Source organism: Bombina bombina, chromosome 7 (genome assembly GCF_027579735.1).
Source record: "Bombina bombina isolate aBomBom1 chromosome 7, aBomBom1.pri, whole genome shotgun sequence".
Taxonomy (NCBI): domain Eukaryota; kingdom Metazoa; phylum Chordata; class Amphibia; order Anura; family Bombinatoridae; genus Bombina; species Bombina bombina.
The window spans coordinates 570042093-570114181 of NC_069505.1; the positions used below are offsets into that span (position 1 = coordinate 570042093).

Sequence of the window (72089 nt, forward strand, 5' to 3'; positions counted from 1 at the left end):
TTATCTTGCATTTGTTGATTATGCAAATCTACTGTGTTGACTGGTCCTTTAAGCAATACTATCAATTGCCAGGTTGAGGACAACACAAGTATAAATACAGAAGTTATTTGACCAATAGATATCAACCCAAAATAGGGTCTTTTGATAATGGTCAAAATCTTTTTTTTTTTTTATATATATATATTTTTATTATTGCAGAGAGTTCAGGTTCACAACATATTAATAGTTACATGTACATAGTTCAATATTAAATATAGTGATACAAGGTAAGATGTCTTCACGGCAGGTATTAAGTTGCCCATCACTGAGATCTATGATAGTAATACATCAAAACTCTTCTTGCTTGATTAATACCCAAACTCTCTTATTTTAGCTTTTTCAAACTAAACAACAACAAAAGAAAAAAAAAAAGAAAAAAAAAATCAGCATATATGCTTCCAAGCAATGTATAAAATTACTGAGGCACACTTAATTATATCTTAACGATAACTGGGGTACTAGACCTAAAACAGATCTTTTAATTTTTTGAAACATTACTAACATCATTTCTCTGTCAAAATCCTATAAAAAAAAAAAAAAGGGGGAAACAAGGGAAAAAAAAGGAAATAAAGATGTCCCCTCTACTCCTCCATCTCCTCCCACTCCCTCCCCTTATCAATACCATGCTACTGGAAAAATGTCACGTAAGATTAGACCTTCGAAGTAAGTGGATTTATGGAATAATTTAGTAAGTATATATTGTGTGGGGAGAGGGTAATTTTTAGCCATTTGTTAAAGAAGCTTTGAATTTGTTTATCAGATGTACTGTATATATTGTATTGCTCAAACATTATTTGAGTTTTCACCGCGTTTAAGAATATACTGAAAAGAGGAGGTTTATTGTTTTTCCAGTTCTTCAAAATTAAGTTCCGAACTATAAGAATAACAGTGTTAACTAAATCATGGGATGCTACATCCGATACTAAAAACACTATGCTTCTTGGGTTGAGCACTAGATTCTCCTTTGTGTTTTTATTTAACCAATGATTTACCTTACACCATAATTGATTTATTTTCGGACAAAACCAAAAACAGTGGAGCAAGTCTGCTGCAGGAAAGTGACATTTATAACACTGTCCTTGCATTTCTAGGGACCAGCATATAAGCCTTTTGGGTGAAATATATGCATTATTAAGGAGTTTTAAATGAGATTCTTTCCAGGAGGAGGGAAGGAGAGCATTGTTCACCCACTTAATACTTCTGCTAATTGTTTCAACATCCAGCCCATCAAAATACTTGATCCAATATACTAGACATAGATCCAGAATTAACTGGCCCTGTTTTGCAAGCAAAATTTTATAAAGTAGTGAAATTGAATGATTCCCCTGACTGTATAGGTTAATATAATCGCCGAGTCTGTCATATTTCCCATGCCAAGGCCCCAGTTGTACTTTTTCCTGTATAAAATGCCGTATCTGAAGATAGGCATAAAAGGATTTGTTCGAAAGATTATACTGCATAGCTATACTCTCAAAGGTACGCACCCCAAGGCCATCATCTAGTAGCTGTGCTATCAGAGTTAGGCCCTTACTGGCCCACCCTCTAAATATTGCATTTTGGAGTCCAGGCTAGAACTCCGGGTTGCCTCTAATTGGGAGAAAAGAAGATAAATGAAAATTAATCTTAAATTGACAGCAGAATTGCTGCCATGCTTTAACAACATTATATATACTGGTCAATATTTACATTTTCTCAGGGAGTTGCGTGTGAGGGCAGTGTAGGGCCGCTATAATAGAGAAGGGCTTTATGAGATTTTCCTCTGATTTACTGTTTGTCAGATAATCGGAGGAAAGTAACCAATCTACTCCAAACCGTGCGAGAATAGCTATATTATATGACTTAATATCCGGTAGCGCTAGGCCTCCAAACTCCTTAGCTTGGCAAAGCTTTCTAATAGAGAGCATGTGTCTACCTTTATTCCAGATGAGATTCGCACAAGCTCGGTTAAATAGCTTAATATCCTTATCCGGAATAAATAACGGCAGATTATTCATAATATATAGTAATTGGGGAAAGAGTATAGATTTAATGAGCATAGTCTTAGCAGTTGCTGAGATTGGGAAAAGACTCCAACGATGAAATTTGGAGGTAATATTAGAGAAAAAAACAGTATAATTAAGTTTGTACCATAGCTTAGGGTCCTTGTGCAATTGTATCCCTAAATATCTAAAACTTTCTACTTCTCTGAAGTTATGCTGCGTAAAGCTCTCCTTGTGTTTGTGAATCCATAATATCTCTGATTTAAGAGCATTCACCTTGTAGCCGGAGATTAGACTGAACTGTTCTAAAATTTTAAGTGCTTTAGGTATACTTCTTTTAGTGTCTTTAAGATATAATAGCAGATCATCGGCATAAAGCGAAAGAACACAGGATTGCAATCCAAACTTTATTCCCGACAGTTCCTGTCTAAGATAAATTGCCAAGGGTTCTATGGAGATATTGAACAGGAGAGGGGAGAGAGGGCATCCCTGTCGTGTCCCTTTTTCTAATTTAAAGTACGGAGTTTGGCTACCATTGATCAGAATAGACGAAATAGGAAAATTATATATAGATTTGACAAAGTGTATTATATCCCAGAAAAGCCAAAGTTATACAAAGAATTATAAAGATGTTGCCATATAATAGAGTCAAAGGCCTTCTCAGCGTCAATCATCACCAAAGCAAAGTCCTGCTTGCAACTTTCTTTATCCCTGTGCAGTTTGTTCCAAAAGTATTCTAGAATCATGTATGTTCTACGAATATTTTTTGTAGGGGATCTACCTATCATAAAACCTGTTTGATCTGTATGGATAATTCCCTGTAGAACGTTTTGAAGTCTATTGGCAATGATATTAGTAAGTAATTTATAATCTACGTTTAATAGAGAAATTGGTCTATATGAGCCCGGGTCTGTTGGCTCTTTATTCTTTTTAAGTAACAGAGTGATGACTGACGCTGAGAAGAATCTAGACATAGGCTTTTTTTTAATGAAATACTCGTTATACAACGTGGTCAGGGTGGGAGCTATCTCGAGTTTGAGCAATCTGCAAAATTCGACAGGTAGCTGGTCTGGACCTGGAGCCTTACCAAGTTTGGATTCTTCTATAGCTTTAATGACTTCAGCTATTTTTATAGGGAGATTTAGTGTTTCAATCTCCTCAGAAGAGATTACTGGACATTTGATATTATTCCAGAACCTCGTGTTATCCTCTACATCTATGGTTTTCCCTGCATAAATCTTTTGATAGAAGTTAAAAAATACACTCTTGATATCTTCTGATATAGTATAGTTCTTATCTCCAAGTACAATCTGCTCAATCATATTGTTCTTTCTAACTTTGTCAAGTCTGGCAAGATATTTAGTGGATTTACCATAATGACCAGAAAAAATGGCATTCATTCGCATTTCTTCATTGGACAATTTAGATTTTAGAAAAAGATCCCTATCTTGTCTAGCTAAATTATATTTATCCCATAATTTTTTTTGCGGAGTATTTACATATTTTCTATATGTGTTCGTGACAGTGTTTGCTAGTTGCAATTCACATGCTTTGTACTTCTTTTTGGCTATAATCATATAGGCTTTAATCTGCCCTCTAAAAAAGGCCTTGGCGGCTTCCCAAAAAATTTCAGGTTTGTTTAAATAAAGACAGTTATCAGAACTATATTCTTGCCATTTATGTCGTAGCCAGTACTGGAATGGCATATTATTTATTAGTTGTTTCGGAAAGTAGAAATTATTTGTTACTCCTACCAAGGGGGGGCGAAATTCCATTTCCAGAGAAATTATAGCGTGGTCTGTGACCACAATCTCATTTATCTGAGCCTTAGTTCTAACTTTAAGAAGGTGACTAGAAATTAAACGGGAAAAGGATCTATGGGATTTAGACTCGCACGTATATGTTTTGGTATGTTGGATGCGCCAAATGTCATGAAGCTTAAGAATTTTACAGATCTGACGGAATATACGATTTTTTTTGGGCGAAGGAGTGGATTGTTTAGGTGAAAATCTATCCAGAGCAGACATAGCCGTTAAGTTAAAATCGCCTGCCACTATGATCTTCTGGTCTAGGTCCGAAGATAATTTAATAATAACTTTGTCCCAAAAAACCTGGTCTACATTATTGGGCCCATAAATATTAGCGAGCACAAGATGGCGGGTACAATTTTTGGGGTGTGGGAGGAAAGAGAGCTCTTTGGGAGGGATCAGGGGGTCTGATGTGTCAGGTGGGAAGCTGATCTCTACACTAAAGCTAAAATTAACCCTGCAAACTCCATACAAGCTACCTAATTAACCCCTTCATTGCTGGGCATAATTCACGTGTTGTGCGCAGTGGCATTTAGCGGCCTTCTAATTACCAAAAAGCAACACCAAATCCATATATGTCTGCTATTTTTGAACAAAGGAGACCCCAGAAAAGCATTTACAACCATTTGTGCCATAATTGCACAAAATGTTTGTAAATTATTTCAGTGAGAAATCTAAAATTTTGAAAAATTTAACGTTTTTCTTTATTTGATCGCATTTGGCGGTGAAATGGTGGCATGAAATATACCAAAATGGGCGTAGATCAATACTTTGGGTTGTCTACTACACTACACTAAAGCTAAAATTACCCCAAAAAGCTCCCTACATGCTCCCTTATTAACCCCTTCCCTGCTGTGCATAATACACGCATGGTGCGCAGTGGCATTTAGCGGCCTTCTAATTACCAAAAAGCAACGTCAAAGCCATATATGTCTGCTATTTCTGAACAAAGGGGATTCCAGAGAAAAATTTACAACCATTTATGCCATAATTGCACAAGTTGTTTGTAAATAATTTCAGTGAGAATCCTAAAGTTTGTGAAAAAATTTGTGAAAAAGTGAACAATTTTTTTTATTTGATCGCATTTGGTGGTGAAATGGTGGCATGAAATATACCAAAATGGGCCTAGATCAATACTTTGGGATGTGTTCTAAAAAAAAATATATACATGTCAAGGGATATTCAGGTATTCCTGACAGATATCAGGGTTCCAATGTAACTAGCGCTCATTTTGAAAAAAAGTGGTTTGGAAATAGCAAAGTGCTACTTATATTTATTGCCCTATAACTTGCAAAAAAAAAGCAAAGAACGTGTAAACATTGGGTATTTCTAAACTCTGGACAAAATTTAGAAATTATTTAGCATGGGTGTTTTTTGGTGGTTGTAGATGTGTAACAGATTTTGGGGGACAAAGTTAGAAAAAGTGTGTTTTTTTCCATTTTTTCCTCATATTTTATATTTTTTTTTTATAGTAAATGATAAGATATGATGAAAATAATGGTATCTTTAGAAAGTCCATTTAATGGCGAGAAAAACGGTATATAATATGTGTGGGTACAGTAAAAGAGTAAGAGGAAAATTACAGCTAAACACAAACACTGCAAAAATGTAAAAATAGCCTTGGTCCCAAATGGACAGAAAATGGAAAAGTGCTGTGGTCATTAAGGGGTTAATGAGGAAAGCAACCCCCTTCCTCCTCCTGTGGCAATCTGAGGCAATAACCTCTCCTATCCATTTACACCTGAATTTCTCCATCTCTACTTTCTTTAAGTGCGTCTCCTGCAACCAAACAACATCTGGTTTATATCTAGCGAGTTGCCTGATAATGGTCAAAATCTAAATCTGTGATTACAGCTAATTCAGCAAATATAGCGGTTACTCTGATTGTACACAATTAAAGTGTCCCCAACACATTATATATTACACAAGGCCGGATTGGATAAATAAGTGAGACACTTCACAAGAGTAGCACATTGTTTCTGACAGTTATTGTAATTATTTTTGTAATGTACCCATCTTTTTAATGTAATAACAAATAAAAGTTAAATTTGAAGTCAGTTTTCTTACCTCTACATAGTCTGGGCACAGAGTGCTGTTTAAGCATTTCTATTTGTGGAACACAGTTCCACATACTTTTTTGCAAGTCTCAGAGTCAGCTGTAACTTGTATGACACAAATGATGTCTTCAGAAGCAATACTCACCACCACCAGCTCCCTTTTTTAACTCTCACTAATTAAAAGGATTTAATTATTGGGCAGAAAAAAAAGATTAAACTGGACCCAGTTACAAGATATGGGGATAACCAGCTATATATGATTATCTTGCATTCATGGTAAGTTCAGCCATATAGGGGGCGATTTATCAAGCTGAGACGGACAGGGGCACCCCTGTTTGCCGCAGCTCGCCTCTGGTGGGCAGAATTCAGCATTGCACAGGAGCGCTATTTTGTGCTCGCGTGCAATCCTGCACGTGCACAGCCAATCACGCGTGGGCAGGAGCTGTCAATCTCCCCGGTCGGACTATGACGGGAATTTGAAATTCACCACTTTAGAGGTAGCGAAAGGTTAAGAAAGCAGCGGTCTGATGACCGCTGCTTGTTAAATACGGCGTGCAGGTTCTCTTGTGAGAACCTGCAGTCATATGGGGTTGAAAGGCTTGCGAAACCTTTGATAAATCGACCTATCAGTGCTAGGCTTTAAGACTATATTCAGCTCTTTATTACACAATAAGAATGTGCCACTTTGATGTGGGATAAATAAATAATAAAACACACTGTTATCTTACCCACACATAACCTTAAAAGCCTTGAAGCTAAACAGCAAGAAATCAGATGAGTCCTGGAATAACAGCGCTCAGAACTGTGGCTTGGCATTCATACAAAGGAGTGGCACCAGCATGTTTGTTGTTTAAAAAGATAGATAATCCCTTTATTACCCATTCCCCAGTATTGCATAACCAACACTGTTATATTAATATACTTTTTACCTCTGTGATTATCTTGTATCTAAGCCTCTGCAAACTGCCCCCTTATTTCAGTTCTTTTGACAGACTTGCATTATAGTCAATCAGTGCTTACTTCTAGGTAACTTCACGTGCATGAGCTTAATGTTATCTATAGTGGTGAAAAACTGTCAAAATGCATTAAGATTAGAGGTGGCCTTCAAGGTCTAAGAAATTAGCATATGAGCCTACCTAGGTTTAGCTTTCAGCTAAGAATACCAAGAGAACAAAGCAAAATTGATGATACAAGTAAATTGGAAAGTTGTTCAAAATAACATGCCCTATTTGATTCATGAAAGTTTATTTTGGACTTGACTGTCCCTTTAATTACATCAGTGCAGTGAAAACCTCAAATACATACTGCAAGGCACTATTTAAAGGGACGGTCTATGTGAACATTGTAATAGCATAAATACCTTGCAATTTTAATATATGTTTATATAATATAAATATATATGTTTCATTATATTTAGTAAAACAACTTTGCAATATATAATGATTATTTTGCCCCCTTATATATGATTTGTATTATTTAGCTCCCTAATCAACTTCAAGCTATTTTTCTCTCCACGTAGTGTGTATATATATATACATATATATATATATATATATATATATATAGTGACTCTTATGTTACGCTGCATATATTAAATGTATATTTATTTAAACACACACACATTATATAATAACTCCCAAAAAGTTGGATTTGTATTTCACAGCTACGAGGCATGAGTCCAGCCACACCAAGTTAAATTTTAGGTGCTATTGAGTGTCTTGGGGACTATAAACAAGGGTACCAAGGCCTAATTTTAATTTAGATAATAGATAGTTAGATAGATAGATAGATAGATAGATAGATACATAATAGATATATAGATAAATTATAGATAGATAGATAAATGATAAATAGAAGATAGTCAGGACTCAAAATGTCAAGTCTAAGCTACTAGCCAGGACAAAAATGTTACTTGCCATTGTGAATCATTTTGTAATATTGTGTTTATTTTATACCATAACAAATAAATAATGCTACATACAGTAATAACTTAACAAAATTAAGTTCATAGCAGTTATCAACATCAACAAGAGGTTCTGGGGAAGACAACAGCTGGATAGGAAAAGGCAGTTGTTGAACTGAGAGAACAGTCATGAAAGGTCATAGCAGACCTGGAGATTATTTATTAAATAATATAAAAATTGACACCCCCTGCTAGCGGCCGATTGGCCTCGAATGTGCAGGGGACAGTATTGCACAAGCATTTCACAAGAAATGCTGGTGCAATGATAAATCGCTGTCGGCATTTATCGATGTAGGGCGGACATGTTCCGCTACTGCGGATCATGTCCGCCCAAGCATGATAAATCGGCCCCTATGATTTTTCTACATGATATTAGACTTTACTAACAGAGAAAATATATTATAAAACCAACGTAGCATTGATACTAAACCACATATAAAATCACTTTTTGATTTGTGTTTCTGTTACCCTAAAGCACACTCTTTCACAAATGGTATTAATAACAATTTCCAACATCATTCAAAAAGTAAGAAAAGATGAGAGAAAGACGAGAGAAAAGTAAAAAAAAGAGACCCCCACCTACTCTCCCATCTAGAGGTATCAGAAAGTGAAACTCGGGTATTCTCCTTTGGCTACTGCAAGACTCAAAAAGTCAGAGCCAAAAAAGACGAATAAATTGAATCTGGATCTCATGGGAAAAAGACAAAATTAACTGACCCCACTTACGGAAAAATCACCTTAATGTCAAATTGTTCACTTATAAGTTAATTGTGTACCTTTCGCACAAAAGCTGACACGCTAGGGCCTCTTTTAGATTTTCAGGATCCTAAAATTAGATTTTGGCCAGCTGCAATACAGTGGTAGCTCCCTTTTTCACTACAGACATGGCTACACTGAGAATTTCAAAGTGCACCACAATGCACTGCAGGTCAGAACTAGGGGCCAGAATGCATTGCAAGTCAGAAAAAGGGAACAAAATGCATTGCAAGTCAGAACTAGGTAACAGAATGCATTGCAAGTCAGAACTAGGCACCACAATGCAGTGCAAGTCAGAAAAAAGGGATCAAAATGCATTGCAAGTCAGAACTAGGGAACAAAATGTTTTGCAAGTCAGAACCACAATGTATTGCAAGTCAGAAAAAAGGGAACAAAATGCATTGCAAGTCAGAACTAGGGAACAGAATGTTTTGCAAGTCAGAACTAGGCACCACAATGCATTGCAAGTCAGAAAAAAAGAAAACAAATGCATTGCTAGTCAGAACTAGGGGCCAGAATGCATTGCAAGTCAGAACAAGGGAACAGAATATTTTGCAAGTCAGAGTCAGAAAAAAAGAAAACAAAATGCATTGCATGTCAAAACTATTGGACAGAATGCATTGCAAGTCAGAACTAGGCACCACAATGCATTGCAAGTCAGAACTAGGGGCCAGAATGCATTGCAAGTCAGAACTAGGGGCCAGAATGCATTGCAAGTCAGAACTAGGGGCCAGAATGCATTGCAAGTCAGAACTAGGCACCACAATGCATTGCAAGTCAGAACTAGGCACCACAATGCATTGCTAGTCAGAACTAGGCACCACAATGCATTGCAAGTCAGAACTAGGCACCACAATGCATTGCAAGTCAGAACTAGGCACCACAATGCATTGCAAGTCAGAACTAGGGGCCAGAATGGTGCATTGCAAGTCAGAACTAGGCACCACAATGCATTGCAAGTCAGAACTAGGCACCACAATGCATTGCTAGTCAGAACTAGGCACCACAATGCATTGCAAGTCAGAACTAGGCACCACAATGCATTGCAAGTCAGAACTAGGGGCCAGAATGCATTGCAAGTCAGAACTAGGCACCACAATGCATTGCAAGTCAGAACTAGGCACCACAATGCATTGCTAGTCAGAACTAGGGGCCAGAATGCATTGCAAGTCAGAACTAGGGAACAGAATTAGGGACCAGAATGCATTGCCACCAAGAACGAGTCAGGACTATAAATCAGAATGCATTGCAAATTAGAAATAGTTTTGGTCTATGGAACATAATGTATTGCAAATCATAAGAGAATGGAATTTCAGAAAAGAATGCATTGTAATTATAAACAAGTTTGGTCTGTGGACCAGAAGGCAATGCAAGTCACAACAAGGCAGAACTATAGTCCAGGATGTGTTGCAAACCAAAACAAGTTAGACCAGAATGCATTGCAAACCGGAGCAGTCATGAGTTAGGGATCAGAATGCATTGCAGATAAAAAGCAATTAGGGTTATGAAACAGGAGGAGTTGCAAATCCAAAGAGAACAGAACGTTGGACTTTAATACATTGCAAATAAATTAGGACTATGGACCAGCATGTGTTACATGTTGAAGTTAGAATTATGCATCACAATGCACTACAGTGCCTAACTAGTAATTACTGGGGCCCAGGAAAAAGTGTGAGAAAGGGCCCGCAACTTAATATATATATATATATATATATATATATATATATATATATATATATATATATATATATATATATATATATATATATATATATATATATATATATATATATATATATATATATAGTTAGGGCTGTAATGGTGTCAGTGATTAAAGGGACACTAAAGTCAAAATTCAACTTTCATTAATCAGATAGAGTATTTAATTTTAAGAGACTTTCCAATTTACTTCTATTATCAAATTGTGCTCATTCTTTTTATATACACACTTTCTGAAGCACCAGCTCCTACTGAGCATGTGCAAAAGTTCATAGTGTATATTTATAGTAGTCTGTGATTGGCTGATGGCTCTCACATGATACATGGGCCGTCCAATGAGGGGGTGGTGGAATTGTCAGAAAAATATCTACTGGTTAGTTGAAATTCAGAGTGTTATTGCATTGTCATTTTATTATGCACTTGTTAATTGTGCAATTCTACTGTATTGAGTGGTCCTTTAAGTCAAAAGATGACAAAGCAGTTAATCAGAAAGGCTAAAGCTGATGCAGAAGAGAAAATAGCACAATCTGTAAAAAAACGGTGACAAAACCTTCTTTAGATATATCAGTGAAAAGAGAAAAACGAACGGAAGGATAGTAAGACTCAAGAATGAGGATAGAGTAGTGCAAGAAGATAAACAGATAGCAAACTGTTTAAAAGATTACTTTTGTTCAGTCTTTACAACAGATGGTAAAGATAGTGAGATTCTATCGAGGGATGTTACTGTAAATGATCATGTGAGTAGTACTTTTCTTTTTACAGAGGAAGAGGTTTCAATGTCTTTATTAAAAATAAAAGTTAATAAGTCTGTGGGTCCAGAAAATATTCATCCAAGGGTTCTAAGAGAGCTTCGATCCGTGATAGCTACTCCATTAGTGGATTAATTTAATCAGTCACTTCTAACAGGAGTTGTTCCAAAAGACTGTGAAATCGCCAATGTAGTCCCTCTTCATAAAAAAGGTAGTAGGTAAGTTTCTGCTAACTATAGGCCAGTTAGTTTGACCTCAATTGCAGGGAAATTAATGGAAACTCTTTTAAAGGAAATACTTGTGTCTTTCCTTCAGACAAACAACTTAGAAGACAAAGGACAGAATGGTTTCACTGTTGGAAGATCATGTCAGACTAATCTAATTTATTTCTGTGACCATGTAACTAAATTAATAGGCCAGGGAGGAGCCGTCAATGTTGCATATCTAGACTTTAGCAAAGCATTTGACACCGTCCCACACAACAAACTTATTCACAAAATGTATTGCCTTGGAATAGATGCTAAGATTGTTAAGTGGGTATAATGTTGGCATAAAGATAGACGACAGAGGGTTTCAATTAATGGAGTACATTCAAATGAGGCATCAGTTACTAGTGGTGTTCCCCAAGGGTCAGTTCTTGGGCCTGTTTTGCTTAACATGTTCATAAGTGATTTTGGAAGTGGGCTTAAGGGGAAGGTTTGCTTATTTGCTGATGATACAAAAATTTGTAACAGAGTTGATGTTCCAGGAGGGGTCAATCAAATGAACAGTGATATTAAAAAACAAGAGGACTGGTAAAATAAATGGAATCTTAAATTTAATATTAACAAGAGCAAAATTATGCATATAGGATCCAAAAACCCTAAGGCCAATTATAGTATCAATAGTACATTACTGACTGTAACTAAAGAAGAAAAGGACTTGGGAATTATTATTTCAGATGATTTAAAATTTGGAATACAATGCAGTAGTGCAGCCAGTAAGGCCAGTCAAATACTTGGTTGCATTGGGAGAGGTATTAGTAGCAGAAATAGCAATGTTCTTATGCCGCTTTACAGATCATTAGTTAGACCAAATCTGGAATACTGTGTACAGTTCTGGAGACTATATCTTCAGATATAAATAAATTAGAAGCTGTCTAAAAGAGGGCTACTAAAATGGTACATGGTCTAAAATATAAAACATACAAAGAAAGACTCTATGAACTAAATATGTATAGTTTAGAGGATAGAAAGGAAAGAGGTGACATGATAGAAACCTTAAAATATATGAAGGGGCTTAATAAAGTAGAAGCTGAAAGTATTTTCCACAAAAAATAAATGCCAAAACAAGGGGTCAGAATCTAAAGTTAGAGGGTAGCAGATTCAAAGGAAATGTAAGGAAGCATTTTTTTACAGAATGAGTGGTGGATTCATGGAATAAACTTCCACTTGAGGTGGTAAACACAAAGACTGTAAAGGAATTAAAAAATGCCTGGGACATGCATAAGGCTATCCTAAGGAAAAAGTAACATGTAATATGGGTAGACTTGATGGGCCTTTTTGGTTCTCATCTACCGTCAAATTCTCTGTTTCTATGTTTAAGAGTCTGGCAAGGACAAAACGCATCTGGATGTGTCCCTGCTGCCACTTGTATTTGTGATTTATGTTTTTGTACATTTGTGGTTAATGGACTTTAAGAAAGATGGCTTTTTTTAACCTCATCAATGTTTTAATCCTCTTGAGAGACTGCTGTATTTTTTCACCCTGCCCTTGTGACTATTATGCTTTATGGCACAGATAAGCAAACTTTTTCAATAATGCACCAGATATGACCTTGAGGCCCGGTAAATTTTACCTGGAAGTGTTTATGGCCCAGTAGTCATTGGGAGGGTGGTGAGTTGGTGCATATATATATATATATATATATATATATATATATATATATATATATATATATTCTTTAATTGGTGTAAGTGGGAGGTTGGTAGCACTAAAGGTACTTGCCTGCGGTGTCCAGGGTCGGTCTTCTCTGCTCCTTGTCCCACACTGTCCTCTCACAGCTGCTATATGCACATCTCGCACATGCGCTATAGGATGCTGAAAGGCCTGCCACGCCACACATATAAAATACCGGGTAGAGGTCAGTTCACAGTGTGTGTCAGTGTGTGGGGGGGCAGCAAAATTGTATGTCAGGTCTTGGCCCACTAACAGTAACCTGGACGTATATTGTAGTGTGCAGAGCGAAGTGAGCGCTGCATACGGTCTCTGTTGTAGAGCTAAAACAGCCATAGACAATGCATATAACAATGAGAGTAGCTGTGTAACAATTTATTTATGGACACTGAAATTTGAATTTCATATAATTTTCCAGTGTTACAAAATAAGTGCATCTGTGCCAGTGGATATTGTAGGAGGGTGTAAGGTAAGTAGCTGAGCCCTCAAAAGCTGGGGGATCCTCACTCTTACAACAGTTATGCACTGGAAATGAGAACAGTTCTGAATTACAGACTAGAATGAATTTTAAATCAAAATCATGCATCCAAACATTTGTGGCTAGGTATAAGGGACTCGGGAGGTTGAGGGTGGTGATTGTCGTTTTGTGGGTGGGGCCTTCTCAAGAGAGGCGGGGTTACTGGTGGACATGACATTTAATATTATTCTTTCGTGATTCAGATGGAGAACACAATTTTAAAAAAGTTTCCAATTTACTTCTATTACCAAATGTGCATTTTTTCATGTCATTTTTTGTTGAAGAGATATCTAGATAGGTAGTGTGCACAAGTTCTACATAACAGGAAATAGTGCTGCCTAATTATATTTGCTTAGTAACCATCATGCTGCTTTATTGTAGGTAATCGTAGCATAGATAAGCATTACTTGAAGTAAAGAACAGGTGGTGATGTGGAGAGTGTTTCCTCTACTGACGTCACTGCCAGAGGAGCTTCTAGTTAGTGTCTATAGGTGGTGCCTTATGGGAAATGTAGTCTGGAGCATAAGGATATGAGACTGCAACCCTGCTGCAGCCCATCAGGCTAATTAAAAATAAATACTGCGTGGCCCTGCAGCCCACCGGGAAATCTCCCGGTATCCCAGCGGGCCAATCCGGCACTAGGCAGCACCCACAATTTGAGGGAGGTGCATAAAATGTATTTAGTATTTAATGTCCTTTATAGTCAGCTCAAGAACAGAGCTAGCTTTACACGTGTTGAGATAATGTCAAGAGGCATATGAGCAGCCACCAATCAGTAGCTAACTCTCAGTAGAGTATTGCTGTTTCTTCAAAAAAGGATATAGTAGAAACAGTGTGAGATATATTAATCCTCAAACTCTCAAACAGAGCTACAACTAAAAAATACAGATCCTCCTATGGTCTGTAAATAAAATATTCAGTACAAAACAATATAGGAGAGAGAGCTCTAGAAATGGCTAAAACAAGGTAGATGAGATAGCAAGTGAGCAAAATATAAGTGATATAATAAATACCTTAATAATAGTATATATTACAATGGGAAGCTCAATAAATCATAAAAATACGAGAGGTATTAAATGTTGTGATAGAAGAATCATATAATACAAGGCAAGTGGATAATACATGTAAATAATTTTAGACCAATGGTTTGGGTGAAGCGCTGAATCTAATCTCCACTGCCTCACTGAAGGAACTATCCCCTTCCTGGATAGTAACAATTTAAATCAACCAAAGAATATTTAAGAAACAGTGGGCGCATAAAGCAGGAGATTATGTGGATATGTCTATTAGAAATATCTCTATTAAATATAGATAAGAAGATTAGAAATAACTATAAATGTACCGTTAATATATAATCATAAATGTTTATTAAAATTTTAGTGACCTAATATTTAACAGATAGAATAATAATAATCAGAAAAAATCTCCAAAGGGGTACTCAAAACAATAATAATAATAATAATAATAATGTTCAATCACTCTCAACTATAGTTGTTCATACAGTCATTCACACACTTCCTAAAACCATAAAATTCATCAATATAATTCAAAATAAATGTATGCAATCTAAAATACTGAGAAATCACACTAATATCAAGAAGTGTGATACACTTCCAATGATAACTAAAATAAAATATCTATCTCTTTAAAAATCGGAGGTATATGACAGGCCCGCTACAGCAGGGTTAAATGCAAAGTATATAGTCTCTTTCCATGAAATTGTCCCAAATGTGAACAGCCAACAGCCGTCGGTATTTATCACCGGCGCTGTGTCAAATTTGCCAAGAATGTTTATGTGGAAAACAGAGATAATTTGCCTTTATGGGTTTCTCCGTAATTAGTCTGTGAGACTTAAGGCTATCTGCCTTCTTACCGTAGTTCCAATCTGTGTATCAGTCACTCTGCTTAAACAAACAGCCGACCGCAGCTGGCGGTTTCTAAAATTTCTACGTCACCTGGTTACTGGAACCTCCAGGTAGTTCAGACTTGCGCAAGTCTACTGAGAGGTATTAGAAAACCTCCGATGCCGATTCCGTTACCGCTCTTCAGTACTCACACAGTACGCGGTATGGGATTCTCCTCCAGTCTCCGTCCGTTAAAGGGACTTAGTAGCAGAATAGCAGTTTTGTTGATATTTATTCAATAGCAGGGTGAATCTTCTACGCGTTTCAACCCGTATGGGTCTTTGTCAAGGTACTTTTCCCTGCACCTGTGCATTTTTAAATACCCCGCTGTAGCTCCTGATTTGTTGATTATCCATTTCCTTCCAGCATATGTTAAATGAGGGAAATGTTTACACGGACACATGCTTGTTAAGTTTCCCCTGTTCAATTCTACAGTCATTCTTCAAACCTTATCATATTTTATCTCAATAACCTCATAATAATACATAGAAACTAATACATATTAATTACAAATCCTAAATAAATATAATAAATAATATATAATAAATAATAATCATCTTACAGACACACTATAAAATCAATTTGTTATTTAAAATATAAAAAAGAAAACAAAACCGATTACAATATAAAATTTATATATGACATATGTAAAGGGAGATAATGTTATTAGGGATGTTCACAATTTAAGTTAAAGGTGGCCAATTTTAATTTAAATGAATGTGAGGGGGGAAGGTATTTAATCAGTTATAAAAATGTTTTATATAAAAAACATTAAAATTATCTTATAAAATTCTTATCTAAAAAATTCATATCTTTAAAAAAATTTATCTTAAATTAATGTAGTGGGGATAGATATTAGGGGGATATTGGGATATAAGTTAGAGGTAGCCAGTAGGAATTCGAATTCAGTAAGTGGGGGAAGTAAGGGTGGGTGAAATAGGTATTATATTAAAAAAGGGGATTACATTACATTAAAAAAGGTGCCAGTTCCAATTCAGAATTAAGACCATTGGGGTAAAGTGTATTACAATTATAAATTAACTCTGCTTCCCGTTTTAAAAGTTTATTCTCAAAATTTCCTCCCCTCCAATCTTTGCGTACCAGACATAGTCCCCAAAATTTAAGATCCTTAATGTTGTTCTTATGGACATCTCTAAAATGTTGGTATAGATGTGTATCCAACTTCCCCTTTTCAATATTCCATAAATGTTCCCTAACCCTGTCCCTCAACATCACTGGATCATTTTTTATTAGATGCCAATGCTTTCTTAATATTCTTCTCATCACACCATGATCATCACTGTATGTGGTGATGAATGGAACATCTATCATATCCTTCTTACCATTTTCCTTCCTTCTATATTCCAAAAGGGAGTTTCTTTCTGTATCCCTGGCTCTTGTGATAGCTGCTCTAATATTCTTCTCATTATAACCTCTATCTCTAAACCTATCTTCCAATATTCCCACTTGTTCATCAAAATCAATTATTCTAGAGCAATTTTTTCTGATCCTTAAACATTGGCCTACCGGAATGTTGTCTATCCATTTCTTAAAATGGCAACTGGTGGCATGAATGTAATTATTTGCGTCTGTGGGCTTAAAATGGGTTTTGGTTATACACTCTTGATTATCCACTATTAGATCTAAGTTCAGAAATGTTATTTTCTCCTTGCTGATATTATAAGTAAAAGTCAGGCCCCTATCATTACTATTCATAGTATTAAATAGATCTATGAGAGACTCTTCATCTCCACGCCAAATAATTAAAATGTCATCTATGTATCGTTTAAAAAGCACGAGATCCGCACCGAGCTCAGCAAACTGGAGAAATCTCTGCTCCCATTCTCCCATAAACAAATTTGCGTAGCTCGGTGCGAATCTCGTGCCCATAGCTGTTCCCTCTATTTGTTGAAAGTAACTTCCATCGAAGGAGAAGTAATTATGTTCTAATATAAAGCGAATGCTTTCTAATATGAAATCCTTCTGATCTTTAACTATATTCTCGTCTTTGGATAAAAAATATTCCACAGCTTCTAATCCTAAATTATGCTTGATATTTGTGTACAAAGATGACACATCACAGGTGGCCATCAAAAATCCTTCCTCCCATTTTATCTCTTTTAGTATTCTTAAGACACTAGTGGAATCTTTTAAATAAGAATCTAATCTTCCTACATACTTCTGTAAAAATTTGTCCACGTACTCAGAGAGGTTCGATGTAATGGAATCAATCCCTGAGACGATGGGCCTACCTGGGGGATTGACTAGACTTTTATGCACTTTAGGCAAAAAGTAGAATATGGGGATCCTGGGGTGCTGAGGTTTAATGTATAAATATTCATTTTCTGTTAGAATCCCTTTTTCTTTCCCTTTATCTAATATTCTTAGAAATTTAGTAACAAACTTATTAGTTGGATCCATATCTAACTTCCTATAAGTCTTCCTATCATTTAGGAGTCTTTCAGCCTCACCCTTATAGTTTTTACTGTCCATGATAACCAGACCCCCTCCTTTATCTGCCATTTTGAATGTAATATTGTTATTATTTTGGAGTTGTTCTAATAGCTCTTTATCCTTCTTATTTAAATTTCTTTTGAATTTACTCTCTGATTTCATTTTTCCTTAAGTCAGTCAAGACCATTTTTTCAAAAGTTTCTAAATTACTTCCTCTATCGTTTTTTGGATAAAAGTTTGACTTCCATTTTAACATTGTATGTTCAAACTTATCTGCATTAGTGGTTACTCGTTCATTATATACATATTTTTCAATGGGATTTTTTAAAAAGAAGCGTTTGAATAAATATCAATAAAACTGCTATTCTGCTACTAAGTCCCTTTAACGGACGGAGACTGGAGGAGAATCCCATACTGCGTACTGTGTGAGTACTGAAGAGCGGTAACGGAATCGGCATCAGAGGTTTTCTAATACCTCTCAGTAGACTTGCGCAAGTCTGAACTACCTGGAGGTTCCGGTAACCAGGTGACGTAGAAATTTTAGAAACCGCCAGCTGCGGTCGGCTGTTTGTTTAAGCAGAGTGACTGATACACAGATTGGAACTACGGTAAGAAGGCAGATAGCCTTAAGTCTCACAGACTAATTACGGAGAAACCCATAAAGGCAAATTATCTCTGTTTTCCACATAAACATTCTTGGCAAATTTGACACAGCGCCGGTGATAAATACCGACGGCTGTTGGCTGTTCACATTTGGGACAATTTCATGGAAAGAGACTTTGCATTTAACCCTGCTGTAGCGGGCCTGTCATATACCTCCGATTTTTAAAGAGATAGATATTTTATTTTAGTTATCATTGGAAGTGTATCACACTTCTTGATATTAGTGTGATTTCTCAGTATTTTAGATTGCATACATTTATTTTGAATTATATTGATGAATTTTATGGTTTTAGGAAGTGTGTGAATGACTGTATGAACAACTATAGTTGAGAGTGATTGAACATTATTATTATTATTATTGTTTTGAGTACCCCTTTGGAGATTTTTTCTGATTATTATTATTCTGTTAAATATTAGGTCACTAAAATTTTAATAAACATTTATGATTATATATTAACGGTACATTTATAGTTATTTCTAATCTTCTTATCTATATTTAATAGAGATATTTCTAATAGACATATCCATGTAAATAATTTTACCAAGGGACAATTGTATAGAAGCTCAAAATAAAATATTAAAATGGCTTTAGCAATACTGGTAAAAATGTCATAACATATCACACTACAGTGGATGAGTGAAAGGTACCTTAAAAACAAAACGGAAAATGTCCAGTAATAAAGCACATTTTTACCGATATCGCTAAAGCGATATTTTGAGCTTATTTTTTTATCTTGTATATTGTATACACTTGTCCCTTAGTAAAATTATTTACATTTATTATCCACTTGTCTTCAAAAAAGGAAAGAATGAAGCAAATTTGATAATAGAAGTAAATTGGAAAGTTATTTCAAATCACATTCTCTCCTCTCAATTCATTACATGAATGTCATGTTGGACCAATCCAAAGGTCTACCCTGGGAACTCAAAGATAGGAAGAATATTTACAGAACGGGAAGTCGAAACAGCCATAACTTTGACAAAAAAGACCTTACACTGTGTTACACTATTGGAAAACTATGTCAAGGTTCTCCTAAAATGGCATAGAACTCCAGCTAGGCTTGCTAAAATGTTCCCGACTGCTTTACCACACTGCTGGCGACTATGTGTGGAAATAGGATCAGACCTACATACATGGTGGGAATGCCCGAAGCTGACACCCCTATGGCAGGAGGTCACATCCTTACTGAACTCACTCAATATTACTCTGAACCTTACCCTGGCATATGCCTTACTCCATATCTTCGATGACACAATCCCTGATAAATCGGGGAGATTGATTATATACATTTTGGCAGCTACTAAACTCTTTATAGCTCGAGATTGGAAAAAGCCGGATCCCCCACATATATCTAACTACTTGGCAGAAATGGAGAAACACTTCTATAAATCCCAAGAAAGGTTGGAAACTTATTTGGATATCTGGGACACTTGGCTACACAGATAGACAATACAACCCTACAGCTATCAGATATAGTCCTGGAAAATATAACCTCCTTACTCCCTCCCCCTTTTTTTTTCTCTCTCCCTTCTCTTTCTACACCCCCCTCCCCCAAACCTAAACAAACTCAAGAAATCCATAAAGTCGCAATTAGATACAATTGCTCGGAATCATGTTTTTACATAATAGTACTCTTATGTTACATCAGTTATAGTTTCCTAACCAACTGAAAGCTATTACGTTTGAGATGAAATGACACCAAGATGTGTAACCTTCTTTTTGTTACTCCATAAGTATGCAATTGTCCTATATCTTGTAATGTTCTTGTTCAAATGTGTCATTTCTATAAAAAAACAATAAATATTTTTGAAAATAAAATAAATATATTAAAAAGTTGGAAAAATAAATAATGAATAAATTTAAAAAAATCACATACTCTGGGGCTGAATTATCAAGTTCCGAATGGAGCTTGATGCCCCTGTTTCCGCGTGAGCCTTCAGGCTCGCCGGAAACAGCAGTTATGAAGTTGTAGTCTAAAGACCACTGCTTCATAACTTGTCCGCCTGCTCTGAGGCTGCAGACATCAATCCGCCCAATCCTATACAATCGGGCTGATTGACACCCCCTGCTAGCAACCGATTGGCTGCGAATCTGCAGGGGGTGGCATTTGCTTGTGCAATGATAAATGCAGACAGCGTATGCTGTCGGCATTTATCGATGTGCGGCGGACATGATACACTACATCGTATCATGTCCACTCGCACTTTCATAAATCGGCCCCTCTATCTGAATCATGAAACAAAGAAAAAAAATGGGTTTCATGTCCCTTTAAAGGAACATTAAAAACTAAGAGCTAGATTACAAGTGGAGCGCTAAATATCACATGTTAAAGTGAATGTAAACTAATTAAATTAGTGCCTGGTTTTGAAAAATACTATTAAAAACAGGGGCACTTTCATTCATGAAAGTTTACATTGCAGCGTATTTTTACAAATACTTACCTTTCTCTTCAGCGTTGCAGGATCGGCGGTCCCTCGCCCGCAGCTCCTCTGTACTTACGTCACCAATGACGAAACTGGCTTCCTCCAATCATGGCTTCCCCCCAGAGCAGAGCGTCCCATCTGGTGAGGCCACGCCGTGATTGGAGGAAGCCGGTTTCGTCATTGCTGTGTAAGTACAGAGGAGCTGTATTTGTAAAAATATGCTGCAATGTAAACTTTCATGAATGAAAGTGCCCCTGTTTTTAATAGTATTTTTAAAAACAGGGCACTAATTCATGAAAGTTTACATTCACTTTAAGTGGAAAATAAATATATATTTACTAGAAACACACAGTTCCCATATACCGCAATGTAAATGCACTTTTCAGTGCCGTTTTTTTTTCTAACACCCCCCTCCCATCAACTTTAAACCCTAAAACTTTAAACCCTAAAACTGCCTAGTGCAGTTGTTTTTTATTTATTTAATAACCTAACCTAAGTTACAATTACACCTAACACTACAATTAAATTAATTACCTAAATTAAATACAATTAATTACAATTATTTTTTTTTTAATCTAAAGTACAAAAACAAACAAACACTAAATTACAGAAAATAATAAAGAAATTACAAGATTTATAAACTAATTACACCTAATCTAATCCCCCTAACAAAATAAATAAGCCCCCCCAAAATAAAAAAAGCCCTACCCTACACTAAATTACAAATAGCCCTTAAAAGGGCCTTTTGCGGGGCATTGCCCCAAAGTAATCAGCTCTCTTACCTGTAAAAAAAAAAAGTACAATCCCCCCCAACATTAAAACCTACCACCCACACAACCAACCCTACTCTAAAACCCACCGAATCCCCCTTAAAAAAACCCAACACTAACCCCCTGAAGATCATCCTACCGGGAGACGTCTTCACCCAACCGGGCAGAAGTGGACCTCCAGACGGGCAGAAGTCTTCATCCAGACGGCATCTTCTATCTTCATCCATCCAGCGCGGAGCGGGTCCATCTTCAAGACATCCGACACGGAGCATCCTCTTCTGGCGACGGCTGACGACTGAAGGTTCCTTTAAATGACATCATCCAAGATGGCGTCCCTTCAATTCCGATTGGCTGATAGAATTCTATCAGCCAATCAGAATTAAGGTAGAAAAAATTGAAGTTCAATCCTACTGGCTGATTGCATCAGCCAATAGGATTTTTTCTACCTTAATTCCGATTGGCTGATAGATCATTGGGTGTTTGGATCAGCAATTTCATTTTGATCTATCAAATAACTGAATGACACAGTAGTATTTCAGTAGTGAAATGAGGTTGATTGGATTAACAGAAAATGTGCAATATGCATCAAAACGAAATTAGACAGGTGCATACATTTGGGCACCCCAACAGAAATATTGCATCAATATTTAGAAGAGCCTCCTTTAGCAGAAATAACAGCCTCCGCTTCCTATAGCCTGTAATGAGTGCCTGGATTCTGGATGAAGGTATTTTGGACCATTCCTCCTTGCATAACATCTCCAGTTCAGTTAAGTTTGATGGTTGCAGAACATGGACATTCCGCTTCAAATCACCCCACAGATTTTTAATGATATTCAGGTCTGGGGACTGGGATGGACATTGCAGAACATTGTACTTATTCTTCTGCATAAATGCCAGAGTAGATTTTGAGCAGTGTTTTCGGTTGTTGTCTTGTTGAAATATCCAGCCCCGGAGTAACCCCAACTTTGTGACTGATTCCTCAACATTATTCTCAAGTATCTGCTGATATTGAGTGGAATCCATGCGACCCTCAACTTTAACAAGATTCTCAGTACCGGCACTGGCCACACAGCCCCACAGCATGATGGAACATCCACCAAATTTTACTGTGGCTAGCAAGTGTTTGTCTTGGAATGCTGTGTTCTTTTGCCGCCATGCATAACGCCCCTTGTTATGACTAAATAACTCTTTGTTTCATCAGTCCACAGCACCTTCTTCCAAAACGAAGCTGGCTTGTCCAAATGTGCATTTGCATACCTCAAGCGACTCTGTTTGTGGCGTGGCATCACTCTCCCATACAGCTTCTCCTTGTGCAAAGTGCACTGAATTGTTGAACGATGCACAGTGACACCATCTGCAGCAAGATGATGTTGTAAGTCTTTGGAGGTGGTCTGTGTGCTGTTTTTTACTGTTCTCACCATCTTTTGCCTTTGGCTCTCCAATATTTTACTTGTCCTGCCACTTTTGGCCTTAAAGGGACATGATACCCAAATGTTGAAACACTTGAAAGTGATGCAGCATAGCTGTAAAAAGCTGAATAGAAAATATCACCTGAACAGCTCTATGTAAAAAAGGAAGATATTTTACCTCAAAATGTCCTAAGTATTCAAACCCCATTGCAAAGACTTTAAGCAGCAAATCAGTATGTCTGTCCCGGGACAGGCAAGGGACTTAGCCTTGTGCACACTCCTGTAATTTCCCTATTCAGTTTAAGGATGTTTACTATGAAATCTCATGAGAGTTAAAGGGACAGTTTACTCAAAATGTTTCTCTCCTTTAATTTGTTCCCAATAATCCACTTTACCTGCTGAAGTGTATTAAATTGTTTACAAGTAGCTCCTTTACCCTTATATTGGCATTTGAAATAGTTGATTTAGCCTGTGGTATCCCCACCTATTCTGAAAGTTTGTTGCCGCAGCTCCAAGCTAAAGATAAGCAGAGATAAGGTAATAAAATGTTGATTTTCCATTGTTCTCTCCAAGTATTGGTGATTGGTTTACGGACAGATATAAGATAAAGAAGCATTCATATGTACACAATGTGATAAAGTAATGAGATCTGATTACACCTACATATATAAGATAAAGACACATGTATATGTACACAGTGTGATACTGTAATAAGATCTGATTATACCTACAGATATAAGATAAAGACACATGTATATGTACACAATGTGATACTGTAATAAGATCTGATTATACCTACAGAAATAAGATAGACACATGTATATGTACATAATGTGATAAAGTAATGATATCTGATTATACCTACATATATAAGATAGACACATGTATATGTACACAATGTGATAAAGTAATGAGATCTGATTATACCTACAGATATAAGATAAAGACACATGTATATATACACAATGTGATACAGTAATGAGATCTGATTATACCTACAGATATAAGATAAAGACACAAGTATATGTACACAGTGTGATACAGTAATGAGATCTGATTATACCTACAGATATAAAAGATATAGACACATGTATATGTACACAGTGTGATAAAGTAATGAGATCTCATTATACCTACAGATATAAGATAAAGACACATGTATATGTACACAATGTGATACAGTAATGAGATTTGATTATACCTACAGATATAAGATAAAGACACACGTATATATACACAATGTGATACAGTAATGAGATCTGATTATACCTACAGATATAAGATAAAGACACATGTATATGTACACAGTGTGATAAAGTAATGACATCTGATTATACCTACAGATATAAGATAAAGACACATGTATATGTACACAATGTGATAAAGTAATGAGATTTGATTATACCTATAGATATAAGATACAGACACATGTATATGTACACAATGTGATACAGTAATGAGATCTGATTATACCTACAGATATAAGATAAAGACACATGTATATGTACACAATGTGATAAAGTAATGAGATCTGATTATACCTACAGATATAAGATAGACACATGTATATGTACACACTGTGATACAGTAATGAGATCTGATTATACCTACATATATAAGATAAAGACACATGTATATGTACACAGTGTGATACAGTAATGAAATCTGATTATACCTACAGATATAAGATAAAGACACATGTATATGTACACAATGTAATAAAGTAATGAGATCTGATTATACCTACAGATATAAGATACAGACACATGTATATGTACACAATGTAATAAAGTAATGAGATCTGATTATACCTACAAGCTCAACCCATTTTATTAGGTTGTGGCTTCAAAACACAAAATCAGAGCTTTAATATACACAAATAAACCTTAAAAAGCTAATTTTCATACATTTTTTTACTCTGCAGTTGGTAAAAAAAATCAATTGTAAACACATTAAGGGAAAAACTATTTTACAGTATACTGTCCCTTTAAGCCAAATCTCATGAGATCACAGTAAGAGTTCATGACCTCAGCACTGCTGATACTGATTGGCTGCTGTTCATTTCTTCATTTTTTATTTTTTTTACCTGCAGCTGGGCAGCAGCTGAGTATAAGTTTTTACACAGCACTTACTCTGGTGAGCTGAGGAGATTGTGAGATAAAATATCTTCCTTTTTTACATAGAGATGCTCAGGTGATATTTTCCTGTCAGCTTTTTATAGTTATACTGCATCAGTTTCAAGTGGTTTAGCATATGAGTATTATGTCCCTTTAACAAGAACTGTGCCTGTGGTCTTCCATTTCCTCACAGTGGACACTGACAGCTTAAATCTCTGCAATAGCTTTCTGTAGCCTTCCCCTAAACCAGGGGTGTCCAAACTTTGCTCTCCAGAGGTTTTGGAACTACATTTCCGATGATGCTCAGCCAGCATTTTATCTAGATGAGCATCATGGGAAATGTAGTTCCAAAACCTCTGGAGAGCAAAGTTTGGACACCCCTGCCCTAAACCATAATGTTGAACAATCTTTGTTTTCAGGTCATTTGAGAGTTGTTTTGAGGCCACTCTACAGAGGAGAGTCAAAGAGAACAACAACTTGCAATTGGCCACCTTAACGACCAACGACGTACAGGGTACGTCCTACAAAAAACAATGACGTACCCTGTATGCCGTTGGTGTTTCCAAGCGGTGGAAGCGATCCTGATCGCTTCTAGACGCTTTCATGTTATTGCAGTGATGCCTCGATATTGAGGCATCCTGCAATAACATATTTTAGCCATCCGATGCAGAGAGAGGCCCTCTCTGCATCAGCCATTGATGGTCGTGATCGTTGGTGGGTGGGAGCCGAAGTGGGAGGCGGGTGGGCGCGAGCACGGGGCGGGTGGGAACCTTAGATAAGGTGGGAGAGAGGAGAGGGGAATTTTTAGCTAAGACATCTTGGAGGGATTTAAAAAAAATACCATATTTTATGGCAAACTGGGTACTGGCAGACAGCTGCCAGTACCCAAGATGACGCACAATAAAGTAGAGGGGGAGGGTTAGAGAGCTGTTTGGGGGGATTGGGGGAAGTTGGGGGCTAAGGGGGGATTCTACACAGCTGAATATGTTTTTTTTTTTTTTAAAAAACAAAAACAAAAAAACAAACAAACAAAAAAAAAACTTTTATTTTAGTACTGGCAGACTTTCTGCCAGTACTTAAGATGGCGGGGGCAATTGTGGGGTGGGGGAGGGAAGAGAGTTGTTTGGAAGGGATCAGGGGGTGTGATGTGTCAGGTGGGAGGCTGATCTCTACACTAAAGCTAAAATTAACCCTGCAAGGTCCCTACAAGCTCCCTAATTAACCCCTTCTCTTCTGGCCATAATACAAGTGTGGTGCGCAGCAGCATTTAGCGGCCTTCTGATTACCAAAAAGCAACGCCAAAGTCATATAAGTCTGCTATTTCTGAACAAAGGGGATCCCAGAGAAGCATTTACAACCATTTGTGCCATAATTGCGAAAAAGTTTGTGAAAACGTGAACACTTTTTTTTTATTTGATCGCATTTGGAGGTGAAATGGTGTCATGAAATATACCAAAATGGGCATAGATCAATACTAAAACAAAATATATACATGTCAAGGGTTATTCAGGGATTCCTGACAGATATCAGGGTTCCAATGTAACTAGCGCTAATTTTGAAAAAAAAAATGGTTTGGAAATAGCAAAGTGCTACTTGTATTTATTGCCCTATAACTTGCAAAAAAAGCAAAGAACTTGTAAACATTGGGTATTGCTAAACTCAGTACAACATTTAGAAACTATTTAGTATGGTTGTTTTTTGGTGGTTGTAGATGTGTAACAGATTTTGGGGGTCAAATTTAGAAAAAGTGTGTTTTTTTCCATTTTTTTCATCATATTATATATATTTTTTTAATAGTAAATTATATGATATGATGAAAATAATGGTATCTTTAGAAAGTCCATTTAATGGCGAGAAAAACGGTATATAATATGTGTGGGTACAGTCAATGAGTAAGAGGAAAATTACAGAAATGTAAAAATAGCCTTGATCCCAAACGGTCAGAAAATGGAAAAGTGCTGTGGTCCTTAAGGGGTTAAATACCTTTTCTCATGATTGGATGCACCTGTCTAGGAAGTTCTTAATGGGCTCACCAAACCAATTGTGTGTTCTAATTAATCAGCTAGGTAGTTATAGGTATTCAAATCAACAATATGACAAGGGTGCCCAAATTTATGCACCTGTCTAATTTCGTTTTGATGCATATTGCACATTTTCTGTTAATCCAATAAACCTCATTTCACTACTGAAATACTATTGTGTCCTTCAGTTATTTGATAGATCAAAATGAAATTGCTGATTCAAACACCCAATTATTTATAAATGAATATCATGGAAATTATCAGGGGTGCCTAAACTTTTGCATACAACTGTATATATATATATATATATATATATATATATATATATATATATATATATATATATATATATATATATTTGTAGCCAGGACATAACTATCAAGTGCTGTCTAAGCATGTCCTGATAATTGATTATTATTGATAACTATTGATTAAATAGGAACCCAGCACAGTCTAAACCTGTCCTGAAAATTTGCTGGCAGGACGTCACTATTGATTAGCTAGAAAGTCAACACAGTCTAAACCTGTCCTGATAATTTGCAGGCAGGACGTCACTAATGATTAAATAGAAACCCAGCAGTGTCTAAGCCTGTCCTGATCATTTTCAGACAGTTTGTCACTGTTGATTAGATAGAAACTCAGCACTGTCTAAACCTGTCCTGATAATCTGCAGCCAGGGTGCTACTAATAGAAACGCAGCACTGTCTGAGCCAGTCCTGATAATCAGTAATTATGTAGCCACATCTGATTAGATAGAAAACCTGCACTGTCTGAGCATATCCTGATAATCTACAGCCAGTATTTCACCTTCAATTATATACAAAATCCAGCAATGGCCAAGCCTGTCCTGATTATTTGCAATTAGAATGTATTTTTTTTTATTAATAGAAGCCTAGCAGTGCTGAGCCTGTCCTGATAATCTAAAGCCAGGACAGCACCTTTGAAAAGGAAGAACACCAGCACGGTCTGTGCCTGTTTTGATCATCTGTAGTCAGGTGATCATGTTACATAAAATATTAACTCTGCAATGCCTAAACCTGTCCTGACAATCTGTAGTCATGTGACCACTTTCTAAAATATATAAACCAAGCACTTCCTGTATCTGTCCTCATCATCTTCACAAATATGAGTTCACATTACATAATAAAGAAATGCTGTATTTTCTGTGTCTGTTTGGTAATCTGCTATCATTATAACAAATCTGTTTTGATAGACAACCAGCACTGTCTAAGCCTGTCTTGATAATCTGCAGCCAAACGTGACACTACATTAGTTATACACGCAGCACTGTATTAACCTGTTCTGATCATTTACAGGCAGCAAGGCACATTTCCTTAAAAAAAAAAAAAAAAAAAACAGCACTGTCTGAGCCTGTTCTGATAATCTGCAGCCAACATGTCAAATTACATTAGTTATAAAACCAGCAATGTCTGAACCTGGCCTGATAAACTGCAGCCAGGATATCACACTGCATTAGTTGTAAAACCAGCTCTCTCTAAACCTGTCCTGATAATCTGTATCTAGGGTATCACACTACATTAGTTATAAAACCAGCACTGTCTGAACCTGGCCTGATAAACTGCAGCCAGGATATCACACTGCATTAGTTGTAAAACCAGCTCTCTCTAAACCTGTCCTGATAATCTGTATCTAGGGTATCACACTACATTAGTTATAAAACCAGCACTGTCTGAACCTGGCCTGATAAACTGCAGCCAGGATATCACACTGCATACGTTATAAAACCAGCTCTCTCTGAACCTGTCCTGATAATCTGTATCTAGGGTATCACACTACGTTAGTTATAAAACCAGCACAGTCTGAACCTGGCCTGATAAACTGCAACCAGGATATCACACTGCATTAGTTATAAAACATGCACTGTCTGAACCTGTCCTGATAATTTTCAGTTAGAACTTCACACTACATTAGTTAGAAGGGAACACTGTTTAAACCTTTGGATAATCTGAAGCCAGGTCATCACACTGCATTAGTAATAACACGAGCACTGTCTGAACCTGTCCTGATAACCTGCGGCCAGGACTTTACACAAGTTATGCACACACTGCACTATCTGAACCTGTCCTGATAACCTGCAGCCAGGACATCACATTTTACCAGTTAGGCACACAGTACTGTCTGAACCTGTCCTGATAATGTGCAGACAGTACATGACACTGCATTGGTTATATAAAAAATCAGCACTGTCTGAGTCTGTCCTGATAATCTGCAGTCAGGACATCATAATGCATTACAAAAAATAAAATAATAATAATAATGTGCTGCCAAGTTGTTACACTTCACCATCTAGACACACAGCACTATCTAAACCTGTCCTGGTAACTTACATCCAGTACATCACACATTACCAGTTAGACTCACGGAATTGTTTAAACCTGTCCTGATAACCTGCACCCAGAACATCACACTTTGCTAGTTAGGCACACAGTACTGTCTGAACCTGTCCTGATAACACACAGACAGTACATGACACTGCATTGGTTATAAAAACAGCACTGTCTGAACCTGTCCTGATAACTTGCACCCAGAACATCACACTTTGCCAGTTAGGCACACAGAACTGTCTGAACCTGTCCTGATAACACGCAGACAGTACATTACACTGCATTAGTTATAAAAATCAGCACTGTCTGAGTCTCTCCTGATAATCTGCAGCCAGTACATCACACTTCACCAGTTAGACTCATGGCATTGTCTGAACCTGTCCTGGTAATTTACAGCCAGTACATCACACTTCACCAGTTAGACAAGCACCACTTTCTGAGCCTGTCCTGATAACTTACAGCCAAGAGATCACACTTCACCATTTAGACACAAGGCACTGTCTGAACCTGTCCTGATAACTTACAGCCAAGAGATCACACTTCACCATTTAGACACAAGGCACTTTCTGAGCCTGTCCTGATAACTTACAGCCAAGAGATCACACTTCACCATTTAGACACAAGGCACTGTCTGAACCTGTCCTGGTAACTTACAGCCAGTACATCACACTTCACCAGTTAGACAAGCACCACTTTCTGAGCCTGTCCTGATAACTTACAGCCAAGAGATCACACTTCACCATTTAGACACAAGGCACTGTCTGAACCTGTCCTGATAACCTGCACCCAGGATGCCACACTTCCTCAGGCTCCCAGCATTGCCTGTGCTTGCCAGATAATAGTCAGAAACCACTGCTTTATTGTGATAATCAACTGGTCACTGCAATTTGTAACTTCCTGTGTCATGAGTACAAAACCAGTATATCCAGAAAGGGTCAATAGATGGGCGGAGAGGGGAGAAACATGAGCCTTTGTCTAGAGGAGAGAGAGAGAGGGTTGTCCCATCTGGCTATCCGTAGCAGCTGCACCCTTTTGGAATTCCGGGTATGAGGCAGAAGGGATATCACAGAGGAGGAGAGAGGAGGAAGACAGGCCGCACCTTTAAACCCTTACTGTTTTTTGGGGGGTAAAAGGAAAAGAACATTGAAAAATCCAAGAAAGAGGAGAAAGGAGGGAAGATGAAAGAACAAAGAAGAAAAATAAAGGAATGAAAAAGAAGAAAAATAAAGGGAGAGAGAGAAGGAACAAAGAAGAGCAAAAGTAAAGTTTGTGAATTCAAAAAGTTTGCAGATATTTAAAACACAAAATGATTTGAACGTGGGATTGCGTCACCTTAAGCGAAGAAGAGCTGCACGGAGACGAGAAAAAGATCCATAAATAAACGTGTGATCGACACAGGAGACCGAGAAACTGAAAAAGAAAGTAAAAAAGTCTAAGTAAACAAAAAAAGGTAAAATTCAACGCGTTTCATTCATAAATATACTGCACGTGACAGTTGGTTACTAATTCTGTTAATTATACCCTTTAAAAATGCGATGTAATTATTGAAAGAGAGGATCTGTTGGGCTTAACAGCTGCATAACAAATTATAAAAGCCTCATAAATGAATACTATTATTTGTTACAACCCTGGTTGATGTCTTTATGATATTGTTATAGTTATTATTAGACATGTACCGATATGGAATTGGGCAGCACTTTACAAATAAATTTACTTAATTAATAAAAATTGTTCAGTGCTAAACAAACGTTTACAAAGAAATGGTAACTAGACCTGCACAATGTCATTATTTGCAATTTGTTGCTCAAACAAATCACGACTATAGCTGCGGTTTGCAGCATTCAGTTTGTTCCTGCACCAGATTTGTTAGGGAGTAAAAATGCAATATACAAATATCTGCCCAAACACAGAGATTTATGTTTTACACTTTTTATTCTAATATATTCAGTGCTGTAACAATGATTGCAGCTATATTTGTGATTCATTTGAGCAACAAATCCTGAATAACTAAATTTTGCACATCTAGTTATCATGTTTGGGTAAAATGTTGTTTAGCACTGAACAATTGGGAACATTTTTATTGTAAGAAATAATTAGTAAATTGGTGCTAAATTCTGTATTGCTAACTAGGCAGGTGCATTATTCGTTATTTGACAAACGAATGCCAAATATGGCAGCAGGTAGCAGCTTTCTGCTATTTTTGGCGCTGGATATATTAGTGTTAAACTGCAACACACAAATAAATGTGCAAATCCAGATAGTTGTGTGTTGCTCTTTAACCGTAATATATCCTGTGCCAAAAATAGCCAAATGTTGATACCCGCGGCCATATTCAGTATTTGTTTGTCAAATGAATATCCCAATATCGAATAATTCACCTGCCTACTGGGTACATGATGAATAGGGTTAAACAATAACATTGGTTCATGGCAATAAATAAATACAGATACATAACACAGCCCAAATAAAGACATGAATACAGACCAAGAGAGACCCTGTACCAAAGAGCTTACAATCTACAATATGAAGGGTGAGAAAAAAGGGGTGTGAGGCAGTTTGTCATGTGGATTGTATCTGCAGCACTGAGACAAGGTAGATTCAGGAGAAGTAAAGTCCAAATTAAACTTTCATGATTCTGATAGGATATGTCATTTTAAACAACTTTCTAATTTACTTTTATCATCAAATTTGCTTTGTTCTCTTGGTATTCTTAGTTGAAAGCTAAACCTAGGTAGGCTCATATGCTAATTTCTAAGCCCTTTAAGGCCACCTCTTATCTGAATGCATTTGACAGTTTTTCACAGCTAGAGGGTATTAGTTCATGTGTTTCATATAGATAACATTGTGCTCATGTACGTGAAGTTATTTACGAGTCAGCACTAATTGCCTGAAATGCAAATCTGTCAAAAGATCTGAGATAAGGAGGCAGTCAGCAGAAGCTTAGGTAATTATAGAGGTAAAAAGTATATTAAATTAAAGGGACACTGAACCCACATTTTTTCTTTTGTGATTCAGATAGAGCAGTGATTTTTAACCTTTTTTTTGCCGTGGCACACTTTTTTACATTAAAAAATCCTGTGGCACACCACCATCCACTGTTGTCAGTCTGCCGTGGCACACCTGAGGATCTCTCACGGCACACTAGTGTGCCACGGCACACTGGTTGAAAAACACTGAGATAGAGCATGCAATTTTAAGCAACTTTCTAATTTACTCCTATTAAGAAGGCATCTAAGCTTAGGAGCCAGCCAATTTTTTGTTCAGACCTCTGGACAGCACTTGTTTATTGGTGGGAGAATTTATCCACCAATCAGCAAGAACAACCCAGGTTGTTCACCAAAAATGGGCCGGCATCTAAACTTACATTCTTGCTTTTCAAATAAAAATACCAAGAGAATGAATACAATTTGATAATAGGAGTAAATTAGAGCAGGCAATTTTAAACAACTTTCTATCTGAATCATGAAAGAAAAAAATTGGGTTCAGTGTCCCTTTTAATATGACAGTCCTGGTTATGCAAAACCTAGGAATGATAAATAAAGGGATTGGTTTTTACTATCCCATTAAGATTTATTTTGTTGTTTAGGACAATACTACATGACATTTGAATATAACAATAAATGAATCCTCAATATTGTTAAAGAAGCAATAATACACAAGTCTTGTGTAGCAATACATTTACATAACAATATTATAATAGGTGAGGCTTGTATCTAAAGGGTCTTTCCGGTCAAAATTTAAATACACATAGATGAATTACATCTTTGGATAGAAATATATTTGCAGTATACATGTATTGGCCAAAATGCTTCTAGTAAAGTTATTGTTTTAGTGTTAATTCTGCACATGCATGTGAAGCATTGCTAGATATTCACTTGCATTTTATATACTGCAGCTGCTCAGAGTGCCAGTGGGGCTGGTATCATGTCAGCTATTAACAGATTGAGTCATTACCAGATGGTACAAACCCCTTAGACTCTCTCAGCAAGTGCTGTGTGTAAAATGCTGGTGCACGGTGCATACTTAAAGGGACAGTCAAGTTAAAAAAAAAAACTTTCATGATTCAGATAGGGCACGCAATTTTAAACAACTTTCCAATTTACTTTTATCATTAAATTTGCTTTGGTCCCTTGGAGGTATTTTTGAAAAGCTAAGCCTAGCTAGGCTCAAACTGATTTCTAAACCGTTGAAAACCGCCTCTTAGCTCAGAGCATTTTGAAAGTTTTTTACAGTTAGACAGTACTAGTTCATGTGTGTCATATAGAGAACATTGTGCTCACTCCCATGGAGATATTCAAGCGTCTGCACTGATTGACTAAACTGCATGTCTGTCAAAAGCACTGCATAAGGGGGCAGTCTGCAGATGCTTAGATACAAGGTAATCACAGATGTAAAAAGTATATTATTATAACTGTGTTGGTTATGCCAAACTGGGGAATGGGTAATAAAGGGAATATCTATCTTTTAAAACAATAACAATTCTATGGTAGACTGTCTCTTTAAATACACATTTGAAACAGCTATAGCCTTTATTAGAAGCATTTTTGCTAATATATGTATATTACAAAACGTTTCTATTCAAAACTGAAATACATCCATGTGGATTCCAATTTTGGCTGGAATGTCCTTCTGTGAATTAAATGAATTTCCTAAACGGCAAACAGAATTGGTATACCAGCAACAGGCAATCTATATAACCTTCAGTCTAAAGCTAAAATGTCTGCTTTAGACCACATACGTTTCACTACAAAAACAGGAGTTCATCTTTGGAAGGTCAGATTCCAGCAGTTTTTTTATTTTTAGAACAATAAGAAAAATACACTAAAATAGCAGGAAATTCTCAAGGACAAGATATTTGCAATACATTAGTTTAATCTTTTGAACATTTTTTGGACTTTTGCTATATCAATGGAAGCAAGATTAGGAAAAAAGCTGCCCTAATCTAGATTGTTCAGATATGTCACATATGATAAATGAAAGTTTATTTTCTACTTTGAAAGTGAAACAGCAGACTTTAAAGGGACAGTAAATTAAAAATTAAACTGTCATGATTCAGATAGCGCAGGCAATTTTAAACAACTTTCCAATTTGCTTTGTTCTCTTAGTATCTTTTATGGAAGAGTAAAACTGGGTATGCTCTTAAAGGAACACTATACCCCAAAAAATTATTTAATGATTAAGAGAGAATATAATAAACAACATTCCAATTTACTTCTATTATCTAATTTGCTTCAATCTTTAGATATCCTTTAATTAAGAAATAGCAATGCACATGGTGAGCCAATCACAGGAGGCATCTATGTGCAGCTACCAATCAGCAGCTACTAAGCATATCTTGATATTCTTTGCTGAAAAGCATATCTAGAGAATGAAGCAAATTAGATAATAGAAGTAAATTAGAAAGTTGTTTATAATTGTATGCTCTTTCTAAATCATGGAAGAAGAAAAAATGGGTTTCATGTCCCTTTAAGAGCTCAGGAGTGTGCACGTACGTGTCTTTAGTACTCTATGGCAGCAGTGTTTTGCAACATTATTTGTAGCTTTGTTATACAATGTTGCAAAACACTGCTGCCATAGAGTATTAAAGACATGTGCACACCCCTGAGCTCTTATAAACCTACCTAGTTTTACTCTTCAATAAAAGATACCAAGAAAACGAAGCAAATTTGAAAACAGAAGTACCGTAAATTGGAAAGTCGTTTAAAATTGCATGCTCTATCTGAATCATGACAGTTTAATGTTGACTTTACTGTCCCTTTAACAATTGGGCTGCCAATAAGAGCTAAAACAAATAGGTTAAATAATATTTTTGCAAGAAAACAAACCCTCTGCATCTAATATTCATTTTATTTCCTCACGTATACAATTGGGAATCCCAAAGAGGGGGGGAAGGCAAGAAGGGGCAAAACGCTTCCCCGCCCCACAGCTTTACATGTCTGCACACATTTTTTTGTTGGCATAAGAAGCAAAAAAAAAAGCACAGACCTTAGTTGCAACCTAGAGGGACATATGACCCCTTATTTAAAGGTAAAGAATTTGCTCTTTCGCATATGGGGAAATCTGACTCTCTCTCTATGGCAGTTGATATGGCAGTTTCTTAACCCTTAGACAACCAGTTTAGAATAAATACTCTGAACTTCCCAGCCAACATCATACACATATATATCTATATCTATATCTCCATGTGGCACCTCATTGTAAAGAAAAGAATCTCCCTTTTTAAAAGAGGCTTCCGCTAGAAAAAGGGATACGAAACCCAACATTTTTCTTTCATGATTCAGACTACACAATTTTAAACAATTTTCCAATGTTCTTATTTTAGCAAATTTACTATGTTCTCTCTGTATCCTTTGTTGAAGGAGCAACAAAGCACCACTGGGAGCTAGCTGAACACATCGAACGAACCAATGACAATAGGCATATATAAGTAGATGAAAACATGTTAAAGGATATTTATGCAATATTAATTTGTAATAAAGGTTTCAACTATGTATTTAGTGTAAATATTTTGCATGCCAATGTTCTGAACATAACAGAATATATTCTAGGTATTTATAAATAGATATTTATACAAATATCTGTATATATCTATAGAGATATAGATAGATATAGATATATTTTACCAAAATACCATCAGATATATGTAGAAATATTTATTTATGAATACATAGAACATATTCTGTTATTTGAAGAACGTTGGAATGTGAAATATTAATATTTTCATGTTGAGTTAGCACACATGAGAATATGCGCTTGTTTGTGCGAGAGTGTGGTGTTGTTCCCCCCCACCACACACACACACGCTTTTTTGCTCTATTGACTTCTATGGCGTAATACGCGTGATATTATAACTTCGGCTTTTTGCACTTGTTGGGTTAGCGTGAGACCGAAAACAGTATACTTCGAACTCTTAGTATGAGCACAAGTGCAAAAAGCTTACTTCTAGCGCAGTTAATGCTCGAGCAGAAGCGCTAATTTGCACTCCACTCGTAACCTGGTCCTTTATGGGGAATTTACATTTGAGTTCAGTGTTCCTTACAGAAGAGTCATGTGCTGATCTCGGGCATTTCTGCATTCACATACTTTCTCAAATTACATTTAAGTTAATCACTGTGTAATTATATCTTATAAGCTTCTTTAGAATACACTTCCCTAATGTGTCACTGTTTCAGTCATACCTTCCCTCCCGTTTCTCACCTACAAACTGTAGACTGTATACAAAGGAGTGTACATTACTTAATTGCTTAATACTTTATTTTGATGTCATAATTTACATAATTTAGAAGTTATTGTGGACTCAAACCACCAGCAATCCACTTCAAAGAGATCCCTGTTTGAGTTAAAGGGACACTGAACCCAAATTTTTTTATTTCGTGATTCAGATAGAGCATGCAATTTTAAGCAACTTTCTAATTTAGTTCTATTATCAATTATTATTCATTCTTTTGCTATCTTTATTTGAAAAAGAAGGCATCTAAGCTTTTTTTTTAATTTTTTTTTTATTCAGAACTCTGGACAGCACTTTTTTATTGGTGGATGAATTTATCCACCAATCAGCAAGGACAACCTAGGTTGTTCACCAAAAATGGGCCGGCATCTAAACTTACATTCTTGCATTTCAAATAAAGATACCAAGAGAATGAAGAACATTTGATAATAGGAGTAAATTAGAAAGTTGCTTAAAATGTCATGCTCTATCTGAATCACAAAAGAAAAAATTTGGGTTCAGTGTCCCTTTAAAAATGTGCAAAATTTGTTCAGACATGACAACATTAAACTCTCATGCTTTCAGAGAGAATATGAAATGTTACAGTAATTTCCAATTTACTTTTATTATCTAATTTGCTTAAAGGGACACTAAACCCAATTTTTTTTTCTTTAACAATTCAGATACAGCAGCAATTTTAAGCAACTTTCTAATTTACTCCTATTATCAATTTTTCTTCATTCTCTTGGTATTTTTATTTGAAAAAGCAGGAATCTAAGCTTAGAATCTGGCCCATTTTTGTTTCAGCACCCTGGGTAGTGCTTGCTAATTGGTGGCTACATTTAGTAAATTGGTTGATTAAAAATGTTTGCCCTATCTGAATCCATGAAAGAAAAAAATTGGGTTTCATGTCCGTTTAATTCTTTTAGTATCCTTTGTTGAAAAGCATACCTAGGCTCTGGAGCAGCATTGAAGGTACTTGGAACTAGCTGCTAATTGGTGACTGAACATATATGCTTCTTGTCATTGGCTCACCTAATGCGTTCAGCTAGCTCTCAGTAGTGCACTGTTGCTCTGCAGCTGACTCTAATTTTGGCCTAGATTATGGGGGGAGCTCAAAATTGCGCTTTCGCAAGTTCAATATTTGTGTTCCACTCAGCAATACCAGCGCACGCAAATGTGCGCTGGTATCACAAGTTAAGGTCGCGTTCGCATTGCCTGGAAGCCTTGTGCTCATGAGAGTGCGCTTCCAAAGGCTCCAATGGGAGCTTTGTTCTCATGCCGTAAGACATGGCAAAGTACCTAGCGCAGCACAGGGGGCAATTCGCGCAGCATTGGGCAGCAAAATAAAAATATATATGAATATATACATATAATTATGTGTTTACCTGTGTGTGTGTGTGTGTATATATATATATATATATATATATATATATATATATATATATATATATATATATATATATATATATAAACACAGGAATGGACCGCACTCACAGACTGGACACACATCCTAAGCCACTGTTAACTCCACAGCCCTGAACACTGACAGACAGCTGCAAAGTTCCCAGCAACCCAGGCAGTTAACCCCCGAGCAACCTGGGTGTCAGGTCCGCAGGGGAGCATTACAGGGAGTGCAGAATTATTAGGCAAGTTGTATTTTTGAGGATTAATTTTATTATTGAACAACAACCATGTTCTCAATGAACCCAAAAAACTCATTAATATCAAAGCTGAATATTTTTTGAAGTAGTTTTTAGTTTGTTTTTAGTTTTAGCTATTTTAGGGGGATATCTGTGTGTGCAGGTGACTATTACTGTGCATAATTATTAGGCAACTTAACAAAAACAAATATATACCCATTTCAATTATTTATTTTTACCAGTGAAACCAATATAACATCTCAACATTCACAAATATACATTTCTGACATTCAAAAACAAAACAAAAACAAATCAGTGACCAATATAGCCACCTTTCTTTGCAAGGACACTCAAAAGCCTGCCATCCATGGATTCTGTCAGTGTTTTGATCTGTTCACCATCAACATTGCGTGCAGCAGCAACCACAGCCTCCCAGACACTGTTCAGAGAGGTGTACTGTTTTCCCTCCTTGTAAATCTCACATTTGATGATGGACCACAGGTTCTCAATGGGGTTCAGATCAGGTGAACAAGGAGGCCATGTCATTAGATTTTCTTCTTTTATACCCTTTCTTGCCAGCCACGCTGTGGAGTACTTGGACGCGTGTGATGGAGCATTGTCCTGCATGAAAATCATGTTTTTCTTGAAGGATGCAGACTTCTTCCTGTACCACTGCTTGAAGAAGGTGTCTTCCAGAAACTGGCAGTAGGACTGGGAGTTGAGCTTGACTCCATCCTCAACCCGAAAAGGCCCCACAAGCTCATCTTTGATGATACCAGCCCAAACCAGTACTCCACCTCCACCTTGCTGGCGTCTGAGTCAGACTGGAGCTCTCTGCCCTTTACCAATCCAGCCACGGGCCCATCCATCTGGCCCATCAAGACTCACTCTCATTTCATCAGTCCATAAAACCTTAGAAAAATCAGTCTTGAGATATTTCTTGGCCCAGTCTTGACGTTTCAGCTTGTGTGTCTTGTTCAGTGGTGGTCGTCTTTCAGCCTTTCTTACCTTGGCCATGTCTCTGAGTATTGCACACCTTGTGCTTTTGGGCACTCCAGTGATGTTGCAGCTCTGAAATATGGCCAAACTGGTGGCAAGTGGCATCTTGGCAGCTGCACGCTTGACTTTTCTCAGTTCATGGGCAGTTATTTTGCGCCTTGGTTTTTCCACACGCTTCTTGCGACCCTGTTGACTATTTTGAATGAAACGCTTGATTGTTCGATGATCACGCTTCAGAAGCTTTGCAATTTTAAGAGTGCTGCATCCCTCTGCAAGATATCTCACTATTTTTTACTTTTCTGAGCCTGTCAAGTCCTTCTTTTGACCCATTTTGCCAAAGGAAAGGAAGTTGCCTAATAATTATGCACACCTGATATAGGGTGTTGATGTCATTAGACCACACCCCTTCTCATTACAGAGATGCACATCACCTAATATGCTTAATTGGTAGTAGGCTTTCGAGCCTATACAGCTTGGAGTAAGACAACATGCATAAAGAGGATGATGTGGTCAAAATACTCATTTGCCTAATAATTCTGCACTCCCTGTACAATCATTAACACAAAACACAAAAAACCAGCACCCACTAGCAGATTCACAGCAATGTTTAAAAGCAAAACTAGGGGAAGTCAGTTACATTTGGCTCCAAAGGATTTGGCGCCAGGTTGCTCGGGGGTTAACTGCTTGGGTTGCTGGGAACTTTGCAGCTGTCTGTCAGTGTTCAGGGCTGTGGAGTTAACAGTGGCTTAGGATGTGTACCCAGTCCAGTCTGTGAGTGCGGTCCATTCCTGTGTTTTGTATTTACATAGGGGAGGTTACAAAAGCCTGTGTCACCCTGGGAGGTTCCCAGTTGGTTTGTTTGGAAGTATGCATTGTGTGGGTGCTGGTTAGGGTCCCAGGAAGGGGGAGACCTTGTCGTGGTCCTAGGCTTGATCCTTTGGCGCCAAATGTAACTGACTTCCCCCAGTTTTGCTTTTAAACATTGCTGTGAATCTGCTAGTGAGTGCTGGGTGTTTTGTGTTAATGATTGTAATGCTCCCCTGCGGACCTGACACCCAGGTTGCTCGGGGGTTAACTGCCTGGGTTGCTGGGAACTTTGCAGCTGTCTGTCAGTGTTCAGGGCTGTGGAGTTAACAGTGGCTTAGGATGTGTACCCAGTCCAGTCTGTGAGTGCGGTCCATTCCTGTGCTTTGTATTTACATAGGGGAGGTTACAAAAGCCTGTGTCACCCTGGGAGGTTCCCAGTTGGTTTGTTTGGAAGTATGCATTGTGTGGGTGCTGGTTAGGGTCCCAGGAAGGGGGAGACCTTGTTGTGGTCCTGGGCTTGATCCTTTGGCGCCAAATGTAACTGACTTCCCCCAGTTTTGCTTTTAAACATTGCTGTGAATCTGCTAGTGAGTGCTGGGTTTTTTGTATGTGTGTATATATATATATATATATATATATATATATATACACACACAAATGTGGGAAAATATGTTGGTCGTACAAAAAGATGTATAAAAAGGAGATGGTATGAACACGTGGAGAATATTAAATCAGGATATGACAAGCATAGTGTATCTAACCATTTTAATTATGTGCACAATAGGGATTTTAGTGATTTAAAGATTAGGATTCTGGAACAGATTAAACCTGGACCATGTCCTAATAGGAGACTTCTGCTGCTTAGGAAGTGTGAAACCAAATGGATCCACCGTTTAGAATGTTTGGAACCTAAAGGTCTGAATATTGACATTGACCTCCAAGCATTCATGAGTTAAAGAATGCCTGTAATCTATCTTTTAAATTTATAACTCCACACCCTTTTTACAGGTAAATTTAAATAGAAATTAAAGGTTTATATAAGAAGAATATATATATATATATATATATATATATATATATATATATATATATATATATATATATATTTGTAGTGCTGGCAATATTTAGTTAAAGTTTTAGGATATTTTGGGATGAATTTATGTAACACTTTGAATATGTTGTGCACTTTACGATATTAAGTTTTTGAACCATTGCTGATATACCCAGCTTTTTAAATTATTGCTGTTATTCCCATTGTTTTATAAGTATAGTCTATTTAATAATCCATTTTAATAATATGGAATTTTAATATAGTTATGGACTTAAATATTTATGATTTTAGACTGATATAGAAAACTATATGTTTAATAGTTACAATTAATACCATTTTAGATATGATATATTAATTATGTTGTATATGTATGAGCCTTTTTATCCTTAGTGCCCATTTAATCTAAGTATCCTGTCTGATACTATTATATTATGAGATATGTGGTAAAAAGGTAATCCCTTCCTGATGGGAAATGAGTTAGGTGTGAGTATATATAGCAGTCCTGTCCTACGGGTAGTTTGTTAGTTTGTATTTCTTATATAACCCCTGAAGAAGTCTGCCTGTGAGCAGAGGAAACGCGTAGGGTGACTAATACTTACCTGAGAGTTTTAGGACAGCTGTTCCATTAAGTTAAAGTTGCTGTCTGCCTTACGTGACAGGAAGTGGGTGTCCTGGTGCTGCTGGTCGGCGTCCGAGGTGATTCCGCTGGGATCCACTACAGGCTAGATGTAACGAGCCAGAGGGCACAACCGCTCATATACTGCTGTCATCTTGTAAGTGTGCAATTTGTGTGTGTCATTTACCTGAACAATAAACGCTGCTGTGATTCGTGGATGCGCTGTTTTCTTCTCGTCATTTTATATATACCTGTGTGTGTGTGTGTGTGTGTGTGTATTTATAGTAAAATCACAGTCCCCCATTCACCTCTTTGTAAAGGCACTTTCAGTGCCGTTTTTTTAACACCCCTCCAGCCCCTTTTTTTTTTTAACCCTTTAACCCCTTATAACTGCTTTGTGCAGTGTTTTATTTAAAAAAAAAAAAAAAAAAGTCATATTTTTTATTTATGTAAAGGAACTGAACACTTTATTTGGGGGCAATTGGGGCAACTTTTTTTTAATTAACCAGAGATCTGACCTCTAGTTAATTGTGCAAAGTGCTCCAGCGAATTCGCAGGAGCATTAACCAGCCAGGTGCGCCTGTAAACTGACAAATTTGCCCCTTTATTGGGTGCACATTAAAATATCGCTCAATTTGTAATCTAGCCCTTTGTGCTTAAAAGGGTTCACTTCTGCCTCATTGAGGAGTGGAGAAACCATATTTTAGGGGTAAAACACAGTAGTGCAAAAAGAATATGACACAATTTTCTTATCACACTTTTGAAACTCCTTAAAGTGAAGGTCCATTTTGATTAATTAGTGTCCGGTTTTTAATAAACCTATTAAAAACAAGGGCACTTTAATTCATCAAAATTGACATTTCACTGTTTTCTTCAAAAACTTACCTTTTAATCCTGGCAGCCGCTCCAGCATTTCCTCCGCTCGTCACAAGCTGTCTTCGCGGGTCCAAAATGACGAAGCCTGATTCGTCATTTCTGACGTCTGCAGTGGCTTCCAACAGCCGGGGGAATCGCTGGAGCTGCTGCAAGGATTAAAAGGTAAGTTTTTGAAGAAAACAGTGAACTGCCAATTTTGATGAATTAAAGTGCCCTTGTTTTTAATAGGTTTATTAAAAACCGGGCACTACTTCATCTAAATGGCCCTTCACTTTAAAGCAGGGCTTGACAAACCCAGGTGCCTGGGAACCACTGGCTCCCAGATTTATACTCCAAGTCTGATTCATACATTTTGTTTTTTTGCTCCATATATCTATATACAAATACCAATATCTAAATATGTTACTGGCTCCTAAATTTTAAACAGATTAGTTGACCGCTGCCTTAAAGGGTCATTAAACTGCTGGGCACAATTTCAACATAATGGTCGCTACTCTCAATTCTACTATTTTTTTTTTACTGTGCCTGCTGCTCTCTTCAAAACCTTTTTTTATTTTAACCCTTACCAGGTGTTGGTTAATGACGCTACACATTTTCATCCTAGGCACCTCCATCTTGGAGCTTACGTATTCTTGTAACGTGCGACAAGTGGTAACTTTTAATATATCAGTGTATGTTGCCGGCTTTTTCACAGCTGTACTGTTCGCTTCGGGGTTAACACACCCTATACGGAGTGGGAGGTTTACATTTATGCATTTTTTTTTTTATACACAGTGTAAAAGTTACATAATTTAAATAAAATAATTAAAAAAAATTATATATATATATATCTCTCAAAATTTCCACAGCCATTGGCGAGTGGAAATTTTAACAGTGGCGAGTGAAAGTTAGTGAGTGAATGTCTACAAATATTATATATCCATGAAAGGGAAAGGATATGGATTCCTCTAGGGCTATAAGGACCCCATCAGTCCTTAGACTGTTACTTCGGAGAGGGTAAACATTGGCAGAGAGAGATTGGAAAAGGGAAAGTGCAGGAAATGATAGCGTAAATAAAGAGTGAAGAGATTAGAGAGATTCAGAGAGAGAAGGGAGGGGGTAAAAAGAAAGATTGAAGAGTGGAGAAAGATAGATGAGATGATAGTTACAAAAAACTGTGACTAAGACCAGAGGCGTAACTAGAAACCACAGGGCCCAGGTGCAAGAATCTAAGAAGGAGTCCTCTTCCACTTCATGACAACATCACTGAGCTGGTGGATGTTATCATGTTGGAATACTGCCCTGCGGGCCGGTCTCCGAAGGGAGGGGATCATGCTCTGCTTCAGTATGTCACAGTACATGTTGGCATTCATGGTTCCCTCAATGAACTGTAACTCCCCAGTGCCAGCAGCACTTATGCAGGCCCAGACCATGACACTCCTACCACCATGCTTCACTGTACACAAGAAACACTTGTCTTTGTACTCCTCACCTGGTTGTCGCCACACACGCTTGACACCATCTGAACCAAATAAGTTTATCTTGGTCTCATCGGACCACAGGACATGGTTCCAGTAATCCATGTCCTTAGTCTGCTTGTCTTCAGCAAACTGTTTGTGGGCTTTCTTGTGTATCTTTAGAAGAGGCTTCTTTCTGAGACGACAGCCATGCAGACCAATTTGATGCAGTGTGTGGCGTATGGTCTGAGGACTTACAGGCTGACCCCCAATCCCTTCAACCTCTGCAGCAATGCTGGCAGCACTCATACGTCTATTTCATAAAGACAACCTCTGGATATGATGCTGAGCACGTGCACTCAACTTCTTTGGTTGACCATGGTGAGGCCTTTTCTGAGTGGAACCTGTCATGTGAAACCACTGTATGGTCTTGCCCACTGTGGTGCCGCTCCGTTTCAGGGCCTTGGCAATCTTCTTATAGCCTAGGCCATCTTTATATAGAGCAACAATTCTTTTTTTCAGATCCTCAGAGTTCTTTACCATGAGGTGCCATGTTGAACTTCCAGTGACCAGTATGAGAGAGTGTGAGAGCGATAACACCCAAATGTAACACACCTGCTACCCATTCACACCTGAGACCTTGTAACACTAACGGGTCACATGTCACCAGGGAGGGAAAATGGCTAATTGGGCCCAATTTGGACGTTTCCACTTAGGGGTGTACTCGCTTTTGTTGCCAACGGTTTAGACATTAATGGCTGTGTGTTGAGTTATTTTGAGGGGGCAGCAAATTTACACTGTTATACAGGCTGTACACTCACTACTTACATTGTAGCAAAGTGTCATTTCTTCAGTGTTGTCACATGAAAAGATATCATACAATATTTACAAAAATATGAGGGGTGTACTATTTTGTGAGATACTGTGTGTATGTATATGTGTGTGTATATATATATATATATATATATATATATATATATTCCTTTTTTTTCACACACTGTTTCTCTGTCTTTATTTCTCTCTCTGTGTGTCTCTCTCTCTCTCTGTGTCTCTCTCTCCTGATTATTTCACCTGTACTCTAGTTCAGATATCCTCACAATCTGTTAGAGAGGCCTGAGGACAGGTTTGAAAACCAGTGCACTAGACTAAAGCCCTGATTGGATTTTCCAAATAAGGTCAAATGGTGATTGGAGTCTTGCTTTTGAAAAACAATAAAAATGAAAAGGATGTGGCTGGTAATGTAGTTTTACAGCATCAAAACAGAAATGTCTTGCAATTACTAGGTGTTTCTGTTTCCTTTTAATAAGAAAAACATTAGCAGCTTTCCCCACCTCCATGATTCAGAAAAATAATTCAATTATAAACAACATTCCAAATCATTTTTATTATTTAACCCCTTAATGACAACAGTACTTTTCCATTTTCTGTCCGTTTGGGACCAAGGCTATTTTTACATTTCTGCGGTGTTTGTGTTTAGCTGTAATTTTCCTCTTACTCATTTACTTTACCCACACATATTATATATCGTTTTTCTCGCCATTAAATGGACTTTCTAAAGATACCATTATTTTCATCATATCTTATAATTTACTATAATTTTTTTTATAAAATATGAGGAAATAATGGGAAAAAAAAACACTTTTTCTAACTTTTAGCCACAAAATCTGTTACACATCTGCAACCACCAAAAAAACACCCATGCTAAATAGTTTCTAAATTTTGTCCTGAGTTTAGAAATACCCAATGTTTACATGTTCTTTGCTTTTTTTGCAAGTTATAGGGCAATAAGTACAAGTAGCACTTTGCTATTTCTAAACCACTTTTTTTCAAAATTAGCGCTAGTTACGTTGGGACACTGATATCTTTCAGGAATCTCTGAATATCCCTTGACGTGTGTATGTATATATATATATATATATATATATATATATATGACATCCCAAAGTATTGATCTAGGCCCATTTTGGTATATTTCATGCCACCATTTCGCCGCCAAATGCGATCAAAAACAAAAAATCGTTTACTTTTTCACAAAGTTTTTCACAAACTTTCGGTTTCTCACTGAAATTATTTACAAACAGCTTGTTCAATTATGGCATAAATGGTTGTAAATTCTTCTCTGGGATGCCCTTTGTTCAGAAATAGCAGACTTATATGGCTTTGGCATTGCTTTTTGGTAATTAGAAGGCCGCTAAATGCCACTGCGCACATATGTGTATTATGCCCAGCAGTGAAGGGGTTAATTAGGGAGCTTTTTGGGGTAATTTTAGCTTTAGTGTAGTAAACAACCCAAAGTATTGCTCTAGGCCCATTTTGGTATATTTCATGCCACCATTTCACCGCCAAATACGTTCAAATAAAAAAAACTTTACATTTTTCACAATTTTAGGTTTCTTACTGAAATAATTTACAAACAGCTTGTGCAATTATAGCACAAATGGTTGTAAATGCTTCTCTGGGATCCCCTTTGTTCAGACATATATGGCTTTGGCGTTGCTTTTTGGTAATTAGAAGGCTGCTAAATACTGCTGCGCACCACACGTGTATTATGCCCAGCAGTGCAGGGGTTAATTAGGGAACTTGTAGGGTTAATTTTGGCTTTAGTGTAGTAGACAACCCAAAGTATTGATCTAGGCCCATTTTGGTATATTTCATGCTATCAATTCACCGCCAAATGCGATAAAAAAAAAAAAAAAAAGTTTCCTTTTTCACAAACTTTAGGTTTCTCACTGAAATTATTTACAAACAGCTTGTGCAATTATGGCACAAATGGTTGTAAATGCTTCTCTGGGATCCCCTTTGTTCAGAAATAGCAAACTTATATGGCTTTGGCGTTGCTTTTTGATAATTAGAAGGCCGATAAATGCCGCTGCGCATGACACGTGTATTATGGCTAGCAGTAAAGGGGTTAATTAATTAGGTAGCTTGTATGGAGTTCGCAGGGTTAATTTTTAGCTTAAGTGTAGATATCAGCCTCCCACCTGAAACATCAGACCCCCTGATCCCTCCCAAACGGCTCTCTTCCCTCCCCCACCCCACAGTTGTTCCCGCCATCTTAAGTACTCGCATAAAGTCTGCCAGTACTAAAATAAGTTTTTTTATAGCATATTTACATATGCTGCTGTGTAGAATCCTCCCTTAGCCCCCAATCTCACGGATCCCCCATCAAACAGTTCTCTAACCCTCTCCCTCTAGCCTAATGGGCGCCATCTTGGGTACTGGCAGCTGTCTGCCACCAGTACCCAGTTTAGAAAAAAAAAAAAATGCTTTAATTTTTTTGCCCTTTTCTGTAGTGTAACCATCTCCCCCCCCCCAGAACCCTTCGATTGCTTTATCAATTAAAATCCCCCCCCCCTTTTCTCACAATTTTTTTAATTCAATTTTTCTGTGTAGAGCCCCCGGGCACTCCCGCCTCCGATCCCGCCCCCCTCCACATGATCATAGGCCCATTTCAGGCCTCCCACCAGCCTCCCTGCTTTGCTCCCACCAACGACGCTCCGGTGTAGAGGGCCACAGAGTGGCTCTCTCTGCATCAGAGGCTTGTAAAGGGGTATTGCAGGATGCCTCCATATCGAGGCATCACTGCAATACCCTCAGAGCTGCTGGAAGCGATCGCGATCGCTTCCAGCACTCTGTTAGACAACTGACGTACCAGTTACGCCTATTCTCATTAACTGCTTGTTAATGCGTGACGTACCTAGTACGTCAGTTGTCATTAAGGGGTTAATTTGCTTCATTCTCTTGGTATCCTCTGTTGAAGAAATAGCAATGAACTTGGGTGAGCCAAACACACAAGGCATCTATGTGCAACCACCAATCAGCAGCTACTGAACCTATTTTGATATGCTTTTCAACAAAGGATACCAAGAGAATGAAGACAATTAGAGAATAGAAGTCAATTGGAAAAGTTGTTTAAAATTACATGTTATTTCTAAATCATATTTCTGTTTAGTATCTAACCTATAGATAACAAATAGAATACCCTAAATAGGTAGTTTCTGCAACTCACAATGTGTGATTTTCCCACTATTCACACTAAAAGAAAGTTAAATACCAAATATCTGAGTGCGCATAAAAAGCTCTACCTAATAGTTGTGGCCTTAAATTTAATTAACTTAGAATATACTAAGATTTAAAATATTAATAGTTTATTTTTAAATGTATAATATATATATATATATATATATATATATATATATATATATATATATATATATATATATATATATATACTAAATTACTAGGGTGCACCTTTTCAAATTAATATATTAAAATTATAACATCCAATTTGTACACACATTTAAATTAATATTCAATGTGTATTTACCGTAATCAATGTCCAATGAATCCCAAAGTCTTAAGGAAAAAGCGTATAGTTGGTCTTTTTTTAGAAAATTGTATACAATATTGTAGCTTTGTTAATTAAGGCCTTTTAAGTCCGTTTATAAGCTGAAACAGTATCCTTTCAATTTGTTATAATGTTACTTTTACAATGTCTCTCCAATTCACATGTCTGTTTAGGGAGATTATGAATGAAGTCTGCAAGCCCCAAAATAACCTTTTAACACTCACCAGAATCTGAAAGTTTGTTTTTTTTTCCCCGACCGTGCTCTCTACCTTTACAAACAGTTTTCCGGCGTCTCCGATATCGGCCGTTAGTTCAGGCCGTGACGTGTATCCTCACACGTATCCAATGTATTAAACCAATGGCTCGGTCGGGTTACCGGTGCAGTATATCAGGCTGTGGGTTACCTTAAGTAACTATGAATGTACCCGTTCCAAAGGGGTCTTATTGTCATCAAATGCTGCTCCTCAATGTGGCTCCGTTGATATAGCAATCTCCCCAATATTGCTCTAGTCGAAAGAAACGGCAGATGGATGAAAGTCTACAAGGTCCAATCAAATATTTACAGCTGGCCAGCCTAGCAAGTGAACTAACTTGCTAGGCTGGCCAGCTGGAAAGAGAATTAAGCAAATTAGATAGGAGAAGTAAATTGGAAAGTTGTTTAAAATGGTATTCTTTATCTGAATCATGAAAGCAATAATTTGGGTTTCATGTTTTATTTTTATTTTTTCTACTGATTTACTGCTTTGCTAGTTTTCCTTTTAAATCTGATTAAATAATAATGTCATTAAAAAAAATCTATAATTCCTTGATTTTTCTTGTTCTAGTGAACAAATACTCCTCTTTTCTCCCCTTGATTTTTTTTTTTCACTATTCTTTCTTCCACACTTCTTACTATACCCTTCCACATTCTGGTGCACTCCATTTTTTTTTTTGTGTGAATCAAAATTGATGTTCTCTTTTATTTTATGTCTTTCTCTCTAGATATTTATTGATGGCTTTCCTTTTTTTTTTCTTCCCCCAATGCAGATGTTCTTCCAAAGGTCCTTTCACTGGCCCTCACCTCCGGCCATCTTCTCAAAGATTCTCCGTTCCAAATCAAGTTCTCCCTCTGATCCTCAAAACCCTCCCCCAAAGCCCAAACGTTGGTCTTTGCCCCATATTCCACTGCCCACTCTACCCTCTTTTCAATCTGTCCTCCATTTCAGCAGGAAAGATGAAGATACTAAATATTCTCCTCCTCCTAATATCAATGCTCAACACTTCCAGATCTGCATCAACTTGGTCCATCATATTATAGACTCCTGTATCCGTGTTTGTCTATGGCTATTCTCTCCAATATTTCAGGTGACTCTGGATGTTTTTGGGATACAAGGAGCCCTAAAACTCTGGATTCATGGTATTGGCATCTTTGTAGCCACTACATACGGCATGTATTTACTTCTCTGGCTGGCCCAAGAGTACCTTCTCCAATTGACCTCCATGTATGGAGTGTTACAGATCTTTGTACTAAGTGTAAGTCTAAAGTCAGAACGAGAGGAGATGGAGAAAGAGAAAATTGAAGAAGATGATGATGATGATAAAAGACAAGAAGAAGAAAACGTAGAACAAGAGAGGGTACATGAGGAGGAAAGATGGGCAGGTGGAAGTGAAGATGAAGATTATGATTCAGAAGATGGGTGGGAGACTGATGGGAAAGAAGAAGATGTTGTTTAAAATAGATTATTTTTGCCAAGTGGTGGAACTCCATGAAATGTTGACTATTTTAAGATTGAGAGGGGGTGTTCTATTCTCAGGGATTCTCCCAAAAGAAGAGTCATGTCAAGATTGTGAGAGGATGTTATCATCACAAAGAACACAGTAGAAGAAAATAAATCTAATTTATATTTTATAGTTTTAAAAGTATTTATATTTTTATGCCTATGTTTGGTGATTCTTGTGGAAAGAGAATCATATTGAAATAAACTCAACATACCAAAAACATGTTGCAGTTTTATGAACTAAGGAACCAATGCTACAGGTATTGGAATGTACTACAAATCCAGAACAGAGACTGAGATTTAAATAACAGAAATACACTGCAAATAAACAAACAAATTTATTGTTACAGGTACCAGTCTGCATTCAAAATGTGGACCCTAACATGGATTAATACCACTGGGACCAGAATGCATTGCTAATCTCGAGCCATAGACATATAAAGTCTAAAGGGACCAGAATATATTACAAGTTTAGAACCAAAGTATGATCTGGGGTACATTAACCAGAATGCAACAGAATCACAAGCCAAAGGAAGTTCTGAACTACAGCAACTAGAATGCATTGTAAGGGCTGAACTAAAGCAAAGCCATGACTGCACGTGACCAGAATGCATTGCAAATCCAGAACCACAGATAAAATGGACTACACAGCTTACAATGTATTACTTTGGTTTATGAAAGGTTATCTGCTGAAATTTATCAATAGGTGTCTATTTTTGCTAGAGTGTTTATACATACATACACACACACACACACACACACACACACACACACACACATATTAATGTATGTATATATATATATTCTGTATATGTATACATGCGTTTGTGCTTTATGTATTTATACCAGTCATCTAAAAGTGAACATCTGGAAAAAAAACCTTCTGTTTTGTGTAAAACAGATGTTCCTGTGCAGATGTTTTGTATTCTGGTGGGATATATGTCCCTTTTCTGTCAGGAACTTTGGACGTTGTGCAATCTGCCCCTAGGGATGAGTTGTGGACAAATATGTTAATTTAAATATCAATATAAACATATTTGATTTAACCCTTTCTTTCATATTTACGTTTTAAATTGTGCGCTTTCAGATGCATTATGGATTATTATTATTATTTTTTGTGTTTAATGTTCCTTTCGGTAAATATTCTATCATTAAAGTAAAAGTAGGAATAGAGGCGCCAATGGTGCAGGTAAATGGTGGTACAGGTATCACTAATAGCCCAGTGTACACAGGGTACTCACATTTATGGAAGGCACTCACTTGTACCTATAGAGACAGGCTGGATTTTAGCAGCAATCCAGCTAGCTGATCCAGGGTGAGCTGGCTGGTTCGTGGGTGTGTAGAGTGTTGGTACTCTAAAGTAGCATAGCAGGGCGGTACCATATATAACACTGAGAGTGGATTTATATAAAATAAATGAATTTATTTAAAACATATAAAAAGGTTTACCACTCAAAGAATATAATTGGTACATCAGGAATACATGCGACGCGTTTCTCAGTTAAAAACTGTTTCCTCAGGCATGTTTTTACACAGATATTTACTCCTTATATAGGGCTATGCTACTAAACAACACCCACAGCCCACCCCCAACAATTGACATGACACAGACCAATCGGTGTCCCTCATTCAAAATGTTTCCACCCCTGGGGTGATATGAGCACCTAAATACTTGGAGAGGGATGTATTTACTTGTAAAATATATAGACGCCCTTGCTACTTCTTACATTTTGTATATATGTGTGTAAATATTTCGTAGTGGCATGGTATTTTAGTGGCTGATATTTGATGGTAACTAATGTTCGTCAATACTGTGTTCTAATTGGATGTCCCAGCCGTCAATCATCATGTGTTTAGTCGGACCTGTGCTACTTGCTTCTGATTCGTCTGTTTAGCCGTCAATACTGTGTTCTAATTGGATGTAGCACAGGTCCGACTAAACACATGATGATTGACGGCTGGGACATCCAATTAGAACACAGTATTGACGAACATTAGTTACCATCAAATATCAGCCACTAAAATACCATGCCACTACGAAATATTTACACACATATATACAAAATGTAAGAAGTAGCAAGGGCGTCTATATATTTTACAAGTAAATACATCCCTCTCCAAGTATTTAGGTGCTCATATCACCCCAGGGGTGGAAACATTTTGAATGAGGGACACCGATTGGTCTGTGTCATGTCAATTGTTGGGGGTGGGCTGTGGGTGTTGTTTAGTAGCATAGCCCTATATAAGGAGTAAATATCTGTGTAAAAACATGCCTGAGGAAACAGTTTTTAACTGAGAAACGCGTCGCATGTATTCCTGATGTACCAATTATATTCTTTGAGTGGTAAACCTTTTTATATGTTTTAAATAAATTCATTTATTTTATATAAATCCACTCTCAGTGTTATATATGGTACCGCCCTGCTATGCTACTTTAGAGTACCAACACTCTACACACCCACGAACCAGCCAGCTCACCCTGGATCAGCTAGCTGGATTGCTGCTAAAATCCAGCCTGTCTCTATAGGTACAAGTGAGTGCCTTCCATAAATGTGAGTACCCTGTGTACACTGGGCTATTAGTGATACCTGTACCACCATTTACCTGCACCATTGGCGCCTTTATTCCTACTTTTACTTTTTAGATTTCCTTCCATTGGATGCTGATAGAGAGCTGCCTCCCAGTTCAGCCAGCTGGATTGCTGTTAAAACCCAGCCTGTGTCCACCGGCACAACTGAGTGCCTTCTCATATTGTGAGTACCTAGTGTTCGCACATGTTTGTTATACCAAAAAATCTCCATTGACCTGCACCATTGGCGCCTCTTTCTTGTTGCTTTTTCTTAAAATATTCTATCATTGTTATGTTTCCCTCCAAGATCTAAAGATTCTCAGGATTCAACTACTGTGAAGTGTGCTCTACAGGGGATTCTGGGATTTATAGTTCACTAGTCTCTTATTTAGAGCCTAGTAAACTACAAGTCCCAAAAAAAATATATATATATATATTATATCTGTAGCCAAAAATTGTGAATGTTTCAAATGTTTAACACTGTAAAGTTTTTTTCATTTGAGCACTACAGTTTTTTTGTTTTTGTTTTTTTTTTCTTCGTATTTCTCCATCCATATTGAAGAGTTCTTTGACAGTGGCAAATCGCTTAATGTGCATGCACGTGCATAAGCTTGTTGCCTATCATTTTGCTGTGTGAATGGTACCAATGATAATCATCATAAATAATATACAGACGAGTTGTCCCAGACAGCGGAAAAACGGCAAAAAATAAAACTTAAAGGGACATTAAAGTCATTTTTTATACATGCATATGTATATATAAGCAGTTAAAGGGATAAAAACAAATATCTTGTAATCATATTGCTGATTAGCCAAAAAGGACAATGTCCACATTTCTTTTCGTAAAAAAAGGAACACTTATTAGGTGCTTGTGTGTGTGTGCGTGTGTGTGTGTGTATATATATATATATATATATATATATATATATATATATATATATATATATACATACATACACCTATAATACTACATTTTAAATACAACAAAGGAAAATAATTACTTAATGTCCCTTTTTAAATCTGAGCTTCAAATATTTGAGGTCACTCCGGTTTTGGGTCCATGACAGTTTTCTTTACTGTAATTGGGCAGAAAGTTAAAGAAGCAGATGTTTTTTGTTTGTTTTTTAAAAATACTCTGTATATCTGTTTGCACATTTGCCTGTACCTTTTTAAAACCACTTCAATAATACAAGTAAAGTTCATTTCTGCAATTTGATACTATTGGGTTATTTTACGGCAGTAATTAGCACCACTAGGTCTAGCATATTATGGGCCGAACTAAAACCACCCATGCCCTGGGACCAGGGGTATATATTTGGCTAGGCCAGCTAGATCCCTACCTAGGGCAGAAAAGGGGATAAACAGATTCTGGCTCCCCTAGGACAGAAAAGGGGGTATATAATGACTAGTCTCTTAAGGACAGAACATGGAGTAAACAGATTCTCATACCTCCCAACATTTCAAAAGAGGGACCCCCCCATGGCAAACATTTGAAATGTGGTGGGCAGGGGCGGGGCTTAAAAATCATAAGACCAAAGTAATATAAAATTCTAAATAAAGTCATATATTTTAATACTCTTAGACCTAGATTTGGAGTTTGGCGGTAGCCGTGAAAACCAGCGTTAAAGGCTCCTAACGCTGGTTTTAGGCTACCGCCGGTATTTAGAGTCACTCAAAATAGGGTCTAACGCTCACTTTTCAGCCGCGACTTTTCCATACCGCAGATCCCCTTACGTCATTTGCGTATCCTATCTTTTCAATGGGATCTTCCTAACTCCGGTATTTAGAGTCGTTTCTGAAGTGAGCGTTAGACATCTAACGACAAAACTCCAGCCGCAGGAAAAAAGTCAGTAGTTAAGAGCTTTCTGGGCTAACGCCGGTTCATAAAGCTCTTAACTACTGTACTCTAAAGTACACTAACACCCATAAACTACCTATGTACCCCTAAACCGAGGTCCCCCCACATCGCCGCCACTCGATTAAATTTTTTTAACCCCTAATCTGCCGACCGCCACCTACGTTATCCTTATGTACCCCTAATCTGCTGCCCCTAACACCGCCGACCCCTGTATTATATTTATTAACCCCTAATCTGCCCCCACAACGTCGCCGCCAGCTACCTACACTTATTAACCCCTAATCTGCCGTCCGCACGCCGCCACCGCCAGCTACATTATCCCTATGTACCCCTAATCTGCTGCCCCTAACACCGCCGACCCCTATATTATATTTATTAACCCCTAATCTGCCCCCCACAACGTCTCCTCCACCTGCCTACACTTATTAACCCCTAATCTGCCGAGCGGACCTGAGCGCTACTATAATAAAGTTATTAACTCCTAATCCGCCTCACTAACCCTATAATAAATAGTATTAACCCCTAATCTGCCCTCCCTAACATCGCCGACACCTAACTTCAATTATTAACCCCTAATCTGCCGACCGGAGCTCACCGCTATTCTAATAAATGTATTAACCCCTAAAGCTAAGTCTAACACTAACACCCCCCTAAGTTAAATATAATTTAAATCTAACGAAATAAATTAACTCTTATTAAATAAATTATTCCTATTTAAAGCTAAATACTTACCTGTAAAATAAATCCTAATATAGCTACAATATAAATTATATTTATATTATAGCTATTTTAGGATTTATATTTATTTTGCAGGTAACTTTGTATTTATTTTAACCAGGTACAATAGCTATTAAATAGTTAAGAACTATTTAATAGCTAAACTAGTTAAAATAATTACAAATTTACCTGTAAAAGAAATCCTAACCTAAGTTACAAATAAACCTAACGCTAGACTATAAATAAATTAATTAAATAAACTACCTACAATTAACCTAACACTACACTATCAATAAATTAATTAAATACAATTGCTACAAATAAATACAATTAAATAAACTAGCTAAAGTACAAAAAATAAAAAAGAACTAAGTTACAAAAAATAAAAAAATATTTACAAACATAATAAAAATATTACAACAATTTTAAACTAATTACACCTACTCTAAGCCCCCTAATAAAATAACAAAGCCCCCCAAAATAAAAAAATGCCCTACCCTATTCTAAATTACTACAGTTCAAAGCTCTTTTACCTTACCAGCCCTGAACAGGGCCCTTTGCGGGGCATGCCCCAAGAAATACAGTTATTTTGCCTGTAAAAAAAAACATACAATACCCAAGCCCCCCAACATTACAACCCACCACCCACATACCCCTAATCTAACCCAAACCCCCCTTAAATAAACCTAACACTAAGCCCCCTGAAGATCATCCTACCTTGTCTTCACCATACCAGGTTCACCGATCGGTCCAGAAGAGCTCCTCCGATGTCCTGATCCAAGCCCAAGCGGGGGGGCTGAAGGGGTCCATGATCCGGCTGAAGTCTTCATCCAAGCGGCATCCATCCGGAGCGAAGCGGCAGCATCCTGAAGACCTCCACCGCGGAACATCCATCCTGGCCGACGACTGAACGACGAATGACGGTTCCTTTAAATGACGTCATCCAAGATGGCGTCCCTCGAATTCCGATTGGCTGATAGGATTCTATCAGCCAATCGGAATTAAGGTAGGAATATTCTGATTGGCTGATGGAATCAGCCAATCAGAATCAAGTTCAATCCGATTGGCTGATCCAATCAGCCAATCAGATTGAGCTTGCATTCTATTGGCTGTTCTGATCAGCCAATAGAATGCGAGCTCAATCTGATTGGATCAGCCAATCGGATTGAACTTGATTCTGATTGGCTGATTCCATCAGCCAATCAGAATATTCCTACCTTAATTCCGATTGGCTGATAGAATCCTATCAGCCAATCGGAATTCGAGGGACGCCATCTTGGATGACGTCATTTAAAGGAACCGTCATTCGTCGTTCAGTCGTCGGCCAGGATGGATGTTCCGCGGTGGAGGTCTTCAGGATGCTGCCGCTTCGCTCCGGATGGATGCCGCTTGGATGAAGACTTCAATCGGATGGAAGAACTCTTCTGCCCCGCTTGGATGAAGACTTCAGCCGGATCATGGACCTCTTCAGCCCCCCGCTTGGGCTTGGATCAGGACATCGGAGGAGCTCTTCTGGACCGATCGGTTAACCTGGTATGGTGAAGACAAAGTAGGATTATCTTCAGGGGCTTAGTGTTAGGTTTATTTAAGGGGGGTTTGGGTTAGATTAGGGGTATGTGGGTGGTGGGTTGTAATGTTGGGGGGCTTGGGTATTGTATGTTTTTTTTTACAGGCAAAAGAGCTGTATTTCTTGGGGCATGCCCCGCAAAGGGCCCTGTTCAGGGCTGGTAAGGTAAAAGAGCTTTGAACTGTAGTAATTTAGAATAGGGTAGGGCATTTTTTTATTTTGGGGGCTTTGTTATTTTATTAGGGGGCTTAGAGTAGGTGTAATTAGTTTAAAATTGTTGTAATATTTTTATTATGTTTGTAAATATTTTTTTATTTTTTGTACTTTAGCTAGTTTATTTAATTGTATTTATTTGTAGCAATTGTATTTAATTAATTTATTGATAGTGTAGTGTTAGGTTAATTGTAGGTAATTGTAGGTAGTTTATTTAATTAATTTATTGATAGTCTAGCGTTAGGTTTATTTGTAACTTAGGTTAGGATTTCTTTTACAGGTAAATTTGTAATTATTTTAACTAGTTTAGCTATTAAATAGTTCTTAACTATTTAATAGCTATTGTACCTGGTTAAAATAAATACAAAGTTACCTGTAAAATAAATATAAATCCTAAAATAGCTATAATATAAATATAATTTATATTGTAGCTATATTAGGATTTATTTTACAGGTAAGTATTTAGTTTTAAATAGGAATAATTTATTTAATAAGAGTTAATTTATTTCGTTAGATTTAAATTATATTTAACTTAGGGGGGTGTTAGTATTAGGGTTAGACTTAGCTTTAGGGGTTAATACATTTATTAGAAGAGCGGCGAGATTCGGTCGGCAGATTAGGGGTTAATAATTGAAGTTAGGTGTCGGCGATGTTAGGGAGGGCAGATTAGGGGTTAATACTATTTATGATAGGGTTAGTGAGGCGGATTAGGGGTTAATAACTTTATTATAATAGCGGTGCGGTCCGGTCGGCAGATTAGGGGTTAATAAGTGTAGGCGACGTTGTGGGGGGCAGATTAGGGGTTAATAAATATAATATAGGGGTCGGCGATGTTAGGGCAGCAGATTAGGGGTACATAGGGATAATGTAAGTAGCGGCGGTTTACGGAGCGGCAGATTAGGGGTTAATAATAATATGCAGGGGTCAGCGATAGCGGGGGCGGCAGAATAGGGGTTAATAAGTGTAAGGTTAGGGGTGTTTACACTCGGGGTACATGTTAGAGTGTTAAGTGCAGACGTCGGAAGGGTTACCGCATAGCAAACAATGGGGCTGTGTTAGGAGCTGAACGCGGCTTTTTTTGCAGGTGTTAGGTTTTTTTTTCAGCTCAAACAGCCCCATTGTTTCCTATGGGAGAATCGTGCACAAGCACGTTTTTGAGGCTGGCCGCGTCCGTAAGCAACTCTGGTATCGAGAGTTGAAGCTGCGTTAAAAATGCTCTACGCTCCTTTTTTGGAGCCTTTATGTGGACTCTCGATACCAGAGTTATTTTTATGGTGCGGCCAGTAAAACGCGGGCGTTAGTTTTTCGGGTCGTTACCGACAAAACTCCAAATCTAGCCGTTAGGCAGCAAATCAAACACAAGCTCAAACCACTGGTGTAGCTATGTGAGCTCTGTATTTAATTAACCTTTGCAGATACAGTGCTAAATATTTTTATCTTAATTGGACATTTTAATAATAGATTATTTAAAACTGCTCTCTGCTTTCCTCATTAATATTCTAGATTCTAGTTTTTAAAGTTAGTAAAATGCACAGTAACACACTACATAGCATACACTTACACACGCACGCACTCGCGCGCACACACACTACATAGCATACACTTGCGCGCACACACACACACTACATAGTATACACTTACACATGCGCGCGCACACACTACATAGTATACACTTACACATGCGTGCGCGCGCACACACACACACTACATAGTATACACTTACACATGCGCGCGCACACACACACTACATAATATACACTTACACATGTGCGCGCACACACACACACTACATAGTATACACTTACACATGCGCGCACACACACACACTACATAGTATACACTTACACATGCGCGCACACACACTACATAGTATACACTTACACATGCGCGCACACACACACTACATAGTATACGCTTACACATGCGCGCGCACACACACACACACACACACTACATAGTATACACTTATACATGCAGATAAACACACACACACACACATGCACACTAATAGATACAGATAGACACACACTCTACATCATATATGGGTATCTGTAATTCATTGTATGGGGTCCTGGGGTTGGCAAGCACATTAGCTGGCAGTCTGAGGCATGCTAGTATTATCACCAGGGGTAGATGTTATCACTACCAGGGGTTAGAGGTCATCATTACCTGAGGTCAGAGGGTATACAGCCTTCTTACTCCTGCTTAACACCATTACTTTTCCACAAGGAATCTAACAGGTATCTAACCCTGGGAGAGAAAAGCCAGCTGCTTCTGAGTATGTGCCCAATAGATTTTTTTTTTTTTTTTTTTTTAAATGCATGGGGCAATGCGGGACAGATGGCTAGCAACCCGGGACAGACCCCTAAAATAGGCACTGTCCCGCGAAAATCGGGACAGTTGGGGGGGGGGGACTAGTCATTGTAAACTCCCTTTCCTGTCATAGGGGAGCCAGAATCTGTTTACCCCCTGTTCTGTCCTAAAGTTACTAGTCATTGTTTAGTATAGTCTCTTTCTCTTAAGTGTATCCAGTCCACGGATCATCTATTACTTGTGGGATATTCTCCTTCCCAACAGGAAGTTGCAAGAGGATCACCCACAGCAGAGCTGCTATATAGCTCCTCCCCCAGATGTCATATCCAATCATTCTCTTGCAAGCCTCAACCAAGATGGAGGTCGTAAGAGGAGTGTGGTGTTTTATACTTAGTTTATTCTTCAATCAAAAGTTTGTTATTTTTAAATGGTGCTGGAGTGTACTGTTTATCTCAGGCAGTATTTAGAAGAAAAATCTGCCTGCGTTTTCTATGATCTTAGCAGAAGTAACTAAGATCCTTGGCTGTTCTCACATATTCTGAGGAGTGAGGTAACTTCAGAGAGGGAATGGCGTGCAGGTTTTCCTGCAATAAGGTATGTGCAGTTAAAATATTTTTCTAGGGATGGAATTTGCTAGAAAATGCTGCTGATACCGAACTAATGTAAGTAAAGCCTTAAATGCAGTGAGAGCGACTGGTATCAGGCTTATTAATAGATATACATACTCTTATAAAAATGTAATATAAAACGTTTGCTGGCATGTTTAATCGTTTTTATATGTATTTGGTGATAAAACTTATTGGGGCCTAGTTTTTTTTCCACATGGCTGGCTTGAATTTGGCCTAGAAACAGTTTCCTTAGGCTTTACACTGTTGTAATATGAGTGGGAGGGGCCTATTTTGCCGGTTTTTTGCACAGCAAAAATTACAGACACAGACATCCAGCTTCTTCCTGCATGATCCAGGACATCTCTGGAGGGCTCAAAAGGCTTCAAAGTCATTTTTGAGGGAGGTAAAAAGCCACAGTAGGGCTGTGGCAGTTGTGACTGTTTGAAAAAAACGTTTTTGTCATTTATTATTCCGTTTTGGGTATTAAGGGGTTAATCATCAATTTGCAAGTGGGTGCAATGCTCTGCTAACTTGTTACATACACTGTAAAAATTTCGTTAGTGTAACTGCCTTTTTTCACTGTTATTTCAAATTTTGACAAAATTTGTGTTTCTTAAAGGTGCAGTAACGGTTTTTTATATTGCTTGTAAACTTGTTTAAAGTGTTTTCCAAGCTTGCTAGTCTCATTGCTAGTCTGTTTAAACATGTCTGACACAGAGGAAACTACTTGTTCATTATGTTTGAAAGCCATGGTGGAGCCCCATAGGAGAATGTGTACTAAATGTATTGATTTCACCTTAAACAGTAAAGATCAGTCTTTAAATGTAAAAGAAATATCACCAGAAGATTCTGACGAGGGGGAAGTTATGCCGACTAACTCTCCCCACGTGTCAGACCCTTTGCCTCCCGCTCAGGGGATGCACGCTAATATGGCGCCAATTACACCAAGGACGCCCATAGCGATTACCTTGCAGGACATGGCTGCAATCATGAATAATACCCTGTCAGAGGTATTATCCAGGTTGCCTGAATTAAGAGGCAAGCGCGATTGCTCTGGGGTTAGGAGAAATGCAGAGCGCGCAGATGCTGTAAGGGCCATGTCTGATACTGCGTCACAATATGCAGATCATGAGGACGGAGAGCTTCAGTCTGTGGGTGACATCTCTGATTCGGGGAAACCTGATTCAGAGATTTCTAATTTTAAATTTAAATTTGAGAACCTCCGTGTATTGCTTGGGGAGGTATTAGCTGCTCTGAATGACTGTAACACAGTTGCAGTACCAGAGAAATTGTGTAGGCTGGATAAATACTATGCGGTGCCGGTGTGTACTGATGTTTTTCCTATACCTAAAAGGCTTACAGAAATTATTAGCAAGGAGTGGGATAGACCGGGTGTGCCTTTTTCCCCACCTCCTATATTTAGAAAAATGTTTCCAATAGACGCCACTACACGAGACTTATGGCAGACGGTCCCTAAGGTGGAGGGAGCAGTTTCTAGTTTAGCAAAGTGTACTACTATCCGGTTGAGGACAGTTGTGCTTTTTCAGATCCAATGGATAAAAAATTGGAGGGTTACCTTAAGAAAATGTTTATTCAACAAGGTTTTATTTTACAGCCCCTTGCATGCATTGCGCCTGTCACGGCCGCGGCGGCATTCTGGTTTGAGGCCCTGGAAGAAGCCATCCATACAGCTCCATTGACTGAAATTATTGACAAGCTTAGAACACTTAAGCTAGCTAACTCATTTGTTTCTGATGCCATTGTTCATTTGAGTAAACTAATGGCTAAGAATTCCGGATTCGCCGTCCAAGCGCATAGGGCGCTATGGCTTAAATCCTGGTCAGTTGACGTGACTTCGAAGTCTAAATTACTCAACATTCCTTTCAAGGGGCAGACCTTATTCGGGCCTGGTTTGAAGGAAATTATTGCTGACATTACTGGAGGTAAGGGTCACACCCTTCCTCAGGACAGGGCCAAAGCAAAGGCCAAAACAGTCTAATTTTCGTGCCTTTCGAAATTTCAAGGCAGGTGCAGCATCAACTTCCTCCGCTTCAAAACAAGAGGGAACTTTTGCTCAATCTAAGCAGGCCTGGAAACCTAACCAGTCCTGGAACAAAGGCAAGCAGGCCAGAAAGCCTGCTGCTGCCTCTAAGACAGCATGAAGGGACAGCCCCCTATCCGGTGACGGATCTAGTAGGGGGCAGACTTTCTCTCTTCGCCCAGGCGTGGGCAAGAGATGTTCAGGATCCCTGGGCGTTGGAGATCATATCTCAGGGATATCTTCTGGACTTCAAAGCTTCCCCTCCACAAGGGTGATTTTCATATGTCAAGGCTATCTGCAAATCAGATAAAGAAAGAGGCATTCCTACGCTGTGTGCAAGACCGCCTAGTTATGGGAGTGATCCATCCAGTTCCGCGGACGGAACAAGGACAGGGTTTTTATTCAAATCTGTTTGTGGTTCCCAAAAAAGAGGGAATCTTCAGACCAATTTTGGATCTAAAGATCTTAAACAAATTCCTCAGAGTTCCATCTTTCAAAATGGAAATTATTCGGACCATCCTACCCATGATCCAAGAAGGTCAGTACATGACCACAGTGGATTTAAAGGATGCCTACCTTCACATACCGATTCACAAAGATCATCATCGGTTTCTAAGGTTTGCCTTTCTAGACAGGCATTACAAATTTGTAGCTCTTCCCTTCGGGTTGGCTACAGCCCCGAGAATCTTTACAAAGGTTCTGGGCTCACTTATGGCGGTTCTAAGACCGCGAGGCATAGCGGTGGCTCCGTATTTAGACGACATCCTGATACAGGCGTCAAGCTTTCAAGTTGCCAAGTCTCATACAGAGATAGTTCTGGCATTCCTGAGGTCGCACGGGTGGAAAGTGAACGAGGAAAAGTGTTCTCTATCCCCACTCACAAGAGTCTCCTTCTTAGGGACTCTTATAGATTCTGTAGAAATGAAGATTTACCTGACGGAGTCCAGGTTATCAAAACTTCTAAATGCTTGCCGTGTTCTTCACTCCATTCCGCGCCCTTCAGTAGCTCAGTGTATGGAGGTAATCAGTATGGAGGTAATTTGCGTGCCTTCATCTCAGACTGCTGCAATTATGCATGCTGAGTCAGTGGAATGGGGATTACACAGATTTGTCCCCTCTGCTAAATCTGGATCAAGAGACCAGAGATTCTCTTCTCTGGTGGTTGTCTCGGGTACACCTGTCCAAGGGTATGACCTTTCGCAGGCCAGATTGGACAATTGTAACAACAGATGCCAGCCTTCTAGGTTGGGGTGCAGTCTGGAACTCCCTGAAGGCACAGGGATCGTGGACTCAGGAGGAGAAACTCCTTCCAATAAATATTCTGGAGTTAAGAGCGATATTCAATGCTCTTCTGGCTTGGCCTCAGTTAGCAACACTGAGGTTCATCGGATTTCAGTCGGACAACATCACGACTGTGGCTTACATCAACCATCAAGGGGGAACCAGGAGTTCCCTAGCGATGTTAGAAGTCTCAAAAATAATTCGCTGGGCAGAGTACCACTCTTGCCAACTGTCAGCAATCCATATCCCAGGCGTGGAGAACTGGGAGGCGGATTTTCTAAGTCGTCAGACTTTCCATCCGGGGGAGTGGGAACTCCATCCGGAGGTGTTTGCTCAATTGATTCATTGTTGGGTCAAACCAGAGTTGGATCTCATGGCGTCTCGCCAGAACGCCAAGCTTCCTTGTTACGGTTCCAGGTCCAGGGACCCAGAAGCCACACTGATAGATGCTCTATCAGAGACTTAGTTTTTCAACCTGGCTTATGTGTTTCCACCGTTTCCTCTGCTCCCTCGACTGATTGCCAAAATCAAACAGGAGAGAGCATCAGTGATTCTGATAGCGCCTGCGTGGCCACGCAGGACTTGGTATGCAGACCTAGTGGACATGTCATCCTTTCCACCATGGACTCTGCCTCTAAGACAGGACCTTCTGATACAAGGTCCTTTCAATCATCCAAATCTAATTTCTCTGAGACTAACTGCATGGAGATTGAACGCTTGATTCTATCAAAGCGTGGCTTCTCCGAGTCAGTCATTGATACTTTAATACAGGCACGAAAGCCTGTTACCAGGAAAATCTACCACAAGATATGGAGTAAATATCTTTATTGGTGTGAATCCAAGAATTACTCATGGAGTAAGGTTAGGATTCCTAGAATATTGTCCTTTCTCCAAGAGGGCTTGGACAAAGGATTATCAGCTAGTTCCTTAAAGGGACAGATTTCTGCTCTGTCTATTCCTTTGCACAAGCGTCTGGCAGAGGTTCCAGACGTCCAGGCTTTGGTTAGAATTAAGCCTGTGTTTAAACCTGTTGCTCCCCCGTGGAGCTTAAACTTGGTTCTTAAGGTTCTTCAAGGAGTTCCGTTTGAACCCCTTCATTCCATTGATATTAAACTTTTATCTTGGAAAGTTCTGTTTTTGATGGCTATTTCCTCGGCTCGGAAAGTCTCTGAGCTATCTGCCTTACAATGTGATTCTCCTTATCTGATTTTTCATGCAGATAAGGTAGTTCTGCGTACCAAACCTGGGTTTTTACCTAAGGTGGTTTCTAACAAGAATATCAATCAAGAGATTGTTGTTCCATCATTATGTCCTAATCCTTCTTCAAAGAAGGAACGTCTTTTACATAATCTGGACGTAGTCCATGCCTTGAAGTTTTACTTACAAGCTACTAAGGATTTTCGTCAAACATCTTCAATGTTTGTCGTTTACTCTGGACAGAGGAGAGGTCAAAAAGCTTTGGCAACCTCTCTTTCCTTTTGGCTTCGGAGCGTAATACGCCTAGCCTATGAGACTGCTGGACAGCAGCCCCCTGAAAGGATTACAGCTCATTCTACTAGAGCTGTGGCTTCCACCTGGGCCTTTAAAAATGAGGCCTCTGTTGAACAGATTTACAAGGCCGCGACTTGGTCTTCGCTTCACACCTTTTACAAATTTGACAAATTTGATACTTTTGCTTCTTCGGAGGCTGTTTTTGGGAGAAAGGTTCTTCAGGCAGTGGTTCCTTCCGCTTAATCCTGCCTTGTCCCTCCCATCATCCGTATACTTTAGCTTTGGTATTGGTATCCCACAAGTAATGGATGATCCGTGGACTGGATACACTTAACAAGAGAAAACATAATTTATGCTTACCTGATAAATTTATTTCTCTTGTAGTGTATCCAGTCCATGGCCCGCCCTGTCCTTTTAAGGCAGGTCTAAATTTTAATTAAACTACAGTCACCACTGCACCCTATGGTTTCTCTTTTCTCTGTTTGTTTTCGGTCGAATGACTGGATATGACAGCTGGGGGAGGAGCTATATAGCAGCTCTGCTGTGGGTGATCCTCTTGCAACTTCCTGTTGGGAAGGAGAATATCCCACAAGTAATGGATGATCCGTGGACTGGATACACTACAAGAGAAATAAATTTATTAGGAAAGCATAAATTATGTTTTTCTTCCCTAGAGGAACCAGAATCTGTTTACCTCCGCTCTGTCCTAAAGTTACTAGTTAAACAGATTCTAGTTCCTCTAGTGCAGAAAATTGAGTATTCAATGACTAGTATCTTTAGGATAGAGAAGGGATAAACAAATTTTGGTTCCTCTAGGGCAGAAAAGGGGGGTATACAATGACTAGTATCTTTCGGACAGAACAAGGGGTAAATAGATTCTGGCTACTCTAGGACAGAAAATCGGATATACAATGACTAGTAACTTTAGGACAGCACAGGGAGTTTACATATTCTGGCACCTCAAGGGCGGAAAAGGTGTGTATATATAGACAAGCCCCTCTAGGGCAGAGCAAACTGGATATAAAGATTAGCTACTGTAGTGCAGGGCTTGTGTGTGTATAGAGAGGGCACCTTTAAGGCAAGTAAGGGTATACAAAGACTGGCACTGCTAAATGGAAACTGGCACCTCTAGGGAAGAACAGGACTGACCTCAGGATAGATAATGAGACCAATAAGCCAAAAAGCGATAGAATTAATGAACATGAGACACAGGTGATTTAAGTTCTTTTTATTAACACTGCAATAATTACTGCTGGCATATAACGCTGTCCACAATCAGGGTGATAATATTGTTGGTGCATCAGTTTATGGGTTAGCTCCCTGCATCTACCAGGTGGCAATACTCTGAAAGATATATGAAATAACAGGTCAGTGACATTTCCACCTGAGCCCAAGACAAAACTCAGTGTTCTCCTCTCCGGATATTACGTTCATGGCAGACAACACATTTTAAAGGGATATGAAACCCAACATTTTTTTTTTTGTGATTCAGATAGAGCATTCATTTTTAAAGGGCCAGTCTAGTCCAAAATAAACTTTCATGATTCATATAGAGAATATGATTTTTTTTAACAATTTTCCAATTTTCTTTTATCTCCAATTTTTTTATTTGTTCTCTTGGTATTCTTAGTTGAAAGCTAAACATAGGAGGTTCATATGCTAATTTCTAAGCCCTTGAAAGCCGCCTCTTCTCTCAGGGCATTTTTACAGTTTTTTACCACTAGAGGGTGTTAGTTCACGTGTGTCATATAGATAACACTGTGCTCACGCACGTGGAGTTCCAGGGAGCCAGCTCTGATGGACTAAAATGCAAGTCTGTCAAAAGAACTGAGATAAGGGGGCAGTCTGCAGAGGCTTAGATACAAGGTAATCACAGAGGTAAAAAGTATATTAATATAACTGTGTTAGTTATGCAAAACTGGGAAATGGGTAATAAAGGGATTATCTATCTTTTTAAACAATACAAATTCTGGTGTAGACTGTCCCTTTAAGAAAGTTTCCAGTTTACTTCTATAATCAAGTCTGCTTTGTTCTCTCAGTATCCTTAGTTGAAGAACCAGCAATGCACTACAGGGAGTTAGCTGAACACACTGGTAAACCAATGACAAGCAGTTGGCTACCAGTCTACCACAGAATTTTTATTGTTTAAAAAGAAAGATAATCCCTTTATTACCCATTCCCTCAACAAACACAGTTATAATAATATACTTTTTACATCTGTAATTACTCTGTATCTAAGCGTCTGCAGACTACCCCCTTATATCACTGCTATTTACAGACTTGCATTTTAGCCAATCAGTGTTGACACCTTGGTAACTCCACGGGAGTGAGCACTATGTTATTTATATGACACACATGAACTAGCACTGTCTAGCTGTAAAATTCTGTCGAAATACACTGAGATAAGAGGTGGTCTTCAAAGGCTTAGAAATGAGCATATGAGCATACCTAGATTTAGCTTTCAACAAAGAATACCAAGGGAACAAAGCAAATCTAATAATAAAAGTAAATTGGCAAGGTATTTAAAATTGCATGCCCTATCTGAATCATAAAAGTACAATTTTGACTAGACTGTCCAATTAATTACCGGAAAGACTTAATAGAAAGGGTGGTTGATTCATGGAATAAACTTCCTTTACAGATGGTAACGACAAACACTGGGGGGAATGCCTTGGATAAGCATAAGGCTATCCTACAAATAAATAAGCTCACACATTTGGGGCAGTCTTGTTGGGCCTGTGGTTCTCATCTGCCGACCAAAATCTATTTTTCTATTAAATCGGTGGATGTCAGGTCAGGGAGGTCAGTGGGAGTGGCTAAGTGGTTTAGGGGCGGAGTAACAATGAGTTTAGAATTCACAAGAGAAATAGAAAAATATCCAACCAATAACATGACAAAATGAGGGATTCGAATGTTAGAACGAATGTTGGAGAAATTCGATTTACATAATTGAATATTGATAAGAACGAATATTAAAAATTCTGTAATCAAATGTTATTTACAGTTTTTTTGAATGGCACATTTGAATGTTCATAATAGATCGAAAATACACATTAGAAAATTGAATGTATATTCGATTTATTATGAACATTCGAATTAGAATATTACATTTATAAAATACAGTTATAGACTAGAAATACAATTTTAAATTCAAATTAGAATATTGTATTTCAAAATTGGATGTGATAAAATACATAGCTAAACATTCTATTCTTCGAATGTTATTGAAAAATTCAAAAAACGACAATTAGAAAATAGAATGTTAGAATGCTATATAAACATTCGAAATTCGATTTGAACGAACAAATGTATAAAAATTCGTTTTAAATTTCAAAATTTTAGAAACACTCGCCCATCCATAGTTGGGGTCTCTGTAAGCACAAATCTGTACATCAAAACATGCGCAAGTCTACAGCTGCTGCACTCACGGCTAGCTCCCAAACAACTATATCATAACATAATCACACCGCCCAGGAAGGGGCAATGCAAACCTTTCACTCACACTTGGCTCAGTGACAACCTCTTCCCAGTTACCTTTCTTTTGAGGAATCTTCAGAACATCTTTGAAACCTTCGCAAGATGATTTATCTCTAAATTCATCCATAAACTCTTCTTCCAACTGAGGAAACCGTGCTAAAAAAGGTTAAAAGAGAGAGATGGGAGTGCATAAGAAAGAGGAGTTTGAAGAAAAAAACCCAGATGAAAAGAAGTTATTTGGAAAGCTAAAGGGAGAGTTTAGAGTGTCAGCTCTTGGGCTCAGCATACATACAGTAGAGGAGGAGTCTGGAAGTGCTGTTCTCTGTCTCTTTCAGAATGGCACAATGTGGGCAACGAGAAGCAAAAAGCTCAGTTAGTCTGTCTGGGTGCCCTGTAGGAATAAAGGAGGTTAATATATCTGCTTTGATTCTTTAAGGGACAGTAAAATCAAAATTCAGAAAGATCATGAAGATTTAACCAACTTTCCATTTTATTCCTGCTACACAATTTACTTACATAGAAACATAGATAAGAAGATAGGAACCATAGCCCCCTTGATTCCTGAGGAACACCACTAGTAACTGCTCCCTCTGCTGAATGCACTCCATTTATTAAGACACTCTGGGCTAGATTACGAGTGGAGAGAAAAATTGCACTCGCAAGAGTGTGCTTCTATAGGCTTCAATGGGAGCCTTGTTCTGATGCCGATAGACACGGCACACAACCTAGCGCAGCGAAGGGGGTAAGTCGTATAGCGTTGGGCAGCATATATACATACTAATGCTGCTATAATGCTCTGCAGGTCCTGAGCACTACTTCTACTGTGTGTTTAACCCCTTTGTGTGAGTTAAACAAACAGAAGTGCAGGGTCAAATTAGAGCATGTCATTTTTTTTACTGTTATGACCCTTTACACACTGTTGCAAACACTGATGCCATCTAGTGTTTAATATAGTGTATAGCATTGTTAAAAGGACATGAAACCCATTTTTTTTTCTTTAAGTATTCAGATGCAGTGTACAATATCAAATGTACTTTCTTCTCTTGACTTCCTTAGTTGAAAAGCAAGCAGGTAGGCTTAGGAGCATTACTGTGCCTTTATGGCAGCAATTTTGCAAGAATGGTTTTAATAATGTTATATTCTGTGCAAACACTGCTGCCACCTGGTGCTCAAAAAGTGCATAACATTATATAAATACCATTCAGCGTTTTAGTCACATGCATACTTCTTGCACTAATACTAGGTATGCTCTTAAACAAATAATACCAAGAGAACAAAGCAAATTTAAAGTGACGAATTAGACATTCAGATAGAGCATGCACATTTAAACAACTTTCCACTTTACTTCTTTTTTACATTGTGCTTCATTCTTTTGGTATCCTTTGTTGAAAAGCATACCTAGGTAAGCTCAGGAGCAGCAATGCACTACTGGGAGCTAGCTGCTGATTGGTGGCTGCACCTATATGCCTCTTGTCATTGTCTTACCCAATGTGGTCAGCTAGCTCCCAGTCGTGCATTACTGCTCCTTCAGCAAATGATAGGAAGAACATTTAAGCAAATTTGATAAAAGAAGTAAATTGGAAAAGTATTTAAAATGATATACTTGTAAAAGAGCAGTTCGGTTTCACGCAAATAAGATACTCAAGTATGGTAGAAACATGGAAAACATATCTTAAGACAAGAACCTTTAAATATTATTTGATTCAGACAGAGCATACAATTTTTTAAAAAGGTTCCAATTTTCTTCTATTATCAAATTTGCTTCTGTCCCACGGTATACTGTGTTGAAGAGATACCTATGTAGGCATCTGGACAACTACATGGCAGGAAATTGTGCTGCCATCTAGTGCTCTTGCATATGGTGCTGCCATCTAGTGCTCTTGCATATGGTGCTGCCATCTAGTGCTCTTGCATATGGTGCTGCCATCTAGTGCTCTTGCATATGGTGCTGCCGTCTACTGCTCTTGCATATGGTGCTGACGTCTAGTGCTCTTGCATATGGTGCTGACGTCTAGTGCTCTTGCATATGGTGCTGACATCTAGTGCTCTTGCATATGGTGCTGACATCTAGTGCTCTTGCATATGGTGCTGCCGTCTAGTGCTCTTGCATATGGTGCTGCCGTCTAGTGCTCTTGCATATGGTGCTGCCATCTACTGCTCTTGCATATGGTGCTGACGTCTAGTGCTCTTGCATATGGTGCTGACGTCTAGTGCTCTTGCATATGGTGCTGCCATCTAGTGCTCTTGCATATGGTGCTGCCATCTAGTGCTCTTGCATATGGCGCTGCCATCTAGTGCTCTTGCATATGACGCTGCCATCTAGTGCTCTTGCATATGGCGCTGCCATCTAGTGCTCTTGCATATGGCGCTGCCATCTAGTGCTCTTGCATATGGCGCTGCCATCTAGTGCTCTTGCATATGGTGCTGCCATCTAGTGTTCTTGCATATGGGTAACATTCTTGGGTAATTTTAACATTGAAGTTTTTTTATTGGCACACAGACCTCCCAATTATCCTGAAAATGGTGGTGTTGTATACTGTGTTGAAGAGATACCTATGTAGGCATCTGGACAACTACATGGCAGGAAATTGTGCTGCCATCTAGTGCTCTTGCATATGGTGCTGCCATCTAGTGCTCTTGCATATGGTGCTGCCATCTAGTGCTCTTGCATATGGTGCTGCCGTCTACTGCTCTTGCATATGGTGCTGACGTCTAGTGCTCTTGCATATGGTGCTGACGTCTAGTGCTCTTGCATATGGTGCTGACATCTAGTGCTCTTGCATATGGTGCTGCCATCTAGTGCTCTTGCATATGGTGCTGACATCTAGTGCTCTTGCATATGGTGCTGCCGTCTAGTGCTCTTGCATATGGTGCTGCCGTCTAGTGCTCTTGCATATGGTGCTGCCGTCTAGTGCTCTTGCATATGGTGCTGCCATCTACTGCTCTTGCATATGGTGCTGACGTCTAGTGCTCTTGCATATGGTGCTGACGTCTAGTGCTCTTGCATATGGTGCTGCCATCTAGTGCTCTTGCATATGGTGCTGCCATCTAGTGCTCTTGCATATGGCGCTGCCATCTAGTGCTCTTGCATATGACGCTGCCATCTAGTGCTCTTGCATATGGCGCTGCCATCTAGTGCTCTTGCATATGGCGCTGCCATCTAGTGCTCTTGCATATGGCGTGCCATCTAGTGCTCTTGCATATGGAGCTGCCATCTAGTGCTCTTGCATATGGCGCTGCCATCTAGTGCTCTTGCATATGGCGCTGCCATCTAGTGCTCTTGCATATGGCGCTGCCATCTAGTGCTCTTGCATATGGCGTGCCATCTAGTGCTCTTGCATATGGAGCTGCCATCTAGTGCTCTTGCATATGGAGCTGCCATCTAGTGCTCTTGCATATGGCGCTGCCATCTAGTGCTCTTGCATATGGCGCTGCCATCTAGTGCTCTTGCATATGGTGCTGCCATCTAGTGTTCTTGCATATGGGTAACATTCTTGGGTAATTTTAACATTGAAGTTTTTTTATTGGCACACAGACCTCCCAATTATCCTGAAAATGGTGGTGTTGTTCCAAACTAGTACCTCTG

General features: G+C 38.2%; 2 protein-coding genes across 3 annotated transcripts in view; one reads left to right on the plus strand and one right to left on the minus strand.

Moving 5' to 3' along the window:
- The first annotated feature begins 30657 nt into the window (after positions 1–30657).
- On the plus strand, positions 30658–51414 carry C7H6orf47 (chromosome 7 C6orf47 homolog). Its single transcript, XM_053689153.1, has 2 exons — positions 30658–31078; positions 49638–51414. The coding sequence occupies exon 2, from the start codon at positions 49638–49640 to the stop codon at positions 50322–50324; it is 687 nt and encodes a 228-aa protein (XP_053545128.1). The 5' UTR covers positions 30658–31078; the 3' UTR covers positions 50325–51414.
- A 14825-nt stretch (positions 51415–66239) lies between these two features.
- Positions 66240–72089, minus strand: part of APOM (apolipoprotein M) — a 16913-nt gene continuing 11063 nt past the window's right edge. For both annotated transcript variants that reach the window (XM_053689155.1, XM_053689154.1), the window contains exons 4-6: positions 68796–68894; positions 68561–68659; positions 66240–66370 (exon numbers count right to left, since the gene is read on the minus strand). In XM_053689155.1, coding sequence (XP_053545130.1) covers positions 66339–66370; positions 68561–68659; positions 68796–68894 — 230 coding nt within the window. In that variant the 3' untranslated portion in view covers positions 66240–66338. The remainder of the gene's footprint in view (positions 66371–68560; positions 68660–68795; positions 68895–72089) is intronic.

What these genes read in the sequence shown, in the direction of transcription:
- C7H6orf47 (XM_053689153.1), top strand. Translation starts at nt 49,638, where the DNA reads ATGTTCTTCCAAAGGTCCTTTCACTGGCCCTCACCTCCGGCCATCTTC.